At 37.8% G+C, this 72,089-nt stretch overlaps 1 protein-coding gene across 1 annotated transcript; it reads left to right on the top strand.

Moving 5' to 3' along the window:
* Window positions 1-16,018: 16,018 nt before the first annotated feature.
* On the top strand, window positions 16,019-54,243 carry NAMPT (nicotinamide phosphoribosyltransferase). The gene is made up of 11 exons (XM_065938655.1): window positions 16,019-16,276; window positions 25,930-26,086; window positions 27,571-27,674; window positions 29,735-29,863; window positions 34,752-34,910; window positions 35,401-35,537; window positions 38,882-39,107; window positions 40,614-40,733; window positions 44,333-44,473; window positions 47,032-47,166; window positions 51,325-54,243. The coding sequence occupies exons 1-11, from the start codon at window positions 16,220-16,222 to the stop codon at window positions 51,433-51,435; spliced, it is 1,476 nt and encodes a 491-aa protein (XP_065794727.1). The 5' UTR covers window positions 16,019-16,219; the 3' UTR covers window positions 51,436-54,243.
* Window positions 54,244-72,089: the final 17,846 nt, after the last annotated feature.

Below are 72,089 nucleotides of genomic sequence, written 5' to 3'. Positions count from 1 at the left end.
TAAACTGAACTGAATTTTTATTTAGTGTTTGGCCATTTTCTCAAAATGCATTTTATTTCTTCATGTATCCCAATAAATGGACAACACCAAAAAGAAAAAATTATAAAAGACAACTTTGTAAGAATATAATGAAATTGTTCCATTTGAAAAAATGATTTGTCTATTCCCATTGGTTTGATTTGTGTAGACTTCATCCCAAGTTATCCTGTGACTGTAGAAACAGAGGATCAGAACTTACTCTGAGGACAGGAAACCAGACAGGATGAAGCTAGGGAAACTGAAACCTATGAAGACTGATCTGAAACAAATGGCCAGGAAATCTCAGAAACAAAACTGAAGAGTGGATAGCAACACAATTTTTTTCTAATTATGGAAGCAGTTGGGGACCAGGTATCCTTGCAGGCATCAGGACACAGGAAGGAGAAATCCAGATAGTAGTCAAAACTCAGTATCAAGAAGGTCATCTCATAATTGTCTGTGTGTGCTAGTCACTCAGTTGTGTCCAACTCTTTGCAACCCTATGGACTATAGCCCACCAGAATCCTCTGTCCATGGGATTTTCCAGGCAAGAATACTGGAGTGGGTTGCCATTCCCTTCTCTAGGGGATCTTCCTGACCCAGGGATCAAACCCAGGTCTCCTGCATTGCAGACAGATTCTTTACCATCTGAACTACCAGGGAAGCCCCATAATTGTCTAATCTCAAGCTTAAACTGCCCAAATTGAACTCATTAATTTGATACCCCAAAACTCTTTTTCTGAAGTTGTCCACAATTCCTTAATGGAACCACCCAGCAACGAAAGCCAAAGTCTAAGAAAATCATCACTGATGTTACTCTTCTCCAGGCAACCCTTAAGAATCTCCTCCTCTCTTGCACACACATCTTATGTCTGGACAAGGCCTGTTAACTCTATTTCCAGATATCTCTGATCTGCCCATTTCTTTCTCTTTCCACTCCTGTCACCTTAGTCCAAGCTATTAATACTCCCACCTCTCACATAGACCACAGTGGTCGTTTAGCTGGGTTCCCCACTTACTCTTACCCCTTACAGTCGATTCTGCATATAGCAACCATTCAATGCCAAGTTGATGAGCAGAGTTGAAACAGCCAGTTGAGACCATAGGATCAAAGCCTCATGTCAAGGATGACAAAGCAAATAGACAGAGCGTGAATTCCTAAACCATTACCTAATTTCAGCACTGCTTATTCTCAGAGAAAGAAGTAAATTTAAATATTATTTAGGCCATTGTATTTTTGTTTGTTTGCTTCTTATTACAGTCAACTAAACTGACTGCATCCTAATACAGATTTTATGTGAAATAATGTACTTGAACATAGAATGTCTGTCCAGTGTTTCTCTGTCTTCCATGGTGGCCCCTGTACATGGGGTACCATCAGCCCACAGGGGACTGTAGCCTGTGTATCCTGGGTTCTAAGAACAGCAGGTAAGCAGTGATTCATGGTGAGATGTTAGAAGAGCAAGGCCAAAGTACAGTTTCTGAAGGGACATGAAATGTACTTCAGAAGGAGGGAAAAATAGTTCTTGGGTTTCCCCCTAACATTGTTTGCCCCTAGTAGGCAGAGATTCTATCATATAATTCTCTGTAAGCCCAACAAGATCTTGAGTATAGTTATGAAATGTTAAATGTATGCTCAAGAAATGTTAATGAAATTGAATAAAAGCCTTTCTAAGATGCAGACAAACCTCTGAGCCCAGGCTGAGCTTGGCCTCCCTCTTTGTCAGTGAAAATTATGAGTATTTAACTCAATTATAACTCCTATATTTAATATTAAACCTCTAGGCAAAAGGTATTGCATCTTTCTATATAGCAGCTAGAATAGTACTACAAGAAATGCAGTGCTTAATAAATGTTTTGAAATGATAGTGCTAACAATTTATTGTGCAGAAGCTCTTAATTTTTTAGTCTCGGCATTAATGCATTAAAAAGCATCTAGATGGTACCTGAAAGCTATTATTGACAATATAAGAGCCAATACTGTGTTAGATTCAGAATAATGATACAGTGAGCATGTAAGGTAAGTGTATAATTGGAGAGTAGATGAATAAATGTAGGTGAGAGAAGTCATTGTATAGTGATTACTCCTCATAGATATTAATGATCACTATGGAAAAAAGTATAAACATTTTTGCTGTGCTTTGATCAGTTTTGTCCCACTCTTTCCAACCCCATGGACTGTAGCCTCTGCCAGGCTCCTCTGTCCATGGAATTCTCCAGGCAAGAATACTAGAGAGGGCTGCCATTTCCTACTCCAGGGATCTTCTTGTATCACGGATCAAACCTTCATCTCTTAAGCCTCCTACATTAGCAGACGGATTCTTTACCACTGTGCCACTTTTGCTACCCCACAATTTTTATAAGACTGCAAAGGAAGTAAACACAGCCTTTTTTTTTTTTTTTTTTTTTTTTTTTTCTCTAAAGTAGCAAAGTTGGGGATGGTGGGGGAAGGATGGGAGGAAGGGTGGCAGAAACAGGACTTTAACCTGCATATCCTGTTCAGGTTGATTCTGAGTACCAGGAAGGCAACTAGGAATTCTTTTTACTTAAGATTGCCTCGAGCTATTGGAAGAAATTATGAAGAGAACTTTGGGAATGATAGAACTACCTGGAATGGTGACATTATTACCCCCTAGTAAGAAAAGAGACAGAAGGGGCCAAGTCTAGGTACAAATTCCTTCATGTAGACAGAGAATGAATTCTCTCTGATACAGGAGCCCCCTGAGGTACCTGATACGAAGATTATCATCTTCACCCATGCAAGGGTCATTAAAAAAAAAATTATTGGCATGTAGTTGACATATGATGTTGTGTTAGGTTCAGGTGTACAACAGAGTGATTCAGTTATACATATAAATAAATTTATCCATTCTGTTTTCAGATTCTTTTCTCATATAGGTTATCACAGAATATTGAGTATGGTTTCCTGTGCTATGGAGTAGGTCCTTGTTGCTTATCTGTCTTATATATAGTAGTGTGTGTATGTTAACCCCAAGCTCCTGACTTATTCCTCCCCCACTACATCTCCCCTTTGGTAACCATATGTTTATTTTTGATACCTGTAAATCTGTTTCTGTTTTGTAAATAAGTTCATTTGTACCATTTTTAAAATTAGATTTCACATATGAGTGATATCATAGGCTATTTGTCTTTCTCTTTCTGACTCATTTCACTTAGTCTGATAATCTCCTGGTCCATCCATTTGCTACAGATGGCATTATTTCTTTCTTATTATGCTGAGTAATATACCATTGTATATGTGTACCACATCTTCTTCAGTCATCTGTTGATGGACAGTTAGGTTCCTTCCCTTTCTGGGCTATTGTGATCAGTGCTACAATGAACATTGGGGGGCACATATCTTTTCTACTATGGTTTTCTCCAGAAAGCAACACTTAGAACTGGACATGGAACAACAGACTGGTTCCAAATAGGAAAAGGAGTACGTCAAGGCTGTATATTGTCACCCTGCTTATTTAACTTATATGCAGAGTACATCATGAGAAACCCTGGGCTGGAGGAAGCACAAGTTGGAATCAAGATTGCCAGGAGAAATATCAATAACCTCAGATATGCAGATGACACCACCCTTATGGCAGAAAGTGAAGAAGAACTAAAGAGCCTCTTGATGAAAGTGAAAGAGGAGAGTGAAAATGTTGGCTTAAAGCTCAACATTCAGAAAACTAAGATCATGACATCTGGTCCCATCACTTCATGGGAAATAGATGGGGAAACAGTGGAAACAGTGGCAGACTTTATTTTACTGGGCTCCAAAATCACTGCAGATGGTGACTGCAGCCATGAAATTAAAAGACACTTGCTCCCTGGAAGAAAAGTTATGACCAACTTAGACACCATATTAAAAAACAGAGATATTACTTTGCCAACAAAGGTCCATCTAGTCAAGGCTATGGTTTTTCCAGTAGTCATGTATGGATGTGAGAATTGGACTAAAAAGAAAGCTGAGTGCCGAAGAATTGATGCTTTTGAACTGTGATGTTGGAGAAGACTCTTGAGAGTCCCTTGGACTGCAAGGAGATCCAACCAATCCATCCTAAAGGAGATCAGTCCTGAGTGTTCATTGGAAGGACTGATGTTGAAGCTGAAACTCCAATTCTTTGGCCACCTGACGCAAAGAACTGACTCATTGGAAAAGACCCTGATGCTGGGAAAGATTGAAGGAGGGAGGAGAAGGGGATGACAGGGGATGAGATGGTTGGATGGCATCACCGACTCAATGGACATGAGTTTGAGTCAACTCTGGCAATTGGCGATGGACAGGGAGTCCTGTGCTGCAGTCTGTGGGGTCACAAAGAGTTGGACACAACTGAGTGACTGAACTTTCTCTAGATATATGCCCAGGAGTGGGATTGCTGGATCATAGGATAGTTCGATTTCTAACCCCCTTCTTCCTTGATGGTGGAGCTTTCTTCCTATTCCAGAAACTGAATATGCCAACATTCTTACCTTTTTATTCTCCCTTGCAGCTAGAGCCTGGGCATATATACAACTCTGGCCAGGACGGCCCATAGAAAGTCTTTTGGAGGTTTCTGGGAAAGGTTTTCCCATCTAATAAGAGAGAGGTGCACACGAAACAAAACCCCATTTTCTCTTCTTCCTTCTGCATGTTTTTGTGTGAGGTCATGATACTTAGAGCTGTGGCAATCATCACGTGAACTTGTGTGACACAAACACTTCTTTAATAACATTGAGGATAATGGGGAAGGGGAGAAAGAGCTAGGAATCTCTATATTTTTGAGTTACTGAAACCACTCTTAAAAAACCTACCCCAAGACTTCCTGTTGCAGATGAAATTAAACCCCTATTTCTTAAGCCACCTTTAAAGCAATTGTGTCACTCCTGCAACCGAAAGTACCCTACCTGAGAAAGGTGAGGGGAGGTCTTTTTATTAAAACAGGATGGTACCATGCCAGCATCCTCTAGGTAAACCCTTGGAAAGTTGTTCCAAGTACTGAGATGAGAGGATGATGAAAGCCAGAATTCTTTTTAAAGGCATATTACAAGTTGTAATCATTAGCGGACCATAGCCTAACCCCATACTACCATTTATGAAAGTACAAAGCCATCACTTGAGCACAACTACAGGACATGTGACTGCAGAAGGGCAACAAGCAGGCTGGAAGAGGCTACTATTCATCAGAGCAAAGAGTAGAGAGAATGACCCCCAAATCCAACAGTGATCAGCGCATTGAAATGAGTCTCTAGAAACCTTGGGAAGGGAGGAGCTGGGATAATTTGGAAGGGGAAAAGAAGACTGTAAATGCTAAACCATTTTGTTTGTTTCTTAAGTTGTTGATTATCCCACAAGGTTGGTGTGACTTGGAAAATCAAAAGGAAATCTAGAACAATGACTTCTCATACAAGTGTCCATTGTATCATAGGTGTGGCTCGGCAGAACAGAACATTTAAAAGTCTTGGCAAGAGCCATAGGCTTTAATTAAATCGGATTACTTTAATTAAATAACATAGAGACATGCTGCTCAGTTTTCAGGGTAGCACCCCTGTTCATTCTTACTGAGTCTAGACGAATTTGAAGAGCAGATCAATTCCCTTTTATACAACTGAGAGTATGAAATATCTGTGGGGAATTCAGTCCATGTACCCAATTCAGAATTTTAGGTTTTCGAGCAGATCACAATAAAAAATAGGGACAGACTCTTTGGGACTGATATTTGGCCCCAGGACTAACATCCTGGACAGTTCATTTAGCTCTTTAGTTCAAAGAGCCTCTTGATGAAAGTGAAAGAGAGTGAAAAAACTGTCTTAAAATTCAACATTAAAAAAACTAAAATTCTGGCATCCAGTCTGATCACTTCATGGCAAATAGATGGGGAAACAATGAAAACAGTGACAGACTTTATTTTCTTGGGCTCCAAAATACTGCAGATGATGACTGCAGTCATGAAATTAAAAGACATTTGCTGCCTCAAGGAAAAGGTATGACAAACCTAGACAGCGTATTAAAAAGCAGAGACATTACTTTGTCAATCAAGGCCCATCTAGTCAAAGCTATGGTTTTTCCAACAGTCATGTATGGATGTGAGAGTTGGACCCCAAAGAAAGCTGAGAGCCAAAGAATTGATGCTTTTGAACTGTGGTGTTGAAGAAAACTCTTGAGAGTCACTTGGATTGCAAGGAGATCAAATCAGTCAATCCTAAAGGAAATCAGTCTTGAACATACATTGGAAGGACTGATGCTGAAGCTGAAACTCCAATACTTTGGCCACCTGATGCAAAAAACTAACTCATTGGAAAAGACTGTGATGCTGGAAAGATTGAAGGCAGGAGGAGAAGGGGATGACAGAGGATGAGATGGTTGGATGGCATCTCTGAATCGATGGACATGAGCTTGAGTAAGCTCTGGGAGTTGGTGATGGACAGGGAACCCTGGTGTGCTGCAGTCCATGGGGTCACAAAGAGTTAGACACAACTGAGCAACTGAACTGAACTAAACATCCTGGACAAAGATGGAGTCCAAAATATTTCCTAGCCTCTGATTAACGGGTGCTGTAGGTGAATGGAAAATTCACCATTGGGAAAGAAAGAGGTAACTAGTCCAGACTCAGATAAACTTTAAGGTAGATAACAGGTGGTTTCTTCCTGTTCCAAGGCAGATGGAACTGTGAGATAATAGATTCGGACTTTCTTTGGAGAAAACACTCTCACTCTGGTGTCATGGGGAAAAACGAGAGGGATAATGGTTAAATGAAGAAAAGAAACTAAATCTGTTTTTACTGGTGTTACTAGCCAACATTTGTGAAATACATTGGGTCTTACAGTGTATCTGGCTGAGGTGTCAGTGCCACATAGACTAAACAAAGTAGAGATGGGAGGTGTAGATCTCTTTTTCTGGAAAAGGAAGTTGGTCTTTTTGGTTTAGTTTTAAAATGCAAGGTACTGAATTAGGTTTGTATGCTAAGAAGTCAGCAGAAAGGAGGCATTTGAAAGTTTAGAAGAGAGAAAGGATGATGACTAACAGGAATGGGACCTAAGGAGATGGGGGGCAGGGTGGTGAGGGGGAAGGGGTTGGGTCCAGAGCACAGGTTAGGGAGATTAACCTGGGATAGGAGAGGCACCTCTTTCCTTGAGCCTGGAGAAAAAAGAAAAGATGTGTGGAAATTTATATCTGTCAGGATCAACCTAGTTATGCTTCAGTAACAGCCTCCAAAATCATCACAGGTTTACAAAGAGAAAATGACATCTTACTCCCACTACACATCCAGAACCTGTTTGCTCTGATTTGGTTCTGTGTCACTCACATTTCAGGATTTAGGCTTATGGCTCAGTGCCTGTCTAGAATCCTGCAGTATTTATGGCAGAAAGAAAAGAGAGAATGGCAACTACATCTGAGTTCTTAAAGCTTCTGCAGGGAAGTGGTGCACATTAACTCAGTCCACATTTCATGGCTAAAAACTCCTTTGGTCATGACTGAGTTTAATAGGATGAGAACAAAGAAGAGGGACTTTAAATAAGGGTGAACAATGCAATAACAAGGGGCTTTGAACATGGGCAAGTGATATAATCTACCACCCCATCCATCCTGCTTTTGTTGGTAATAGAAATAGCTCCATTCAGTCAGTAACTATTTACTAAATCCCTGCTATGTGCCTGGCACTACACATGGCTCTGAGAATAGCCCTCTAAAATAAAACAGACCTCTTCTCTTAAAAGCTATTATAGTATAGGGAGTTCCTACTGATGCCTTGGTTTTTCTTACATAGGGAACTCTATCATCTGCTGAGAGGGAGAGAGTTGTTTGGGGTTAAGGAGAGAGGTAAACATTTTGAGGAGAGAGGTAAACATTTCTAAAAATGCTGAGCAAAATAGGAAAGAATGCTGAATGGGGGGAATAAAAGGATTGTCAGGCAGCATCACATTGTCCTGTCCTGTTCATAGATTCATGGTGGTGTGATGTTTCCTACTGGTGCTCAGCAGCCTGAATACTCTAAGGGCAAAAACAGTAAGGTTCTGGGGGCCAGCTAGGAAATAAGGGAACCAGAGGTGATATTGACAGTAGAAGGAATGGGCCAGATAAGGAGGAAAGTGAAGTCCTTTGGGGCAAATGCTGGGCAACAAAGCTCTAGGAGGAGGATTAGTGAGTGAACTAGAAAGGCAAGATATACTGACAGAGGAAACAAGGCTACAACTTAAGGTTTCACAGGTGGAGCAGTTCTTGGTACAGAAAAATTCCAGGGTGTGAACATTGGGTTGGGGCCAATTGATTTTTTTTTTTTTTTTAACATTTTAGTGTGATGGCTAAATGGGCCTCTTTTTTTTTTTTTTTTAATTGGCGTATAGTTGCTTTGCAATGTTGTGTTAGTTTCTGCTGTTCAGCAAAGTGACTCAGCAATGGGGCTGGTTGATCTTTATCCAGGGCTTCATTGTTCCCCAGAAATTGTTCCTGCACTTAAGAGTCATATCCATATGCAATTTTATCTTGATGTAACAATCCAATGCTTAATATACTGGGGATAATGAATTTACCTATATCATTTTATTTCCCCAACTCCAGAACCCAGTTATTTCATAGCTGCTTTGGAAAAGAACAAAGGAAAATGTGACATTTTCTTTTGAAGTCTTCATACTTCTTCGTACATAACTATGTATACATGCTACGCTTAGTCACTCAGTCGTGTCCAACTCTTTGTGACCCCATGGACTGTAGCCTGCCAGGCTCATCTGTCCATGGGGATTGTCCAGGCAAGAATACTGGAGTGGGTTGCCATGCCCTCCTCCAGGGGATCTTCCCAACCCAGGGATCAAACTCAAGTCTCCAGCATTGCAGGCCGATTCCTAACCAATTGAGCCACCAGGGAAGCCTAGTGTTTATATATTCTTATTTAACTTAATCATATTGGAACTGATTCCTTCTCCTGCTTCCTACTCATTAGCAAAAAACTTTTTTTGACATCAAGTTTCTATAAATGTTCAGCAAATTCAACAACTATCCTTTCTTTTTTTAAAAGAAGTTTTTATTGGAGTATCGCTGATTTACAATGTTGTGTTAGCCTCAGGTGTACAGCAAAGTGAATCAGTTATCCATATATATATATTCACTCTTTTTTAGATTCTTTCCCCATATGGGTCATTACAGAGTATTGACTAGAGTTCCCTGTATTACACAGTAGGCCTTTATTAGTTATCTATTTTATCTATAGTAGTATGACTATGTCTATTCCAAACTCCCAATTTATCCCTCCCTCCCTCCTTTTCCCCCAGTTACCATAAGTTTATTTTCTAAGTCTGTGACTCTATTGCTGTTTTGTAAATATATTTCTTTGTACAAATTTTTTAAGAAACCACATATAAGTGATATCATATATTATTTGTGTTTGTCTGACTTCCTTCACTCAGTATGATAATATCTAGGTCCTTCCATGTTGCTGCAAGTGGCATTATTTCATTCTTTTTTATGACTGAGTAATATTTGATTGTATGTGTGTACCACATCTTCTTTATCCATTCCTCTGTCCATGGACTTTTAGGTTGCTTCTATGTCCTGGCTATTATAAACAGTGCTGCAATGAATATTGAGGTACATGTATCCTTTCAAATTATGGATTTCTCCAGGTATATGCCCAAGATTGAGACTGCTAGATCATATGGCAGTTCTTTATGTAGTTTTTTAAGGAATATTCATACTGTTCTCCTTAGTAGTTGTACCAATTTACATTCCCATCAACACTGTAGGAGAGTTCCCTTTTCTTTACCCTCTCCAGCATTTATTGTTCATAGATATTTTTGATGATGGCCATTCTAACTGGTAATAAGGTGGTACTTTATTGTAATTTTGATTTGCATTTCTCTGATAATTAGTGGTGCTGAGCTTTTTGGCTTTTTTTTTTTTTTTTTTTTTTTTTTTTGAGCTTTCATGGGCTTTTTGGCCATCTGTATGTCTTCTTTGGAGAAATGTCTACTTAGGTCTTCTGTCCATTTTTTGATTGGGTTTCTTTTTTTTTTTATTGAGCTGCATAAGATGTATAGTTTGGAGATGAATCCTCTTTGTCACTTTATTTGTAAATGTTTTCTCCCATTCTGTGGGTTGTCTTTTTATTTTATGGTTTCCTTTGCTGTACAAAACTTTTTAAGTTTAATTAGGTTCCATTTGTTTATTTTTGGTTTTATTTTTATTGTTCTAGGAGGTGGATCAAAAATGATATTGCTGCAATTTACATCAGAGAGTATTCTATTTTTTTCCTCTAGGAGTTTGATAGTGTCCAGTATTACATTTAGGTCTTTAATCCATTTTGTGTTTATTTTTCTCTATGGTGTTAGAGAATATTCTACTTTCATTCTTCTTAATGTAGCTATCCATTTCTCCCAGCACCACTTATTGAAGAGACTGTTTTTTCCTGCATTCTATATTCTCACGTCTTTTGTCATAGATTAGTTGACCATAGGTGCATGGGTTTATCTCTGGATTTTCTCTCCTGTTACATTGGTCTATGTTTCTGTTTTTGTGCCAGTACCATAATGTTTTGATTACTATAGCTTTGTAATATAGTCTGAAATGGGGATACCTGATTCCTCCCATTCTGTTTTCCTTTTCAAGATTGTTTTGGCTATTTGGGTCTTTTGTGTTTCCATACAAATTCTGAAATTTTTTTGTCCTAACAACTATCCTTTCTCTAAGGAGAGCAAAATGGTGCTTATCTCCCAATCCTGTAAAGTAAAATGGGAACATGAAAATAGAAACATAAGAAAACAAAATGGGAAAAAAAGAGATGAAATATTTTAAATGACTTCAAGAAAACCTGTCTTTAGTTTTCTTGAGGTACAACTTATATACAATAAAATTCATCACTTTTATGATGAATTCAATTAATTCATCACAGAATTCAATTAATTCTGACATATGTAAAACATTATATAATTATTACCACACATGTCATTTCCTTCACCCCAAAAAGTTTCCTTATGCCCCTTTGCAGTTGACTTCCTTTAGCCTCAGGCTCTGACAAGAACTGATCTGCTTTCTTTCACACTAGTTTTGCCTTTCCTTGAGTTTTATATAAATGGAATCATATAGCATGTAGTCTTTCAAATTTAACTTCAAGAAAACCTTATATATGAAAACAGCTGATAGGTTAAGAAAGGCAAGAAAAAGAACAAATTTCACCACTCCAAGTGCCTATTGACTTTAGCTTCATCCTAAGTAATAATTTCCAAGAAACAAATTGAGTTATACTAGTACTATTAATATGTACTAGTTATATTTTGCTAAAACTCATTAAAGATAAATACATAATAACTGACATAAAAATGCATATCTGATTACCACTAATATGCACCTGATATTGCCATCAGTGATAAACCTTTCTTAGGAAAGTGCTGCATGGAAGGATCTCAACAGTCTAATTCTAACAGTCTTATACTCTCAGTCACTGATTTTGGCCATTGAGTCTGAAAGTGACCATCAGCAAAATTTATAAATAGTTATGATATCCAAATTCACACATGTAGTATTATAACATGTACACATTTTCCTTACTTTGTCCAGGCAAATAGTTGATTACAAGAGTGTAGTACAGTCAGATCACAAGCATACAATAGAAAGTATATCAGAACACCTTGTAATGGAAGGTCTATGAACAATCCATGTATGTGTGTTAATTCTTCTTGTATGTGACTTACACTTACTCTTAACATTTCTATTCTTGTAGACTAAGACTCAGCAGCTTTGTGTGTGACTTTATGTGATTGTAGCAGATCCAACAGTCATTAAAGAGTGCTTCGGGAGTTGACAGCACTGATAATCAGATTCATGAAAACCCATGTGTTTCATAGATAATGCATTTCCTTATGAAATTAGAATTCTGAGGTGTCCCCAAAGGGCCACAGAAGTTTGAATAAGAAAAGGTCTAAGTTTAATTTAAAATTTCATCTTTAACATTTTTAACAACTTTTGTGGCTTGTAAGGCTGGAGAAAGTTATGAAGCGTGACAGATAACCATTGTCAGGAGTTCCAGGTGGGTGCGTCCCACACCTGCTTCTCCACTGTTTTACCTAGGTGAACTCAGGTCTGATTAGAAAACCTGAAGCAACTTTGAAATACACAAGTGTGCCAAGGCTGAATGGAGGGGTGTGTGGAAATAGGAGGGATGCAGGCACACCCACCTTGATCAAATGCATGAGTTGCAGGCCTTTTATAACATTCAGAAGGAAATAAACAAGGAGCTGGATGCCCAATTTAACCTGCTTCGACTAGCTATTTGGTAGGAATAGTAGATTAATCCTGGGTTTTGAATAAAGTCAGGAGCCCATTTGAGTCTTTGTTTTTATCATTATTTGTCATGTTGTGGAGACCTATGAGAAAGTTTTTCAGATCTCTTATGCTACTTGTTTTGATTTAGGTCTTACCTGAATGGTCTAGTGGTTTTCCCCACTTTCTTCAATTTAAGTTTGAATTTGGCAATAAGGAGTTCATGATCTGAGCCACAATCAGCTCCCAGTCTTATTTTTGCTGACTATATACAGCTTCTCCATCTTTGGCTGCAAAGGACATAATCAATCTGATTTCAGTGTTGACCATCTAGAGATGAAAGAGATGGGAATACCAGACCACCTGACCTGCCTCTTGAGAAACCTGTATGCAGGTCAGGAAGCAACAGCTAGAACTGGACATGGAACAACAGACTGGTTCCAAATAGGAAAAGGAGTACGTCAAGGCTGTATATTGTCACCCTGCTTATTTAACTTATATGCAGAGAACATCATGAGAAACAATGGACTGGAGGAAGCACAAGCTGGAATTAAGATTGCAGGAGAAATATCAATAACCTCAGATATGCAGATGACACCACCCTTATGGCAGAAAGTGAAGAAGAATTAAAGAGCCTCTTGATGAAAGTAAAAGAGGAGAGTGAAAATGTTGGCTTAAAGCTCAACATTCAGAAAACTAAAATCATGGCATCCAGTCCCATCACTTCATAGGAAATAGATGGGGAAACAGTGGCTGACTTTATTTTTCTGGGCTCCAAGATTGCTGCAGAAGGTGATTGCAGCCATGAAATTAAAAGATGCTTACTCCTTGGAAGGAAAGTTATGACCAACCTAGACAGCATATTAAGAAGCAGAGACATTACTTTGCCAACAAAGGTCTGTCTAGTCAAGGTCATGGTTTTTCCAGTAGTCGTGTATGGATGTGAGAGTTGGACTATAAAGAAAGCTGAATGCCAAAGAATTGATGCTTTTGAACTGTGGTGTTGGAGAAGATTCCTGAGAGTTCCTTGGACTACAAGGAGATCCAACCAGTCCATCCTAAAGGAGATCAGTCCTGGGTGTTCATTGGAGGGACTGATGCTGAAGCTGAAACTCCAGTACTTTGGCCACCTGATGTGGAAAGCTGACTCATTTGAAAAGACCCTGATGCTGGGAAAGATTGAGGGCAGGAGGAGAAGGGGACGACAGAGGATGAGATGGTTGGATGGCATCACTGACACAATGGACATGGGTTTGGGTGGACTCTGGGAGTTGGTGATGGACAGGGAGGCCTGGTGTGCTGTGGTTCATGGGGTCACAAAGAGTCAGACACAACTGAGTGACTGAACTGACTGACTGATGCTACTTGATAAATATACTAAATGCTAGCTATTAAATTGTGTTTCAAGGAAAGTCACTTGAAAATGAAATCTCTACTTTGTATTTTGCGATAACTTCATAGTTCTAAATCCTAATTAACTAAAAATTGGTCCTGCTTAACCATGTAGTTACGTATTTGTTGTTGTTTAGTCACTAAGTTGTGTCCAACTCTTTGTGACCCCAGGGACTGTAGCCAACCAGGTTCCTCTGTCCATGAAATTTCCCAGGCAAGAATACTGGAGTGAGTTGCCGTTTCCTTCTCCAGGGGATCTTTTCGACCCAGGGACTGAACCCACATTTCCTGCATTAGCAGTCTGATACTGCTGATGCCTAATTCTACCTTAGACAAATGGAGATTTTTCTATTGGTAACATGACTTCATTTTCCTCTTATCCTGTGGAGACTGCACTGTGTTCAAGTTGCTGCTTCGAGTGCAGGCCTTATGGCTGTTTCTGCATTTAACAAGCAATGTTAATTGCATATTTACTTGCACTGATATTAAGCCTTTTCACCTTAAAACTGTAAATTCAATTCAAAGACTGAAGCTTAAATTTTATGCTACCATAAACAAAGCCCACTTTGTAATCAGAATTCTATTCCCCCACACACACATACATAAAACAATGGTCAGTTATACATACATGGATTCCAGGAAGCTAAGCAAAAAGCATTTGTCATTTAAATAAAATAGGTTATAGAAATTTTAAATGAATGAAGAAAAAAAGATCCAAATTAAGAGCAAAACGGATCATTTTTCTTCTCTGAATTGTACTCTTTAACGTATTAATAACAATCTCCCCAAATAAAATTTTTAGTATTTTAATTTAATATTAGTTTTGAAAGTAATTTTCCCTAATAAACATGAGTTAGGTCTACCAAAAAAAGCCTCGTTTGTTTTAAACCTTGTTGTTGAAATAATTCTAAATGCATTAGTATTATTCATTACCTTGGTGAGTGCCTAGGGATATCTCACCAGTCTGTAATCTTTGCCTTTACTGAATCTCCCTATAGATGTAGGCGAGTTTGTTTTAAACCTTGTTGTTGAAATAATTCTAAATGCATTAGTATTATTCATTACCTTGGTGAGTGCCTAGGGATATCTCACCAGTCTGTAATCTTTGCCTTTACTGAATCTCCCTATAGATGTAGGCGATTGTCAGGAATCTGTACTAACTCCGAGACATAGTCTGGACTGAAGTTGGTTTTAATTGAAGAGGCCTCAGTGTTTGGACGATGAATGTCTCTCAATTCACAGCCTCTACCCCCATCCTCCATAAAATGAGACTTCCACTAACTTGAATGACAATTGCAAAGTTCATGTACCAGTTTTTATTAAGTTGGTTTTCCCCTGGTAACCTGTGTCTTGTAAAACCTAAATCTTAAAAAAAAAAAAAAAAAAAAAACTATTAATCATGGGGACAAAGGAAATCAGTTTTACGCAAAAATGCAACCGCGTATGAGAACTACGCAAACGGATGGTCCACGTTTGGCTGAAGTCATCCGACGTCGTTTCATTTGCTTTTCTATTTGCAGGTTGCCAACCCGTTTCCCAAAATTGAGCGATTACAGCGATGACACAAGTCTCGCACCCTGTCAAAGACTGTGGCCCGTTGCCGATTACTCCTCGGCAAACTAGACTTACTGGGTCTTGTCCTCTGATTTATCTGTCAGGACTAAATTCAACACCCGAATTTGGGCGCAGGCTATTTTCTCGGGAAAAGTCAAAACACCCTCAAAGGATCAAAGAGCTCAGTCACAGAGGTGGAGGAAAGTGGAGTCGATTCCTCAGGTTAAGCAGACCCCTCAGCCCTTATTCCTCAGCAAGCTCTTCAGATTTTAAAGAGGGTTAGGAGGACCAGGAGAGACCGAGGGATGAAGGCAAAAGGCTCGATCCTGAATCCGAGCCAGAGACAAAGGTGAGGAACTGCGCGAGGGGGACGGGGAGACGGACAGAGGGAGGCTCCTCAGCCCCCAGCCAGTGGCGTGACTTCAAGAGGACTCAGAAAACGGGCCAGGACTGGGTAAGGATAGGAAGGTGCCAGCGGGGCGGGCGAACCGGCTAATCGCAGGAGTGGCGAGGCTGGGAACGCCCCCCACCCCGGCCCCGCCCCCGCCCCGCTGCCTAGGGCCGTGAAATGAAAGCCAAGCGGGCGCATGGGTCACGGGCCGGGGCGGCCCCTCAGCCTCCGGCTTCCCGGTGTGGGCGTCTCCGAGAAAAGCGCGTGCCTCACGTCCTCCACCACCCCCCCCCGCCCCCTGCGATCTGCGCACGCGCGCCCTCACCCCGCCCCTCGCGTCCCCAGCGGAGCGATGGGACAGGGGCGGGCAGCCGGGGTGAGGAGGCCACCGGGAGTCCCTAGATTGCCAGCGCGCTCCGCCTCCGCCGCCGCTCCACCGCCGCCGCTTCCCTCGCAGCGTCACGGCTCCCGGGACCTCCCTCCTCTGGCCCCGCCTACTCGCTCCCTTTCCCCCTCCTCTTACCCTCCCCCTCCGACCGATCGGTGACTTAAGCAACGGAGCGCGGTGAAGCCCATTTTTCTCCTTCCTCGCAGCCGCGCCGGGCACTCCGCGGCGCGCGGCCCCCACACTCCCGCCCGAGATGAATGCTGCGGCAGAAACCGAGTTCAATATCCTCTTGGCCACCGACTCATACAAGGTAGAGGCTCGGGAAGGAAGAGGGTGCGTCGGGGACCAGCGCGAGGCTGCGGGGCGGGGGCGGCCGGGCTGGGGTCGTGGCGCTGGGGAAGCCCCGAGGGAAGGCGCGGCGGCGGCGGCGGCGGGCGGGATGGGGCAGGTGAGGCTGGCGCCGCAGTTGGGGAGGAGGCTGATGGAGCAGGGATGGAGGGATGGACGGCAGGAGGCGGGGCCTGGGGGGGTGCGTGGTGGGGCGGTGCGGCGAGGGGTTGAGGCGGGCCCGAACCGGTTCCCCGCACTCGCCGCCCGGGGCTCGGGGCAGCTCAGCGGGCCGACGGCCGGGGCGTCACTGGGTGAGCTCATGCCTTCCCCAGGAGTGCGGCCTTTTGGCCCTGGGCCCGGTAGGGCCGGCCTTGGTTAGGGCTTGCCTGAGGAGAGCAGGTCAGTTAGGCAACGGCCCCTGGGATTCCGCCGTGGAAAGAGGGAGTCAGGTTTGAAAAGTGGGGTTTCCCTCGCGTAGCTGAGTCAAGCAAGCTCACCCCTTAGTCGGCAGATGTGTCCCTCCTCGAGGAAGGGGTGGGCGAGGTCTAGTAGGGCTGCCGGAGCAGCCAGCCACGTTCCTCTCCCGGTGGCCCGGGTGCCGAGGACCCTTATCTATCTGTTCCGGGGAGCCCTGCTCGACTTCCCCGTCCCATTCCATTGGGCTCGGTTTCAAACTCCTTTGCCTCTGGTGATCACTCACACTCCTCATCCCCTGTTGCAAAGGCCGATCTGCCTGTATTCCATTAGAGCCACTTTGTGATTTCTGTGAAAAGGAAAGTGAAACACAAGAAGTTTAAAAAACTGTAGTTAACCTAGAGAACTTGTTGAGAGGACACAGCGTTCTGTTACTATGGCTCTTGGACGCTTGCTTGTATAGGTGCCCCGATCATTTTATTTGAAACTCACATACATAAATAAAGGGAAGAGTGATTAAAGGGAAATTTGAGAAATATCCCCTCCCTCAGTTTCCACATTATATGAAGTAAACTGGATTATACTTTGCTAACAAGCTTTGTTATCCAGGACACCTGAAAAATGACATGTCACTCTGAAAACACCACTTTCACAAAATAAGTTTCAGTTTTTACTTGAGCAGCATGGTAGTTTGGAGTATAGCGATTAAAGCATAATGTTTTCAGCTTTGTTGTTGCTTTTAGTTTTTTCTCTTAAATATTCCAGTAAAGTATTTTGAAGAATCCCATTTTACTTAAGTTCTCTGTTGAAATTTTTTTCCTAGCTAGTTTAAGATTCTACTTTTGATAATTAAGGTGGGTTATTATTTAAAGTAGAACCAAGTTTCGCTAAAGAGTGGTCTTTTAAATGGAACTTAAAAATGGAAATCTACACAGTTGCAAGGAGATCTTAGTGCTATCAGGGATGGTTGACTTGTGCTACTCTTGTGGTTGCTTAGTTCATGGTATTTTGAGTGTTTTTAATAGTGATTTTAGAAGAGTGTCATTCACAGTTTTCTAAAACTCTATCCCCTTAACTAAATCTTTAAAATAATTTTCAAGTTTTTTAATGTATTAATAACAAGAAAGGAAAGTTTTAGCTTTTAAAAACAAAACAGTGTGCAAGCTTCTTTAGTTTGTGGCTCCTCTAGTTATATTATATATAAGAAAAGTAAAATTGCTTTAACATCAGTTTCCTAGGATGAAAGGTAAGAGTGGTTACCCTAAAGTTTTCTAATCTGCTAGCTAGGCATACTTAACAGCACTATTAGAATTTGTACCTATTTAATAAAGTTTATTCCTGTCCATTTCAAGTCAGACTGGTTGGTGTATTTATCCCCTTCCTAATATAAAACCTTTTAAGAATATTATCATCTTAGTAACTAACATATTTCATTTCCCACTCTCCCTCCCAAGAAAACCCTCAAGAGGATTCAATCAGGTTAATGTTTTATTATACCAGTGGTTTGCAGCAGTCAGTAAAATAAATTGTGTATTTTACACTTGGCAATTTAGTTTTTAAGTTTCATTTTCCTTACATTTTTGGTGGTACTTATAGCCTGTTTATCATTTTTGTTTTTTTTTCATTTTCTTGGATGAAGAAGAGACAGCAATGGTAATCTTGAGTTTAGAAACAGTGAAATTACACTTTTATTTGGAAATTACCTGAGAAGATTATATACACATCATTATCAGTACTTACATACTGTTGGCCAGTTAAAGTAGGGAGCTAGCAGCTTTGGTTGTATTGGTGGAATAGAACAGAACAAACCATATTGTTGATTTGTTTTTTTTGGGGGGGGGATGCGGGGACTGAAGTAAGGATAATTGACTGTCTGGGCACCCTAGAAAGGTATTTTGCAAGTAGATAGAATGATGTCCAAGCACATGACAACATGCAGAAATTTTGTTTTTGCTTGTATCCTTTCCAGACAGTTCAGGACAATTTGGACTAAAGGGGCATTTAAAATATATATTCATTTCTGTAATCTCTTACTTCATTTTACATAATGATGAATGAAGGAAATAGATGAATGTGGTTATTCTGTTTTCATCCTGGGTTCTTGTTACAAATGAAAAGGACACTTAATCCTAAGTGCTAACCACTTATATTTTCAAAATGGTTTAAAGCAAAATTATCTACTGGGTTATATTTACATTGTGCTAATAAGCCAGCTAAGGAAAGGTGCACTGGGGCTGGCCTTAGCCCTTGCCGTGCTTAAAAAAGTATTTGGAACATTTTTTTGTAAAGGAAACAAGTCATTTTTTTTCCCACTTATTTCTGGGATAGCCATTGATCAGTTTCCAACTAAATGAATCAATAAAAGATTGACTTCTACTCCATTCTTATTCCCCTTCTATATAGATAATGTCTGTAACAAACTATAGCAGAGAGTAGTTTTAACATTTCTGAACATTCTACCTGTTAGCAGGTTGAAATGGAAGAAGCTGTCAATTCAGACTTAGTAGGAAAAAATAAAAATGCAGCACAAGAAAGAAATCTCTAAGCAATTTACAGTTTAAGCCACGTCAGACACATAAGTTATGAAATGTGCTGTCCAGTGTGGGTTGCTTCTCAAAAGGTCATTTTAAACTGGTTATCTTGAACTCAGCACATTTTCATCCATTAATTTAATAAATATTAGAGACCCATTGGGTATTACAATGGGTCCAATCACTTCATGGCAAATAGATGGGGAAGGAATGGAACAGTGACAGACTTTATTTTGGGGGGCTCCAAAATCACTATAGATGGTGACTGCAGCCATGAAATTAAAAGCAATTAAATTAAATTGCTCCTTGGAAGAAAAGTTATGATCAACCTAGACAGCATATTAAATAAGCAGAGACATTACTTTGCCAACAAATGTCCGTCTAGTCAAAGCTATAGTTTTTCCAGTAGTCATATGTATGGATGTGAGAGTTGGACTATAATGAAAGCTGAGTGCCAAAGAATTGATGCTTTTGAACTGTGGTGTTGGAGAAGACTCTTGAGAGTCCCTTGGACTGAAATGAGGTCCAACCTGTCCATCCTAAAAGAAGTCAGTCCTGAATATTCATTGAAAGGACTGATGCCGAAGCTGAAACTCCAGTACTTTGGCCACCTGATGCGAAGAACTAACTCAGTTGAAAAGACCCTGATCCTGGCAAAGATTGAAGGCAGGAGGAGAAGGGGATGACAGGGGATGAGATGGTTGGATGGCATCACCGACTCAATGGACATGAGTTTGTGTAAGCTCCGGGAGTTAGTGATGAATAGGGGGGCATGGCGTGCTTCAGTCCATGGAGTCGCAAAGAGTCGGATAGGACTGAGCAACTGAGGTATTATAAAAGACAAAAGATGTCCATTACAACCTAAGATGGGTGAGAGTTGATTTTAGAAAAGTTTCAAAAGGCTGTATGATTTATGTATGGTGATTAAGCACCCAAGGTAGCTTTTTGAAAAACAGCTTTGCTTCCTCATTAGTGGCAGAATAGCAAATCGTATTTGGGCATTTTGGGGTTAAAGATTTGGGGCCAGATGACAGTCATTCTTATGGGTAAGTTAGTCCTGCCTCAGACTTGAGCTACCCAGTGTCTTCCTCTGAGTTGTTCCCTGCTTTTCAAAGTTGCTTCTCCTTCACCAATTCTGGGCACTTAAGTATGGTTAAAACAGCTCCAGCAGCAGCCTCAGCCCTGTGAGAAGTGTGGTCCTGCTGCAGTTTGTATGTCAGAGAGCACCTGTGCATTCTTAGGATAGAGTTTTTCCAGTAAGTTTTATATTATGAAGTACAGGAAAAACGCAGACAACAGAAATAAAATCCTATATGTAAATCATGAATATACTTCATAGAAAGACTGGATAAGGCCAGTAATAATTGTAGAGTATCTTGCAAAACAGAAATACTAGAAACTGATAGCCTTTTTGTCAGTTTATGAAATCTCTCTTAAAAGTGTGCCAAGAAAAGGTGCAAGTTGCTAGGAATTCTACCAGATTCAAGGGAAGAGGCAACATAATGATAATGGCCAGTTTTACAATTTCTCCCCTTCACTAAAATAATATAATCCCCAAATCCTTAAATTGTATTTTGATGTTAGTAGAGCTTCCAAAGCCAAATAGTAATGAATCATTTTCTGGAGCAACAGAAGGACAGGGCTTGAGAAATCCTGAATAATATTGAAAAGAAGAAAAAATTCGTTAAGATTTTTGCTGTTTCTGGCTCCTTACCTTTGAAAAAGTAGAGAGTCTTAGCCAATAATAAATGCCTCTTATGAGTGCCCTTAGATATTACACAGGTAACATAGCTTAGTTTGTGACTTTGAGTCTGTTACTCCATATGCTCTTATACACACATGGTGGTGTTGAAATGTTAGCTTATGATTATTTCTTGGTGATTATAACTGAAAGTAGGTTAGTAGTAGTTACCTTTGGTCATGTGATAACAATGTGGGAGGAAAGCTCTTGGAAATATATTATGTCAACCTTATAGGAAATCTAGAGAAGCTCAGGAGAAAAGTATACTTTACTGTCACAGAAAAACTCTATGCAACTGAAATACTTCTCATATTTCTCTTGAACTGTTATACATGGTTAATTGGCACTGGGAGTGCAGTTTTTAGAAGCTTATTTTTTCATGCAGTAAAATCAACCATATAACTGAAATTCAGATTTATTAGAAGAGCTACATTTTCCCCTGTGTCTCTGTTCTTCATCACGTATATTTATGTGCTGGCGGGATTCTGTTAGTTGCAGGAAGGCTATGTCAATTTAGGAAACATTTTTAGGGGTAGTCTTTGTGGAGGATATTAAGAGAAATTTGTTATTTTCTCATCTTATAAATAATTTTAAATTTATTGTACAGCCATATTTTCAAGTGGTGGAAGTTCAAAGCAGTGCTGAAAAACAATATGATTTAAGAGCTCTCTTTTGGCAGGTCACTTAATTTTGAATATTATGAAGCTTTTTGTTAGTGTTTACTTACCATACTTAAAACTAAGCTCTTGATTTCCCTACCCAGTCCTTCCATGCCTTTCCTCGTCTCAGCAAATGGCACCATTATTCACTCAGTTGCTCAAGTGAAAAATCTAGGAGACATCATTAAATTCTCCCCCTCTTTATTCCCAAATCTAATCTATCAGCCTGCTTCTTCAAAAATATTGAGTCATCTCTCACCTAATCTGAGTTTCGGCAATACCCTGTTAACTGATGCTCCTGCATCCACTCAGTAACCCTGTAATCTACTCTCCACCTCTGCCAGGCTGATCCTTGTTAAATGTGAATCAGATCATAATCACTCTAGCCTAAAGCATACTAGTGGCTTCCCCACTTGAGGTAGCCTGTGAGTCTTACCTGATTTTGTCCCTGCATCTCTCTCTGACTTCATGTACTTCTTCCTCCTCATTCTCTAAGCACCAACCACAGTGGTCTTCATTTCTTTTCTGACCCTGAAGTCAAAATATTTCCTATTTCCTTGTCATTTTGATCTTGTTCACATGTCACTATCTCAGGAGAAGCCTTCCTGGGCTCCTATTTAGTCTCCCATGCCTCTTCTAGGCCATCATTTTAATTTTTCATAGCATCTATCTAGCTCTGAAATTATTTTATGACCTCTCAGCCCTCACTAGCCCATTGAGACTAGGGACTATGTCAGTCTATTTTACTTCCCCATGCTTAGCATCTGAACCAGTGCCTAATTACACAGCAGGTAGAGTATATATTTGTGAATGAATGAACTGTTTATTGAACAAAAATTTATTGATAGGAGTTTCTGCTATATCATCTCATTTTCTGATAAAAGTTCCAAGAGGCTCAGGATGACAAGTTTAGCAGAAAGTAAAATGAAGAGGACAGTAAACTTAGCACAACTAAAATTAGCTATTTTAGAAGCTATATTTACTAAGAAGCTCTGTTAAAAAAAATTCTTCCCCATTTAAACAATGTATATACCAGTATACAAACAGATCTGAATATACTATTGTATTTTATTCTTCTTCAAATATATTGGGTGTTAGTAAGTGGTTGGTAGTAAATTGTTTCATAGTTAATTGCCAGAGAGTTTGCTGACTCTTTAGCTGAATTCTAAAACAGTTCTCTTAAGTTTCTCCAAAGATTTTAGAAGTCATACTTCATTTCTAACTAAGCCTAGACAACTTTGTATTTTTAATGTTTGTTTTCAGAGAGACATTCTGAATACTTCTGCAAAGGTTTTAAGTACCATAATTAAAGAAAACTGAAGTAAAGCTTTAAAATTATATAAACATATTTCATTATTGTCCATAACAAGAACTGTATTTGTAGGATGGAAAATCTTTAGTACACTTTCAGACCAAGGTAGAATTAAATAGCTTAGGTACATTTCCATTTAGCTTTTGACTGCTTGGTCTGCTCAGAAGAAGAAAGTAATTCATTTGCCTTCTGATACTTTTAAATCTGATACAGAAACAGTAAACTTTTAAAGGTGCACCATTAAGTATGTGAACTGTGAAGAAAGTCCTACTAACTATATTGAGTCACAACTGTGAATCTTTGTTCAAATTTTACTTCATCAGAGCTGACTTTTCTCCCACCTCACTGCTTATTCCCACTAAGGAAATTGGAGTTATTTAGATTGTAAACTGGACATTTTCATTTTTATATACATCTTGTGTAAATTTTCAAGTGGTGATATCTTTTTCTAACCAGTTTCTTAAGTAGTAATCATTTATTACTGTGATTATCCTGCCTATATATACATATGCATGTTTTTGCACTTTAATGAATCAGCTAATAGACTTAATTGCTCTGGATTCTGTATTAGCTTGGAGAAGGAAATGGCAATCCACTGCAGTGTTCTTGCCTAGAGAATCCCGTGGTCAGAGGAGCCTGGTGGGCTGCTGTCCATAGGGTTGCACAGAGTCGGACACAACTGAAGCGACTTAGCATGCATGCATGCATTGGAGAAGGAAATGGCAACCCACTCCAGTGTTCTTGCCTGGAGAATCCCCAGGGACGGGGGAGCCTGGTGGGCTGCCGTCTGTGGGGTCGCACAGAGTTGGACACGACTGAAGCGACTTAGCAGCAGCAGCAGCTGTATTAGCTACTTCACTGAACTACTTTATAAATCTTAAATTTTACACTGGCATCAACCCCTGAGTTCTGACTTTAGAAAACTGACATGTACTTCTAGGTTTTTTTGTTTTTGTTTTGGCCTCGCCATGCAGCATGCGGGCTTTCCTGATGGCTCAGACGGTGAAGAATCTGCCTGCAGTGCAGGAGACCCAGGTTCAATCCCCAGTTTGGGAAGATCCCTGGAGAAGGAAATGGCACCACACTCCGGTTTCTTGCCTGGAGAAGTCCGTGGATTGCAGAGTCAGACGTGACTGAGTGACTAAAACACGCAGCACGAGTTCCCGCATCAGGGGTCAAGCCCAGGCCTCCTGTGGTGGAAGCACGGAGTCGTAACCACTGCACCGCTGGGGAGGGCCCTATGCTAGGTTTTGATGAAGCCTCCATATACCTTGTAATATATAGATAATTGTCTGTGTGTGTTCAGTCCAACTCTTTGAGACCCCATGAGCCTGCCAGGCTCCTCTATCCATGGAATTTTCTAGGTAGGAATACTGGAGCAGGTTGCCATTTCCATCTCCAGGGGATCTTCCTGATCCGGGGATCTAACCTGCGTCTCTTGCAGCTCCTGCATTGGCAAGGGGTTTTTTTATACCACTGCATCACCTGGGAAGCATAGATGAGCAAAACAGAAAGTTCCAACTCTTACCTGACTTGGGCAACAGACCACATATTAACAATAAAGATTCACCTCCAAGATTACCTGTAAGCAGCATCAGGGGGTTATTAGACAGGGTTGTGAGTTGCTTCAATTAGAAAGGAAACATATTTTAAACATTTGTGACTTTTTTTTCTCTGTGTATTCATTTTAGAGTTTTTGTGTTAAGCCACAAAGATTCTTTAGGTTAAAGCCAAGTTTTACTTGGATTGAGATTGTGGAACCAAACAGGGAAAACATTAGTTTTCCTGAAACTTGAGATCAGAAGTAAACAGGGAAAGTGGTTTATGTCCACAGCAGTCGTCCATGAAACTCATCTGCAAAGATTTATTACACCATTACCCTGACTCACCACCCTATCCGTAAGCTTTAAGGCATTATTATTCCTATTTTTTCAAATGGGAAGATAGACACTATTCTTCCAGTGGTTTTTTATTGGTAAAATATTGTAACCATATTAAAATGTAATAAATTCAGATTATAATGAACACAGAAAACAAAAACAAATTTTCAACAGTGGCTCTTACCCAAATTCATGGAAGAGAAATTTTTAATAATACCTCTTCATATCATTAAATTCACAAGGATTTAATGTTGCAATTGTATAGACGTTTATTTCGAAATTCAGAGGTGGTTTGAGAAGAGATTACAGAATAGGGTATTTTTTCCCACTGCTGCTGCTGTTGCCTTCATCCAGGTTTCACAGTGTCACTATGAAGACTAGAAGAGATCATTTCCAGTACCTCGTTATACAGATGGAGAGCCTTAAGAAGTCATTGACTACTGACTTGTTGAGCGTTCCACACTTAAACAGTAACAGTACCAAATTCTGCTTTCAGTTCATTCTTTTATGTTGTATGTCCCCCAGGCAGCTGCTTCCCTTTCCCAAATGAAGACACCAAGAGTAAACGAGACACCTTTTTTTTTTGTATTTTTCTCCCCAAGTGTCCAGTTCTATAGAGGCTGTGTACTTCCTTAAATCAAGTCTGTTTATAAAAATTATACTCGCCTGTGATTTTTAATTTAAGATACCGAAGTATTAAAAGTATCTTAATAATAATGGGGCTTCCCTGGTGGCTCAGTGCTAAAGGACCCACCTGCCAATGCAGGAGATATGGATTCAGTCCCTGGATGGAGAAGATCCCCTGGAGAAGGAAATGGCAACCCACTCCAGTATTCTTGCCTGGGAAATCCCATGGACAGAGGAGCCTGGCGGGCTACAGTCCATGGGGCTGCAAAAGAGCCAGACATGACTTGGCAACTAAACAACAACAATAAGCACTGTACTTACTTTTTATCTTTTATCTCCAGAAAGAAGCTCATCAATAGCAAATCAGTATACTTTAACTAGTTTTTTACATACTTTCAAGTTCTTTTTGTTGTAATTTACATTCTGTTCTTCTGGTATTTTCTAATTGAAGTATTTCTCTTTCATATAGGTTACTCACTATAAACAGTACCCACCCAACACAAGCAAAGTTTATTCCTACTTTGAATGCCGTGAAAAGAAGACAGAAAACTCGAAAATAAGGAAGGTGAAATATGAGGAAACAGTATTTTATGGATTGCAGTACATTCTTCATAAGTATTTAAAAGGTATTGCTTTTCCTAATTTGTTTAAAATACATATTTTAACCTTTTATATACCTCTTTTTTTTTCATATACCTCTTCATAGTTGTTCTCTTATACTGTCATATTTTATTATTTGAACTAACTTTTTGAAGAGTCTAATTTTGATATTAATTACATTAGGGGTTCTTTTGAAATTTTTAGAAATCTGTTAATTTGAAAGCATTAAATTTTAGTTTGTATGTACTTGATATTCTAAATATGAGAGAGATTTTCTGAAACTAATAAGTTTGGGAATAAATTTAGAGAAGTGAATAATTTTCTGAGAGTAATCTGGTTTGTTGGTAGACTTTAGTCACTAATTCATAATAAAGGATTTGTGACTGACCTGGAAACTCATTTTGAGTTGTGATGGCAGTTATAATTAGAATATCTTTATGCTAGTGAGTTTCACCTTAAAGGCCTATTTTTCAAAACTACTTGTAACTGTAGACTTAGTCTCAAATTCATTTTAAAGAAGCAGAATCCCCAAAATAATTTCTGTACTTTATTACTTAGAAGTCCATTTGGAGGGTGGGAAAATAGTTCCCAAGGTTTCTATACATTTTGGAAAGCTTCATTTTTACCTTTTCAAATAAAAGTAATCTCAAAATTGAATACAGATTAAGTTGAATTTTATGCAGATAATTTTTTCTGTAACATTGGCAGGTTTAAGATCAGATAGTTAAGATATGTTATGCTATTGAAAATATACTTGGATATCAAAAGTACTTCATTGCAACACAATTACCCAAGATATTTTAAATAAGTTTACTAGTGATCTTATTTAGAGAGTTACTAAAGACTAATGTTACACTTCAATTTCCTTCAGCTTAAAAGCTTTATAAAGTGTCATTTATTATTAATTACAGCTAAAATGTATGGTTTGTTATAGGCCAGCATTCTAAGAACTTTTATTCAGATGTCATAACTCATTCAGTTCTCACAACCATGCTATAAGTAGGTATTATCCTCATTTTATAGATGAAGTTAGCTAAAGGTGTATTGGGGGGACAACAACTTAGGAACTGTGAAAATTATTGGATTGTCAGCCTCCAAAGATATACTTTATGAATAAAGTAAACAGGTTCACCTGGAAACCACATATCAAAGACTTACTCTCAAATCTGAAACCTGTATAAATTAACACAGGTTTTTTAAAAATCTCCGTAGAAGTGAATTTGTTACTGTGATTTAAAACATATATACATATACACATATAATAATCTCTTCTACTGCAAATTTGTTTTTCACATAATAAATGAACTTTTATGCTTCTGCTTATGAGTGGTTGGAAGTGCAGATTCCTTTTCTGACTCTGCTCTTGACTCTAGGTAAATCATTTAACCTCTCAGTTCTTGTCTTTTAATCCATAGAATGTGTGAAATAGCTAGAGACATTAATCCTATGACAACTCAGCAATTCACAGCATGCCTTCAGAAATGTAAACAGGAGATATTTATTTTTTTAGGTAAAGTAGTGACCAAAGAGAAGATCCAAGAAGCCAAAGAGGTGTACAGAGAGCACTTCCAAGATGATGTCTTTAACGAAAAGGGTTGGAACTACATTCTTGAGGTAAAAAATATGTATTTTTGATCTGTGTATTTTGGTTTTTTAGTTCAAAATTTTTTGCCATGGAATTTGAATAGAAGATTAGGCTATACAGTTGACCTTTAAAAACCAGGTTTGAGTTGCACGGGTCCACTTCTGTGTGGAGTTTCTTTCAGTAGTAAATACTACAGTACTGCACAGCCTGCAGTTGGTGAATCTGCAGATGCAGAACCACAGATACAGAGGAACTGCCGTTACAGATGCTGACTGGAAGTAATACCTGGAGTTTTCACTGTTGGCAGGGGGTGCCTCCAACCCCCACATTGTTCAAGGATCAGCTGTAATTACAGCTCTTGTCTGTCTGGGAACCTATAACTAATATCTATTTAGATATTCTTGTGAGAAGTTAAAGGTACGTTTGTTTTTCCTGATGATTAGTATCAAGAATCTATAGCATGTCTAAGCAATTTGATACAATATGTATTACAGTTTAAAATAACTAGCAAGTCAGAAAGGTGATTTAATCCTTTATCTGAAAATACATTATGATTAAGAAAGAGCATGGGGTAACTTGAAAATTTAAGCCTATTTTCTGGACTGTAGAATACATAAGAAAATAGATGGTGTGAATCTATTACTACACAATTCTAGGACATTTCCTTTACTGAATAGTTAGAATGGTTTGGTACAGATCTGTGAAATGAATTTTCATTCTTTATTATACTGTAATATTCCCGTCTAACACATTTGGATTCCTTGCTTAAACTTTTGGGCATCCAAAGACATGGAAATTGAGTTATAAGTTGAATTGTCCCCTGCCTGTTTTCTTTATTACATAGATAGGTGGGGAATGGGATCTACTGACATCTTTCCATGTTAATTATCTCTAAAATGAATGTCTTTTTCATTGTAAACTACCAAACACAAAGTGATAAATGCTTTAACTTTCATGCCTATATTGTAATACTGAATTTTACTAATTTTGGCTCCTTGAAGAAGTTGGATAAGCACTCTGCTAGTTTTCCATATCTTAAGTAAAGTCAGTAAAATCTGTTGGCTAACTGCCATATTTAACTCATTTGATTTGTTTTGAGGATAACAGTTATGGTTAAGTTAGATGCTGTGCTTAGTAATATAATTCTCAGTCGTCAAGGTGGTAAATCTTTTCATTTTATATTCAGAGAATCTTAGGGATTCATAGATTCTCTACAAATAATCTTGTGTAATCCGATTTTATAAGCAAAGAGTCTGAGACGTCTAGAATCGTGAATTTTTTTTTTTATCTAGTTATCCTGTCCCAAATCACATAAACTGTTAGGATTTCTGAAACAATCTACCTTACTAGCCAAAAGTTAACCACAGCTTTTAACTTTAAAAAAGGGGAGGCTTAATTAAGTATCTAGTAACATGTCGTTTAGCCACTATCAGTTCACTTCAGTCACTCAGTCGTGTCCGACTCTTTGCGACCTATATGCTCAGCCTAATCTGGGAGAGACTTGTTGCACTTGGATGTTGATTGGGAGAGTTCTAGAAACTATACTTAACAGTTAACCTGTCTACTACCAAAATAGTGTCAGGTCTACTACCAGTATAGAGAAAACCTATTCAAGATTCTTCTACTGGCAGAGAGTTCTTTTCTTTTTTAGTTTGTTCATTTAATTTTGCTCTCTAACAGCAGCTCATTATTTTATCTTCCAGTCATTAGCCTTTCTTTTATGGAAAAGAAGACTACTTAGAAGAAATATAGTGCTCTTAGAATATGTTGGAATAAACTCTTTGAAGGGGAAAGAAGAGGAAAACAACTTTGTTTTGGAATTATCTTCAAGTGATAAATTTTCTTAGCAAAAGTACTTTAATAGTATAAAATTCTAAAAATTAGTAATACTAAACTGTTAATCATAATAGTTAATTTTATTTCAGGAGGATAAGCATATTCTGACCATAATACTAGCAATATAGTAAGATCTACAATTGTAATTTCTCTGACAGTAAGTTTAGCTTCTGTAAAATATAAAGAACCTTATTTAAACAGGTAATGGCGTACCATCTGTTGAATGAATAATTTCACTATTGTCTTTTACCAGAAATATGATGGGCATCTTCCAATAGAAGTAAAAGCTGTTCCTGAGGGCTCTGTCATTCCTAGAGGAAATGTTCTCTTCACAGTGGAAAACACAGATCCAGAATGTTACTGGCTTACAAACTGGATTGAGGTGAATTGTTTTTTGTCTTGCTTTTCATTCTTAACATTAATTGTAGACGTAAAAACCATTCAACTGGGATTCTAGTTTAAGAATTGCTACTAACAAAATTATGTAACCTCCTACCACCTCCTAAAGCTTTTCAGGCCTCAGTTTCCTCACCTGTAAAATGACAGTTGGACTAAATAATCTTTAAATTACCTTCCAGTAAAATCTAATCTTAAATTGTAAAGAATCATTACAGTTAAAGTTCAGCTGGCTTCCATCTTATTTGTTGCAATCCTAAATATGCACCACCATAGAGAAAGATTACAAAAACAGCACAGGTACATGTTTAGTAACTTAAGACATTTTAGTAATCGTTTTCTTTATTCCTATCTAATCAGTTTAGGGCCTAGACTCTACCACCTGGTATTTCTCATCTAAATACATTCAAGGTTCACTATAGAAATTTCACCCCATTATCTGAGACGTGTTTACTTGGTGCTTTGTATGCTCTATCTCACTAGTTTATTCATTAAACCAATTTGTTGTTATAAAATAATACATTTGGGATTCATTTATAAAGACTAGAAACAGTTTAGAAAAACTTTTAATAGCCTAACAGGCTCTGAAACAATGAACAATTAACTAAAATAAAGATTTTAAATAGTTTACTGCTATGTGTTAAAACTGAATTGTGAACTCAGAGTAAAAGGAAACATATTAATAATTCTCATACTCCTTTACTGACAGATACTTTATTTTGAGGGGATGGAATTATAAAAAAGAATAGAAGAGTTATTAAAGAACCACATCATCTAGTGTATCTTTTACCTTCAGTGCCAAAAGATCCCAAACAGATAAATCTTACTTTGAAAATCATCATTTGTGAATCACCTTTTTTCACTCTTTTTCATTTTAGTTTTCTAGTTGAGGATTTAGTCAATAAGCACTCTTCCCCCGTGTTGAACGGGAGCCTCATAAAGCAGGTGTTTGTGGGCACAGAACTAGCTCCAAGTCTACCTTGCTTTTCAAGTATGTTTTCCTTTAGAAAGTGAAAAATACTAGCCTTGAAAAAAATTTTAAGTACCTGTTATAATTATCATTATTTAGATGTATTTCACTAAAAAAAAAATAAAAGTTGATGTTTTTCTAAATTGTGGACATCTTAGTAGTAGTTTGTTAGCAAACATAAAGATATTTCTAAAGATTATTAAATGTAAAATCCAATATGAGATTTAGATTTTGAAGGGAAAAAAGTTCCCTATTTTCATCTGCTTATCAAGTTTACCTTCTATTCTAATATATATTATTTAAATAATTTCAGTCCTTGGTATGTATTTTTATCCAAGGCACAAAAATACATGTTCTCTGAAACAATTCTTTTCTGAAAAATCCTGTGGTTTTTTTTTTTTTTTTTTTTTAATTGTGTTTAAATACCATGCCTTCAGAAAACACTTTCTCACAATGACTTTGCCTCTTCTGTGGGTTAGAGGATAGAGGAGGTTCATCTTTCTCTTAGCCGTCTCCCACCCAAGTTTACTCCATTGTAAATGCAATCTGTTACCAAATCCAAAAAGCTTGTTATTTAAAAACTTGAGATTTTCTTCAGGAAATCCTTAATTTAAAACATTTAAAATAATAGTGCTTAGTAGTGTTCTTTCTGTTTCTCCCTCCCAGTATGTGCAAAGTTTTTTGTGGTGTTTATTTTTTGGCCTCACTGCACAGTTTGCAGGATCTTAGTTCCCCAACCAGGAGTTGAACCAGAGCAGTCAAAGTGCCAAGTCCTAACCACTGGACCACCAGGGAATTCCTTGTGCAGAGTTAAACATTCTTTTATTCACCGTACATTGAATTTTAAAACCCACTAAAATTATTGAATTGCTTTATCAATTTTAATATCAGTGCTAGAAGAAATCTTAGTCCTCAAATCGGATTTCAAAATGTATTTAGGAGAGCTTAAGAGTTCTTCAGAGGTATCTCAGACTTAAGAGGGGCTGAAGAATGAGCATGTTGGGCTAAACTTAACAGTTTCTTCCAACCAAAAAAACAAAACACCTTTCTGCTGTTAAAAATCAAAGGTGACTTTATAAACTATTACACTGATCAAATACCCTCATTTCACAGATGAGGAAATTGAGCCCTGAAGGTGAAGGGACTAGTTAACAAAGTAGGTCCAGTACCCTTTCTACTACACCATACCGTGCCTCATTTTTTGAAATTCTTTATTCTGCACAGTAATGACATAATGAACACTTCTTAAATAAAGCTTTCAGGTTCTTTTACTTTAGTCTTAGTTTTCAGCTAAAAATTTTATCTTGATTTGTGTGGGCAAATTGCCGTTTTGGAGAAGTTTCCGACAAGGCCTACTTTATTAGACCTTGGATTAACCCAAACTAACTTGCCTTTTTTTCCCTTGCTTACATCTACAGTGATCTTTTTTAAAGGGGAGTGATTTTATTAAGAGTATAATTTAAGCTGATTTTGTTGGACTATGGAAAGGAAATGGTGATGTGAAGGATCACTGTGTCTCATAGTTATTTCTCTCCTTCCCTGGCATTTTTCGAGGGGTAAGGTCAATCTTCTACCTTTATAACTCAACTAGAGTTTTTCACATTATGTTTTCTATCTTTCTCATACTCCTAGATAATATCATTCTAAGTTAAATTAAAATTATGAGTAGATTGAATTAAATCAGCAAATGAATATTGATTACTAGTTATATACCCCAGAAGTGATGGGCACAGATATTAGAGTAAGGTATATGTTACTTAATGGCCTTTGGAGGAGGAGCACTTTATTCTTAACTAAACAATAATACAAGTAAGAATGCTAAATTGGTAGCAGAAGTAGTGAATTCTGTGTATGGGGGGAAAAAAAAACTTTCTCGTTTCATGAAGGTATTCTTCATGAAAGAATGAAGAGTTGAGGTATTCTTAGGATGGCAAGTAGCTCAAGGGAGACTATAGCAAAAAAGTGGAATATATCATAAGCAATAAACCTTTAGATGGTAAATAAGGCAAGATTGCAGAAGGCCTCAGATTTCAACATGAATTGGCCTTCTTCCTCTGTGGAATAGATAGCCATTAAAGGATTTTAAGGAATGACACAATCTGAATAAAACTCTGCTTTAGAAGGATAACCAGTGGCAGTATAAAGAGGAAGAGAAGCTAAAGATTAATTAGAAGTAGGATATTCATAGGCTGGGGCAGTGGAATCACTGAAATTATGAAAGAAGAATTTCAGAAGCAGAATGCCTAGGTAAGAGGTGATTTGTCATAGAGTTCAAGTTAGGAGTTGCATCAGTTTTCTACTGTTACATAACAAACTACCCCCCCACCCCCTCAAAAAAAGGCTGTTATTTCTCATGATTCTGCAGTTGACTGAATGGTTCTCTGCTGATCTTGCTTGTACTTACATGTCTGCATTCAGGGAGGGGTTCAGCTCAGATAAGGGACAGTCTAAAATGGCCTTACTCCCATGTCTGGACCTCAGCTTAGGCAGCTGGGACTGCTGGACCTCTTTTCTTCACTTAGGCTTCTTTACAATAGGGCAGTCTCAAGGTTCTAAGAAAATGAGAGTAGAAGCTATAAAACCTCTTGAAACAGAAGCTTGGAAGTTATAAATATGGCTTCTGCTACATTCTGTTGGTCAAAAGCAAATCATAGGAACATCCCAGAATCAGGGGTGAAGATAGATTACACCTCTTGATGGAAGAAGTCGCAAAGAAGTTAATCACAAGAGTCTTTAACGCTGCAGTTTTTGTTTTTAGGGGACTGAGTTGGGAAGTCCAAGAATAAATAATTTTTTATTTTTACTTATTTTATTTATTGGTCACTTATCTGGTATTCAATAAAAGCTTGTTTTGTAAACTTTAGAAAGTAAGTAGCTTTTTGATGGAGCACAGACTTGTCATCCTAGCAGCTCTTTCTAAAACTTGAAGCCACTGTAATAATAGCAGGCTATCTGGTTTACAAAAAGAATAGGAAATTCTGATCCTAGGATGGAGGAGTGAATTCCTAAGTCATAAAAATTAATGTAGTTGCTGTGATTAGCCATTTTTTGTAGTTGCCTGGAAGCTAAGGAAAAGGGAAGAAAACCAAGAAACAGTTCTTATCAGGAAGTAGCAAGTCTTAGCATTAGAACCTAGCAATTCTTTCATTTCCTCATTTGGAAAACTATATAATAGGAACTGAATTACAAAATAGGGACCTCAGAAGTAAACAGCATATGCAGAAATGTTTCATGTGCCTCTTTTATAATGACTTTTGATAAATGCCAAGGACATAAAACATAACTCAGTGAATAGAATTGTCTAGTACTAAAGTATCTCACATATATAACCTACCAGTAGTCCTATTAGATCCAAGGAAAAATTAGATCCAGTACTAGAGGAGTGAAAAAATAACTTCTCTAGATGTACACTATTCAAGGTGCAGTCCGTGGACCAGTGCTGGTCCATGAACTCTTCGATGCAAGTCTGCATGAAATAAAGAAATCAAGGATAAGCATTTAGAAACTTTTATGGCAATTAATTGCCTTAGCATCCAAGTGTGAATATAGTTTGTAAAACTGTTGATCCATGATAGATTGAAAATAAATACATCAGTCCTTCATCACAGATAGTTTTCATAAATATTTGCTTCTTTGGAGCTTTGGATGGAAAAATAGATAATTCAACATTCTCTACTGTTTAGGGTCTAGTTTGCTTATTGCTCGTTTTGCGGCTTTGAGAGCTGAGCTCGGTACTGTATCTGAAATACATGTGATAGGCTTCCCACCATACAGCTGAAATGTCCAATTGGTATTTCTACTAGTATGGAAGTCCAGGACATATCTCCAGAGAAAGCTAGGATTTTCCTCAGAAAGAATCCAGTTTTTTATGTATTAATGTTTGTGGTTAATTTTATTACTACAGACTATTCTTGTTCAGTCCTGGTATCCAATCACAGTGGCCACAAATTCTAGAGAGCAGAAGAAAATACTGGCCAAATACTTGTTAGAAACGTCTGGTAACTTAGATGGTCTGGAATACAAGTTACATGATTTTGGCTACAGAGGAGTCTCTTCCCAAGAGGTAAGAAACTGAAGGGAACCTCAATTAATAAAATATATATTGTTGGTTAGGTTACCAGTGTACAGTTTTAGGAAGTTACTAGGAAGTTATTTTGGAAGTAGGTCACATTTTGAAATTCCAGAAATTCAGTCAAGGATATTAAATACCTAATATTTGTCAGCCTCTGTTAAAGATACCTGAAATAATAGTCTTCAGTAAACATCTCTGTCCTTTATATATTTGATGGATGGATGTACAGATGACTAAATATATGTAATAAACATGGCAGATGTCAGATAATACTACAGAGAAGCACAAGACAGTAGCGGGAAAGAGGATGATGGGAAGTACGGGTAGATCACTATTAATTAAGTAGGTCTCTTTGAGGAGGTAACAGTTGACTTCTCTTTAAAAATAATTGAAGACAGTAACTCCTTTGGGGGCTATGGTCTGTACTTCAAGTATAGGTCTTTTTCTTTTTTTGGATTTTGGTTTATGGTTTATTTTGCAGACTGCTGGCATAGGAGCGTCTGCTCATTTGGTTAACTTCAAAGGAACAGATACAGTAGCAGGAATTGCTTTAATAAAAAAATACTATGGAACAAAAGATCCTGTTCCAGGCTATTCTGTTCCAGCGGCAGAACACAGGTAAAATTTCTGTTTTCATCCTTCTATTATCTCACATTGGTTTTCCATAAATAAGCTTCTTCATTTTTGTAACTCAGTCATGTTTTGTTTAACTACACAGCTAGGTACTACAGTAAATCTTCTTTATACTCTGTATAAAAACTGGTATCTGGGAGGTAGACAAAACTTTTAACTGTCCTAATAGAAACAATTTAGGAGTTCTTTTTCTAACTTTTATATTGCTCTATATGTTTTATTGTTTAAAAAGTTTCGGCTTCTCTATTGCCATATCCAGATAGGTCGTATACTTGAAGTCTAGAAGCACTCATTGTGAAACCTGGTCAGTGTTGTCGCTCTCGCTGCTCTTCTACACAACTTCACTTATCTTTGCTCTGGAAATTATGTTCTGAGCCCAGTACCCTCAATTGTAGATGAGCAAGTTATCCCTTTTGATGAAAGGAAGAGTATTCACATTCTTCTTAGGTTTCCTTGTCTGATTTTACTAAACCATTCAAGTTAAGCTAGAAGACAATATAATCCAGGCTACAGCTGCTCTGGTTCTAGAGTTAATTTTACTGAAAGTTAGGAGTTTTTAAAATGTTTGCCAATCCTTATTGCTGATTCATACAACAAAAATAATGTAATTAGTTTGGGAGAGGAGGCTTATTAAATTCTACTTACTTGAATATTGCACAGTGCTAAAACCAGCAATGAGTAAAGCTGAGCTTTGATCCTAGCAATCTACTGGATGCTGCAAGGGATGAAAAGATAAAGAATTAATTCTATCTTTTGGATAAAAAAAACAGTACACTAGCAACATTCTGCTCTGCTAAAATGCTCTTAAAATGATACAATTAAAGTACTGCAGCAGCGCAAAGGAAGGAGAAGTAGGGTCATATTCTACTGGTAGGATCAAGAAAGGCTTTATAGAGATGGTATATAAATATTGACTTCTTGAATGATTGGTAAAATTTAATGGCAGACATTAGGGGATTCTTTATTCTCTGAATAAATATTTATTACATATCGTGTGTTAAGCATTGTCATGAAAGAGGCAAATATGGATGTGCTTAAGGCATAAGGACTGAAATGTATTTTGTACGGAGATTTTGTAAGGAATGTCAGGTGGGCTGGAAAGACAGGTTAATAAGTAAAAGCCCTCAAATGTATTTTCACATTGAATGTGCTGGGTTATTCTAATTCCATTTTCAAATGAGGTTGGGCATTGAAGTTTCTGAGCGAAGTAGTGGTGTCAGAGAAATGTTGTAGAATGATCACTTTGATAGTGGGCTATCTTATGAATTTAAAAATAGAGAAAAATGAGAAGTTAGGATTTATAGGAAACTGTTGCAATACTTTTGAGAGATGATGAGGTTCAGAACCAAGTGGCTAAATAAATGAAAAGAAGGGGATAAACCTGAGCAGTGGCTTGGGAGATGAAATTGCTGAAATGATGATTTGAACTGGGGCTCAGTAGAAAGTGGATTGAGCTAACATTTACTAGCATTGCTCTCTTAGTAGGGACTTGAATACTTTCACATATAAGTTTCAAAACTAGTGAAATTAATGAGAGTGACATTAACAGCTCAAGATTTAAGGGTTGCAGTATTTTAATTTTTGGTCTTAGATACATGTACACCTTTTAAAAACTTACTAATACAGTACACCTAGATGAGACTGTTTATTAATCGTTTTGTTTCAAAGTAATATCATGAGTGTGATACTATAAATCTAAGAATAAAGATATTTTCTTCAGGACTTTCATGTTAATACAAGGTGAAAATCTACTGTATTTTTATAGCCTCATAATATTTATTACATCTACAAATCTGACTCCTTAATATATCAGCTGTTCTTAAATAGACAAGTCTTTTTAAACAACAGCATAGTATAGTGAAAAGAGCTCTAGACTGAAAGTTGGGAAATATGAGTGACCTTACAGCTGACATACTGGGTGGCCTTGGGCAAGTCATTTATCTCTCTGTTCTTCATTTCCTCCATCCAAGCCAACAAAAGGAGGAACAAAAATTTTTGCATTTCCAACATCAGAAGGTCATTGAGGAAAAATGAACTAACATCTAAGATAACTTTAAAATAAGAAAATGCAAAGCTCTTCAGTGCTAGTATTCTTTGAGCTTAATTCTCTCCCTTACAGAGAAGACTGCAATTCTTGATTTGAAGAAATGGCTTTCTTTATCCATGTCTTAATTTTCCTTTCAACCTGCAGATGCTTGCATGAAGTGGAGAGTAGGCATCATAGCTACTTTGTTCACTATAAAATAAATTTTATATAAATATGCTGTCTCTCCATTTCAGTAGTTCTGGATAGTGAAGTCTGTATCCCTGAAATATATATCCTCTGCTGTCCCCAGCATATCTTTGACAGCTTGAGAGAAGTTGTTTACTTTAGTCCTTTAGAGGAAAAAAGAAAACAGTTTCAAAAAGAGTATGACACTCTAAATAGTTTGGAGATGAATGGATTGTTACACTTTCCATTATTTTACTTTGGAAAATGAAGTAGAGGCAAAAATTAATAAATTAGGGAGAAAGTAAAATTACTGGGCATGAGAAAATTGTAACAATTCTAAAATTCATTATTAGGTTCTCATTAAGAATTTGTTATTTATAGTATATATTAGTTAACCAGCAAGTACTTTAGTTAAATGCTGTTAATCTGTTCAAAAAGAACCACCATTATTGAGAACAGTATAAAAATCACTGTAATCATTCTTGCCTAATAGAAACTCTCACACTATTTCCCATCTTAATTATGTTTAGCTCAAACTAAATATTGTAATTCTTACTTCCTGGGCATATGTTAGTTAGTAGATTATGTTGAGTATATCTATGCATGATACAGTACAAGTAATTGCCTAAGTAATTGTCTTTTAGGTGTAAGGTTTGGAGAGTAAGAAAGATAAAATAATGTCCTTATTATTATTGGTATATGGTTTTGAAAATTCACAAAAGGGAACTGCATTGCTTAGTGAAATAATGGGAGTGTGTATTCATTCTTTCTAACATCTCAGCATAATGTATAGAGTGTATTTAACAGGTGCTTTTTTAGCTCACTCATTTTAGGTTCAGGAATACTAAAAAAGAAAATAACATAGTTTATCCTTTGGTTGAATATGACTTAAGAGTTTGAATAATTATTGGAGAGATTACTTGTAGTCTTAAAAATTGGCCAAAGGGTGGTTTGATTTGGCTCAGATATTCAACTAGCCTCTTGATGTGCATTCATTAAACTAAATCACTCAACTTCTCTGCAGTGTTGATGGTGTAGTATAGTAAACATGAGATATAATTCAGGAACAGATAATGTGTCTACCTAAGTAAATCTGTATTTTCATTTTGTTTTCTAGTACCATAACAGCTTGGGGGAAGGACCATGAAAAAGATGCTTTTGAACATATAGTAACACAATTTTCATCAGTGCCTGTATCTGTGGTCAGCGATAGCTATGACATTTATAATGCGTGTGAGAAAACATGGGGTGAAGATCTAAGACATTTAATAGTATCAAGAAGTACAGAGGCACCACTAATAATCAGACCTGATTCTGGAAATCCTCTTGACACTGTATTAAAGGTAAATTTTAATACATAACTTGATTATTAAAAGTGCCAGTAGACCAGCTGCATCAACACTACTTTTAACTTCATTCATATACACACCATTTCAGAACTATCTGGACCAGTCCCCTTATTTTAGAGGTGCAGCCCAGAGAGAGTAATAGATTTGCCCAAGGTCACACATTAATAACAGAGGAACTATTTCCAGAGGGAAGGGTCATTTATTAATATGTAACTATCAAATAGACAAGTACTGTTGACTATTGAATAGATATTTTCTTTACTACTTACCTTCAAAATTAATAAATACCATTACCATTTTAACCAGTCCTGTGATTTGGTTACCAAGTTTGTGGTTTCTTTCTCTGCCTTTATCACAAGTTATTGCTGTACCTTTGAAGGTTTTAGTGCAAAAGAAGTATGTGCAAGGTAATGTGGAACAAAAGTAATTCGAAAATACTTTTCAAGTAGAGATTCTTTAGTGATACTACCAGTCCTCAATGTAGCCTTGCTGTCTTTTTTTTCTTCCTTTTTTAAATCTTTAGGACTTGGTTTACCTTCTTTGAAAAGCACTAATAGAAACAGGTTATTGATGCTTACTACTAGAAAAATAGTGTGTTACATGCTTTGCTTAATTGTGTCATTGAATCTCCAAAAACCTTATGATCCATATTACAACTCTTTTTTATAGACAAAGAAACCAGCTTAGACTAAAATTCACTTGCTCAAGTTCAGACAACATGTAATAAAATAAGCCAAGTAGCCAACATAGGTCTTTATGACTATCACCTTCTCTCTTTACCACAGTTTCCCAGCTGATGATTAGGTGATGAATTACTCTTTAAAACAGTGGGGTGTAGAATCAGGGAGGTCTTTTCCTATCCTAAGTAATAGACCAGTCTGATGGTTTTATCTTAGCCTGAAATGTGAACTGATTTGGTTTTAGCAAACTGAACAGGTTTCATGTTTTTTGTTACCTAATAAAAATATACATACCTAGTTTCAAGAATCAACTGAGTTATCATACGGAATTTTGTCATTGTTAGAATATTAAACCAGCTTATTTAGGAAAAGGGAGTGTTTGTTGGGTAAAACCTTTGAATCTCTGAGGAAGCTTTGTGATAAATCTTCAGTCAGTGTTGAAGTATTTCAGCTGCTACCAACCTTTAATATTTAGTGAATGAGTTGTGCAACTTGCATATTAAACGATTTGGCTTAAAAAAAATTGGTGTCATTGTTAAGTGAGAAGGACTTCAGAAAATTCAGCTGAATTCATGTTTGAGTTACATCAAATTAAATTATTGGCACAAGCAGAAAAAAAGTCCAAGTCAAAAGTATTATCATGAGTTTTTTAAATGATGTTTTATATACCTTTTAAAAATATTATATTTACCATTGTAAGTTTCTAATGTTAAAGGATTTTTTTCCTGAATCTAATTTGAAAAATGTGAGGGAAAAATATGTTTTTACACTTTTTTTCAGTCTTAGTTATTTTGTGTTGGATGTGTATTTTTCCAAACAGGTTTTGGATATTTTAGGTAAGAAGTTCCCTGTTACTGAGAACTCGAAGGGCTACAAGTTGCTACCACCTTATCTTAGAGTTATTCAAGGAGATGGAGTAGATATTAATACCTTACAAGAGGTATGTATTTTACATTAAAAAGTTTCAATATGGTAATTCTTATAATTAAACTGTTTACTAATTTGATAACAATAACATTAATAATTTAAGTACAATTGTAATTCTTTTAGTAAGATAGTGTATGTCTTTTCTGTTAAATGCTTAAAATTTATGGATAATAGTAACTTAAAATATAGACGTACCAGCCAAACCACACTCCCAGTCCTCACTGGCCACCGTGGATGATGAGTCCAAAGACGTGTCACTAGGAAAATGCCGAAGAATACTCTTTATATGTAAAACAAAAAGTCTTAACTGCACAAATAGGTCTCAGTTTCAATAGAATGGAACTTCACATACTCTAATAATGTGAAACCTGAATGATACTAGTCTTTTTGATATTATGCTTTTTCAGATTTATAGAATGGTTTGTTACCTCCTCTAAATTTAGCATTGACTGTTATCACTATTATTGTTAGAGTTAGCCAATCAGTGTAAGTTTTATATTATCTTAAACCTTTTTCCTCTTTTGTTTCTCAAATAAGTTTCTAAAGAACTATAATTTTAATACTTAAAGTACTCCATAACAATTAAGACTATCACTGATACCATGATGTAGATTGTCAACTATTATAAAGCACTGACATTTTAATGTATACTAGTTTCAGATGATATCCACTTGTATAACGCAAGTTACCAAACGAATTTTCTGTTTGAAAGGGTTGGTGTGAAAGGTTAGAGGAAGGTCAGTACTCCAGTTATGAACAGTTTGTTTTCTAAAGATTCATTTAAAAGAAATAACTATTACATATAACTCTCAGTTCTCCTGTGGTGATATGTATTTAGAGTTCCAAATGACGTCTGAAATAGATCTCTTAAAATAACAGAAATGAGGTTTCTTCCACCAGCTCTTCCAAACCGCCTTGCCTAAGATAAGTGGAAACTTCCCCAGCTCTTCTAAGACATTTGCTGTTGGGGCATTAGGGCCTTTGATGTACAAAGGAAGAAATAGAAGAAAAGTCTGCAGCAAAGAGGAGGACCTGAATATAGAAATCTCAGTTGGCATATTTAATTGCTGTTGTCTTCTAGCTCAGCTAAATTGAAGGTTTCTGACTTGGTGTCAGTTAAGAACTAGTACCCAAGCCTCCGTTTTAGCAGGTCCCTTTCAGATGAAGAAACCTGGGCAAGGTACTGTATGACAGAATATCTACTAGCCCAGTGCTCTTCCCATTGCTCATCCCTGTCCTTCCTTGTTCTTAGGGGCAACTCTTTTAAGTTCGGTTGTTCCATTGGGTATTTGAACTTCTCTTTAAAAACTGAAGCTCTTTGGCTTTTCTTTTCTTTTTTTTTTTTTTTCATTTTTCTAAATAAAAGTTTGAAAATGTACATGCATTTTTAAAGTTGAGAATCAGTTCAGAACTTGAACCTTTTTTAAAAAAATAACTCCATAAACAAAAAGTTAAATCCCAAGACACATATTCTCTGGCATTGGTAAAACCTTGAACAGAATGGTCAGAGAATGAGTAGTTTGTGTTAATACATGCACTCATTACCTAAAGGATAATACCTGCTCTCTCTTCTTATTGGAGGTGGGTCAAAATAAGTTTTTAGAAGCAAGGAAAGGAATTTATATAGACTTTTTGTCTAGTCAGGTTTCCTTGTGTAAAATTTTTTAAAAGTAATATTTCCTCTAATTCTGTAACATCTAGTAACATTAATAGAAAAATTCACATAAACTTTAAATTGTCTAAATTTCACAACTTGTGATGGTGAAGCTATATGGGAAGAACATCTTAAAGAAATTGGTCCTAAATGACGAATATGACATTAGGTGGTACTGTTTTTTTGTGAATTCCTCATTCTTGTGTTTCTGAGGTGTACCTAAAATCAGGTGACAGGTCTGAAACTATTTTCTCTGTATTTTACCCAGATCTCCTTACCCTCCGTCTGTCTGTCTCTGTGTCCTTTTACTCCCTTTTTCTCTTCTACTCCTTGTGTTTCTTCTATGTTGAAATTCACTTATTAATTTCACATTGTTTTATAAGGTTTTCATTATTGTTTTAGTTATACTTGGTTTACAGTTAGTTCAGTGAAAAAATTCAGAGCCCTTGAGTGTTTTGAGTTCAAGTCTAATAACAAAAAGACATGAGAATTACTTTAAAATAAATTGCATATGTCCCCATCTTGATTACTGACATACAGCAGGGGAGTTAGACTGAGATTTAAAAAGAAAGTTGCATTTCTAAATGTGGATTTGTTAAAAGATTTAGGTCCTTGAAGTTTATTTTTGTATCTTAAAATGTTGAAAATGGGGCTTCACTGGTGGCTCAGTAGTAAAGAATCTGCCTGCCAATGCAGGAGATGTGGGTTCAAACCCTGGATCAGGAAGATCCCTTGGAGAAGGAAATGGCAACCTACTCCAGTATTCTTGCCTGGGAAATCCCATGGACAGAAAAACCTGTTGGGCTACTGTTCATGGGGGTTGCAAAAGTCAGGCATGACTTAGTGAATAAACAACAGCAACTATTCCTCATTTAGATAAGAGGTCAGTTTGAGACTCTTGGTATTGGGAAGTATATAACAAATCTGTATGAGTAATTCACATAAACCTATTAAACTTGATTTTGATTTTCTAATCGCTTCTGAAAATTCTGTTTAAATTTAAAAACCCCATACTTTCTAATTACTTCCTTTTGACTAGTATGAAATTAAAAGAATGGTTATTAAACTTTATCTGCTACCTTCTACCATAAAAGTGATTGAGTATGTTACATAAGAAGACAGACACTAGTTAACTAAGTCCTGCCTGGGAAAAAGAAATGCAAATGAGATTGATAACAGAGTAATAAATTAATGTAAATTTTAAATTATGTGTCCCTTGAAAGAAATAGTCTAGTTGTTAGAAGTCTCTGTTTACATTGGTCTCTCTTTGTGGCTTTTTAGATAATCATTCTGCCAAAAAATGATCCAGTGATAAATCTTAGCTCCCAATCAGTTCATAGTTTTGCTTATGGCACTAGAGTACCAGCCAGGGTCAGACGACTGCCAGTGCCTCAACTCTTAAATTAGAGGGGGTATTTTACACTTTTTTTTAAATCACTAATATCTATTGATTTTAAGCACCCCATTACATGACTTGTACTGTGACATGTGACAACATGTATTGAAATTTATTAATGATGAGTAGAGTCATAGAATCTAGTAATTTGGGGCAAATGTCTGGGTCTCATTGCTTGTGCTACTGGCATCTGGACAATAAATTAAAGATATAGATGAGAGTTTACTCAAGTAACCTTGTGTATTGATAGCCATTTTTTCCTACCTCTCATTCCCTTTATTCCCCCAACCTAAACCACAATCACCGATAACAGTACAAATTCAGGAACTTTGAATGAAATCCCCTTTCTACACTTATTCCTTGGGCTTTCCTCTTTGAGGTGGGTGGGTCTTTTAAAAGAAAAAAAGTGGGATGTAACTTCATGTAGGCCTTATTCTTAGCCCATTATTTACTGTGTTATAAACAGCTTTAGATGGTTTATTCATCAGTGTGGCCCATGAAAAAATAACTGCTTACCACTTCCAAATTACCTGACTTTTTTCTATTTTCTTCTTTAATCTAGATTGTGGAAGGCATGAAGCAAAAAAAATGGAGTATTGAAAATGTTTCCTTCGGTTCTGGTGGAGCCTTGCTACAGAAGTTAACAAGAGATCTCTTGAATTGTTCCTTCAAATGTAGTTATGTTGTAACCAATGGCCTTGGGGTATGTCCTACAACTTCTGCTCTTGCGTTGTTGCTATCTTCTTTATGTGTAGGCCTAGAATATGCCTAGAATGTATGTATTGAATGCAGTAGTCGAAGGATAATATGGTCCTAAACTGTTACTGTATTGTACCCCTGACAATACTCAGAAACAGGGGGAAAATAGGAGATAGTAGATGATAATTTGACTTCAGAAAAAAAGAAAGACTTAGAAAAAAGAGGAAAAGTGAGAGAGAATTTAAGAGAGATGATGCAGGTCAATTCATTTCTACTACTTTAGTATATACCTTTGAATCAAGAAGTTGAGCAAATTTGAGTGAGAATGTCAGCTCACCTGGGCTTCCCAGGTGGTGCTAGTGGTAAAGAACCTGTCTGCCAATACGGAAGATACAAGAGACTCGGGTTTGAGCCCTGGGTCGGGGAGATCCCCTGGAGGAGGGCATGGCAACCCACTCCAGTATTCTTGCCTGGAGAATCCCCTTGGACAGAGGAGCCTGGTAGACTACAGTCCATGGGGTCACAAAGAGTCAAGACATGACTGAAGCGACTTTGCATGCACACACAATCACATCAACTCACCTAGCCATCATGCATTAAAGATAAGCAAATATGTAAACACTGTCAATGTTTTAGGAAGGTGAACTATGAGGTTCGAGTTGTGACACTAGAATCATTTTCAGGTAGTCTTAGAAGGGGGAACCCAAGATGCAGGCAGCTGAACAACCAACTCCCTAGTAGCTCTTCACAAGCTCTTGGGAGTCTCTGTATCAAAGGGTGTGTTCAGTTCAGTTGCTAGGTCGTGTCTGACTCTTTGCGACCCCATGGACTTCTTCAGTACACCAGGCTTCCCTGTCCATCACCAACTCCCAGAGCTTACTCAAACTCATGTCCATCGAATCGGTGATGCCATCTCATCCTCTCTTGTCCCCTTCTCCCCCGCCTTCAGTCTTTCCAGCATCAGGGTCTTTTCCAGTGAATCAGTTCTTCACATCAGGTGGCCAAAGTTTTGGAATTTCAGCTTCAACATCAGTCCTTCCAATGAATATTCAGGACTGACTTCCTCTAGGATGGACTGATTGCATCTCCATGCTGTCCAAGGGACTCTCAAGAGTCTTCTCCAACACCACAGTTCAAAAGCATCAATTCTTCGGTGTTCAGCTTTCTTTATAGTTCAACTCACATTCATACATGACTACTGGAAAAACCATAGCTTTGACTAGACAGACCTTTGTTGGCAAAGTAATGTGTCTGCTTTTTAATATGCTGTCTAGATTGGTCATAACTTTTCTTCCAGGGAGCAAGTGTCTTTTAATTTCATGGCTGCAGACACCATCTGCAGTGATTTTGGGCCCAAAAAAATAAAGTCTGTCACTGTTTCCAGTGTTTCCCCATCTATTTGCCATGAAGTGATGGGACCAGATGCCATGATCTTAGTTTTCTGAATGTTGAGCTTTAAGCCAACTTTTTCACTCTCCTCTTTCACTTTCATCAAGAGGCTCTTTAGTTCCTCTTCACTTTCTGCCATAAGGGTGGTGTCATCTGCATATCTGAGGTTATTGATATTTCTCCCAGCAGTCTTGATTCCAGCTTATGCTTCCTCCAGCCCAGCATTTCTCATGATGTACTGTGCATATAAGTTAAATAAGCAGGCTGACAGTATGCAGCCTTGACCTACTCCTTTCCCAATTTGAAACCAGTCTGTTGTTCCATGTCCAGTTCTAACTGTTGCTTCTTGAGCTGCATACAGGTTTCTCAAGAGGCAGGTCAGGTGTTCTGGTATTCCCATCTCTTGAAGAATTTTCCACAGTTTGTTGTGATCCACACAAAGGCTTTGGCATAGTCAATAAAGCAGAAGTAGATATTTTTCTGGAACTCTCTCGCTTTTTCGATGATGTGTGCAGGGGATCCTAAAGACAGATGGGTTGGTTCCCTACCTTAGTTCACCTCCATCATTCTTTGGCAAGTTCTAGGTTTGCTTCTCCCACTTCTCCAGTTGCCTTCTACCTTTCTGATCCTAAAGCACTGCTCTAGGTCTCTAGGTTCTCAAGGTTGTCTTTGCTTCTTATGGTAACAAGATATCACTAATAGAATAAAAAGTAACAAAAGGGAAAAAGTTATGAAGTGGGCAAGCCTTTACTGTAGTAAAATCCTGCTACCCTTGCCACAGATGATAGAGTTGACACGGATTTATTTTTCAGTAACATGCATGTGCTATACTTGGATCAGTTTAAGGGCAATGAATAATAGAAAAGGGGTACTTTAAGGGTCACATTGCTGACCTCAGAGACTGACCACAGATGGAGTTGTTAGTATTCTGCACTAGTAAGAAAGGATTTCAAAGACTTGGATTTGGTTCATACCTTTTTCCTGACAGAGGGCTCTCTCCTCCACAACAGGCTAGAGTTATATTTCTTAAGAGCTAGATGCAGATTGGCTTAGTTATACCTGCAAAGTACCTTTAAATTTATATAAATTTAATATATACTTTTTTTAATGTGAGTTGAGTGAACATTTCTGATGATTAGTCTTCTATTTCTCTAACTTTAATTTGGATTCCAGATTAACGTCTTCAAGGATCCAGTTGCTGATCCCAACAAAAGGTCCAAAAAGGGCCGATTATCTTTACATAGGACACCAGCAGGAAATTTTGTTACACTTGAGGAAGGAAAAGGAGACCTTGAAGAATATGGTCATGTATGTATCTATGCTGATTGGGGTTTGTTTTGTTTTTTAAACAGTAATAAGTTCACTTTTCAAATTAAGAAAGGAGGCTTTTGTGTTTAAAATTATTTTCAGAAAAGTTCTTTTCTTGGAGGACAAGAGTTTTATTGTAAAATGTTTACAACTGCTGACCTAGCCTACCAAAATAAGATGAAAAATAAGAAATGGCTAGATAATAAATATGAGACCTTTATATTGAGTGAAATATTTTATAAGAAAAAAAATGCTGTTCCATATAGTTACCAGAAGAGAGTGATTGATGAGCTTCAATAAGTGTGTGTACTTGATCTTACTCCTATTGCCAGTTAGCAGTGAATCATTTCTGAACAGGAATGGTTAGGAATACTTAAAGGATGCTAGTCTTAGACTATTCATAGCTGTTTATGTTACAGTAAAACCATGGTAATTTTAGTAGATAAAAGAAGGGCTTTCCAAATTCCAAGATGTTGTTAAAGATGATTCCATTTTTTCAAAACAATAGAATCCAGTTCAGATGGTTTTCTTTAGTCTCATTTAATTCTCACCGAAACATCTATGGGCTAAAAATGCAAATTATATCATCTTAATAGTGTAAAATATAAAAACAGTGAGGCTTGACTCAGATTATAATAAATGAACCAAGTTTTCTGATTTAAGTCAACCAAGCTAGAAATATTCATAGTATGCTTAGTCTGCATGCTCATTGACTTAGAAAATTACACTTATATTCAACTTCTAGTTTTTATTAGTAAGCCACTGGATTGAACAAGAAAATACTCCTTTTTAGAAGGGAACTACTCATAATTGATAAAAATTATAAAAATTTTATTTTTATTGATGATATAATAAAATTGATTATATTTTTTAACTTTTGAATATTATACTACATATATTCTGCTTATGCTACTTTTATATTCTTTTAAGATTTTAAGCCATAATTATTACAGTAAGAGTTTTCTGTTATCTTTAATGAGAAATATGTACAAGTTCCTAAAACTTTTAGAATTAGATTTGTTTATATATAACCTATTACACAGCCTTCATTTAACTCTTCTACTACCGAGACTTTGCTGTATTAGTTTACCCCAGATGGACAAAAATTACTTTAGACATGGTCATAACTATGACTAAAACAAGGCATTGGTTTTAATAGTATGTGGATGATACTCTAGAACGTTTGAGTCAGTAAGCCATTTATAATCATCTAGACATTTTGATTTAATAGGAACCACCCTTCCTCAATAGATTATGAATTTAACTTTGAAAATTTAAATATAAAGAAAATGCCACAGCTAGAGCAGTGTGATTGGAAACAACACAGGGATAGGTAAGATTGTTTCAAGATGGTGGAGTAGGAAGACCATGAACTCAACTCCTCTTATGGGCATGCCAAAATTATAACTATTTACAGAAAAAATATTGATGAGAAAGAGCAGAATCTACCAGGAAAGATCTACAACTAAAGCCTAAAGAAGGAACTATGACAAGACAAGAGGGGCAGAATCACCATATAGTCAAGACCCGTATCCCCAAGTGGGCAACCCATAGGAGAATAATACAGAGGTTCTTCCAAAGAAACAAGGGGTCTGAGCCCCACCTCAGCCTCTCCAACCTGGGGGGCCTTGCATTCCAGAGAGCCCCAAAAGAATCACATTCAAAGAGGACCACGCCAAGACACACGGTAATTAAAATGGCAAAAATTAAAGAGAATATTAAAAGCAGTGTGGGAAAAGGAACAACTTACATACATGGGAACTGTCATAAGGTTGTAATCTGACTTTTCAGCAGAAATTCTGCTGGTGAGATGGATGGTACAATGTATTTACTCTGTCAGAGTAAATACCTGAGTAAAACCTACAGAGTAGGTAAAACCTACAACCAAGACAGAGTAAAACCTGCAACCAAGAATATTCTACCTGATAAGACTTTCATTTAGATTTGATGAAGAGATCAAAAGGTGAGCTGAACTTCTAAGTAGGGGAGAAAAATGCTCTAACTAGAAACATAATAATTACAAAAGGAAAAACCTTGTCAGTAATGGCAAATGTATATTAAAGGTAGCAAATCAACTGTGTTTACTGAGGAAGTTTAAAAGACAGTAAAATCATCTACATCTGCAATAAGCAGTTCAATGATACACAAAATGAGATGTAAAATATGTCAAAAGCAGTAATGAACCTAAATGTAAGACATGATTCCATGAAACTCCTAGAAAAGAACATGTAAAACACTCCTCAATGTAAATCATAGAAATGTTTTCTTAGATCAGTCTCCCAAGGCAAAATAAATAAAAGCAAAAATATACAAATGCAATCTAATCAAAAGCTTTTGTACAGCAAAACAAAAAGACAACCTACAGAATGGGAAAGTATTTGCAAATATGACCAACAATATCCAAAACACCCAAGGAGCTCATATAACTTAATATAAAAAAGCAGTCAAAAAATGGGCAGAAGAACTGAATAGACATTTTTTCCAGAGAAGTTATACAGATGGCTACCAACCATGTGAAAAGGTGCTCAGCATTGCTGACTGTTAGAGAAATGCACACCAGAACCACAAAAAGGTATCCCCTCACACCTGTCAGAATACCAGCTGTCATCCAAAAGTCTACAAATAACAACTGTTGGAAAGGATTTGGAGAAAAGAGAACCCTCATACACTGTTGGTGGGAATTTAACAGATACAGCCACTATGGAGAGTCCTCCAAAAACTAAAAATAGAACTATGATATGATTTAGCAATTCCATTTCTGGGTATATATCCAAAGAAAATGAAAACACTTATTTGAAACGTGCTTGAAATAATAAACCCACACATGAAATAATCGCACCATTATTTACAATAATCCAAAATATGGAAGCAACCTAAGTGTCCATCAACAAATGAATGGGTAAAGAAAATGTGGCATGTGCACACACACAATGAAATATTACTCAGCCGTTAAAAGTGAAATTTTGTCACTTGAAACATCGACGGACCTGGAGGGTATCATGCTATGTGAAATAAGTCAGAGAAAGACAAATACTGAATGTTATTAGTTGTATATGGAATCTAAAAAATAAATGAATATAATGAAACAGAAGCAGTGTCACAGATACAGACAACAAATTAGTGATTGTGGGGAAAGGGAAGCAGGGAGGGGTGAGGCAGGGGGTAGGAGGTACAAATTTACATGTACAAAATAAATGAGGTGCAAAGACATACTGTACAGAACAGGGAATATAGCCAATATTTCATAACAATTTTAAATGTTTATAATCTAAAATAGTAAATCATTACATTGTATACCTGAAACTAATATTGTAAATCAACTATATTTCAATAGAAAAAGGATAAAAAGGAAACAACATAGTGACAAAAATACTAGATAATGTTACATGCTCACCTTCAGGTGGGATGGGAAACTCTGGCACAGTAGATTACTTCTGTGGATTTTTCAAGAAAAAACTAGAGGCAGATAATTCCTTACTAAGACAGGAATGCTTTGCCAGACCCAAAGGGAATTTAGTCCTAATTCTCTTAATTTGTCTTTGTTATTCTTGCGTAAATCAAATGGATTGCATATTGTCAGTGACTTCTGGAATACACACAGTCTTTAAAATCAGTGACTTTGTGTTAATCAAGAAATCAATATCTACTAATATTTCTGTTTGGGTTTAGTTTCTTGTTTTTAGGGTTGACTTTTGTTTGTTTAAGGCAAAAACTTCTGATTAGTAAGTTTAGTAAATTCCAGGTTGATAAGTTTAATTGGTGTTGAGTCTTGGCTTAGGAACAGGGACGGTCTGGCAGGCTTTCCTTGCTGATCTGTCCGTCATGATTATCAGCGACAGCCATAGCGCTTCTGGGCAGCCAAAGCAGTAAGCATCTACTAGATTTGTTTTGCCGTTAAGGAAGACTGTTTTAAGAATGTAATACTTGAATCATTCCTTTTCAGAAAGTTAAACATGTCTACATTCCATTTTAGATCCGGGTCTTGCCTCCTCTGCCTGCTCTGTGAGCATCCTTTGTATATAAAATCATTTCATAATTTGAACATTATCAGCATCTCTGTATTTGACTATTCAGTCTAACCTATCTAATCACTACTGAAACATTTTGTTTGACAGCCTAATATAACCATTAAATTTCAATATTGTTATATTTGTGCAGGATCTTCTTCACACTGTCTTCAAGAATGGGAAGGTGACAAAAAGCTATTCTTTTGATGAAGTAAGAAAAAATGCACAGCTGAATATCGAACTGGAAGCAGCACCTCATTAGGATTTGTTTTATGACTGGGTGTGTATGTGTGTGCCTGCGTATGCGTGTGTGTGTGTTTACGTGCATGCACACACGTGTACCCCTGTGTGTGTGAGTATGTAATACATAATGTTTATTGTACAGATGTGTGGGGGTTGTGTTTTATGATACATTACAGCCAAATTATTTGTTGGTTTATGGACATACTGCCCTTTTCATTTTTTCTTTTTTCCAGTGTTTAGGTGATCTTAAATTAGGAAATGCTCTTAACCATGTAAAAGATAATTGCTAAAGTAAGCTTTTTAGGGCCCTTTGCCAATAGATAGTAATTCAATCTGGTATTGATCTTTTCACAACCAACCAAGAAACTTTTATATATAACTGAAGATCACATAAAAACAGATTTGCATAAAATTATCATGATTGCTTTATGTTTATATTTAACTTGTATTTTTGTACAAACAGATTGTGTAAGATATATTTAAAGTTTCAGTGATTTAACAGTCTTTCCAACTTTTCATGATTTTTATGAGCACAGACTTTCAAGAAAATACTTGAAAATACATTGCCTTTTGTCCATTAATCAGCAAATAAAACATGGCCTTAACAAAGTTGTTTGTGTTATTGTACAATTTGAAATTATGTCAGGACATACCCAACAGAATTACTAAACCTCACTGCCCCTTGTAGACTATGTATTAATCACTCTACATTAAAGAAAATAATGGTTCTTACTGGAATGTCTAGGCACTGTACAGTGATTATACAAGTTGGTCATTGTATTGTACCAGTGAAATGCCAAATTGACAGGCCTGTACTGCAGTTTTATATGTCAGATATTGCCTGTGGCTCTGCACCTCAAGATTTTAACGTGATTTTTAGAGAGAATTTCTGCTTACACTATAGAATATATACATAAATGTAAAATATTGACAAATACGGAAGTAGTTATTTTAAAGTAATTACACTTCTGAATTTATTTTTCCTATTCTATAGTTGCTATGACTGAAATGAATTAGTGGAATGGGTAGTGAGTGTACTTATTTTAGATGTTTTGATTGTTATATTTTTCATTAAGTTTTTCAAAAATTAAATCAGATATTCAATTTTATGGACATCACTTACTAATTTTAAACTGAATCCCTCAATAAATAATGCTCAAGCAAGTACTTACTTAAATGAAGATAAATTATCCCAAAGGAAAAATAAGATGACATGAGTTTGAAAAGAAGAATCTGAACCCACAGTGGTAATTTGGCTGAATTCGAAGTGTTCAACATTGACATGTTCTAGAGTGATTAAACTGCTCGATTCTGAGTCAGTCATCACACCTGACTAGAGACCAGGGTTTTGTAGATTCCTTTCTGTTATAAGGCTGTGACTAGCAGGCCAAATTCAGACTATTTTTTTGTGAATACATATTGTCTATGACTGCTTTCTCTCAACAACAGTAGAAGTTGAATCATTGCAATAGTGATCTTACAACCCACAAAGCCTGAAATGTTTATTATCCGGCCCTTTATAGAAAAGTATGTTAACCCCTGTTGTAAGAAAAAGAGTGTGCCTTGATATGTAGAGTTTTTCTTTTTTGTCTTCTCTTTTTTCATTTAAGAGTCTGATATTAGAAGACTATTTAGAAAAGCTTTAACAATACGACGTTAAAGTAAAATTTTACAAATTGAAAAGCCATATATTATTTGTCCTAAACAGTTACATGAGAAGGTATTTTATCACTAGAGTAATCTAATTAGAGATGAGTTATCTTTATTAAGCATCTTTTATAAGCATTATTTAAAAGAAGATGGGTTTTAGAGATGATTCTAACCATTTGTCTAATGAGGACAGTAGGCATCAGCCACACTCCTAGGAAAAGTTTTCACCCTGTAATCCCATCCCTGGTAGGAAGTAACTTTAAAGTGATTACTGTTTTTTTAAATGTATCCAAGTGAAGAGTAATAGTAAGAAAAACACATCGTTCTTGATAAATTGTGCTAAGGGGCTTATAGCAAAGGGAAGGAAACTTACCAATAACAACTTTGATAACCACTCATAATTTTGATTTTATTAAACATTGTAATTACACTATAGACAGTCTTTGTACATTGAATTTCAGCAATTGCAGAGTATCTAGAGGGGTTTTATTTTAGTACTTTTCACTGAATGCTAAATTCTGTACATTTGTACATGGTCAATGATTGGGGGGATGGAATGATTAATTGTGTTAGTTTTCAACCACTTGGAATTGATTAATCCCAAATCTCCATCACGTAAGCACTTAGTATTTTGGCCATCTCCATTCTGAGAAGCAACTGGCTAACATGGATACCAAGTAGAGCTCTATTGTGTCACCCATAAATCAGCCTAATCTTTCAGACAAAAGCAAATGGCATGTATGAGTTTGCTCTAAATCATTAGATTTGCAGTTAGCAATTAATCCCCCTCAATTCATAATATCATGAAGTATTTGTATTTTAAATAGAAGATAGGAGTTCTGCATTAAGACTCTTTATTTGTACTCTATACTTAAAATGGTTTTAATGATTATCCCTTATTTCTTTTCTTGAAATAAATTGTTATGAAAATTTTATAAGGAAATCCATCTTGGAAAACTAGAAAGAGAAAACGGCAAGGTAATTATTGTTCTGTTTGCCATAATTTAGAATTCAAACTTAAACAAGTATTTTGTAGTTTTACATTCCTTTTTAACCCATTCAGTGGAGAATGTCAGCTTTTCTCCCAAGTTGTATGTTAAATCAATCTAATATGTATTCAGCATCAAAGATAAACATGTAATAAACATGGAAATAAAGTTTAGCTCTATTAGTGAAATGTTAAATTTGACTGTGTGCTTCAAATAATGGCATTTCCAGAGTTATCTTTTTTAGTTATTCTTCCAGTTCAAAGAATTAAGAGAATGAAAGAGGGAGAAATTTCTAGGTTGATTCTTCCAACCTTGTGTAGCATATGGTAGTGCCTTTTAGTAAAGACACTGGAGGGAGATCAGATTGGGGACCAAAGAGCACAATTCATCAGATAAGATTTGAGATGCCTGCTCAGACATTTAAATGTGGGTTTTAGGTAGTTGGAGAGACAGATTTGGACATGAATGTGATGTATAGATGGTCAATGGAGACATAAGCGGATATGTCTCTAGGCAGAGTGTAGAGTATGGCAAAAACAAACCAGAGGCTATAGGCCAAATCCAGCCCACCATCTGTTTTCTAAATAAAGTTTTATTGGAACACAACTACATCAATTAATTATTGTTCATGGCTGTTTTCATGCCACAATGGCAGAGTTGATTAGTTGTGACAGACTTTATGCCCTGCAAAACCTAAAATAATTTATTATATGGCCCTTAAAACAAAAATGCATGAATCTCCACTATAAAGAAAAGAGGGCTTAGGGCAAAAGCATAAGTATTCTCAATAGTTAAGTGGCAGATAAGCCAGCAAAGGAGACTGACAAGCAGTAGCTAAAGAGGTTAAAGCCAGGAAGAGAAAGTCATGAAAGCCCAGGGGAGGGGCATTTTCCTGCACAAGTGTTCAGTACTACTGAGAGATCACGTTCAGTGAGGGATGTGAAAGCAGCTATTGGATTTGACCTCCTGGTAGCAATAGGCAGCTTAGAGACATTCTCTCCCAGTAGTAGAGGAGGTAGAGGTCAGAAGGAAGCTACCTTACACAACTCCTGAGTGCTGGATGTATAGAGGAGGAGCAAATGAAGCAACAGCATGTCTTCCTTTCCCTTTGTAGCTACTACTTTATCTCTGAGAAGGATGTGGGAAAGCAGGAAAAGTTGAAGACCAGAGAGGTAAAGAGATCAGTATGGTATTGGGTTCCAAAAAAGGTGGAGGACCATGGAGTCCAAAGCACAGGTGAAAGGATTGACTAGATGTCTACGAGTGTTTGTAATCTAGAAGATAAAGGAGAAGCCAGGCTGTATGCAGGCTTTGGTTTTCTCTGAAATTTGAGACCAGAGCAGATTAAAATGGATGTTTTAAAACAATTCTTATGGAGAGTCAAGTGGCCAGAGGTACCAGAGAACTATAGAATGGTGACAACTTACAGTGAAATCTGCCGCTTGTGGTTTTACTTTTGTTCCTCTCCTTAGTAACACCCTGATGCCTAGGTACAGAGAGAGAAAATAGAGAGATGTGGGATTTTTCTGGGTAAGTCTAATAGAACAAAGGACAATAATTGAATAATTACTAAAATTGACTTGTTGAAAAATAAGCCTGTGGTATCTAAATGGAATAGGTTAAGGATGTGAAGGCAACATACAGTGTCGTGAAGACAGCAGAGTCTGATGGCAGCTCTGATCTACTGGGAGTTGTTAAGCAAGTCGGGAAGGACAAAAAACCCTCGCCTGATCTGAGGAGCAAGTTTATGGTGTGTACAGTCTAAGGAATGGCCTTGCAGTGGCTAAGTGAGAGAAAGATTACTGGAGACAAAAGCAAGGTCACAAAACCTAGAGATAAATGGGTTCGATGGGTGGACATTATAATTATCCAGAGTTGTAGTGGAGAAGAAAACTAAGTCAGGTGCCAACTTGTTCACAGAACAAAGGGAAGGGGCCAGGAGGTCAGCAGGAGGCAGCAACAAGGAGGGGTGTGAACCTCAAAGGGTCAGGCAGTAGAGACCACTGACCCAGGCAAACCTGCAAGAGGAGGAGCCCAGCCTCTTGGAAGGGCTCAGACAGGTGTGGACAAGTGAAAAATTGATTAAGAAGTGCTCTGTGTGTTGCCAGAGTCAATGTCATTTACCAGGTGCTCAAGCAATATTTGAGTTAGTGAATGGACAGAAGGAAGAAATAATCTAGATTTTTAATTTCTTGGTTTTAGTAGCTTGCCACAACATCCCTTTCACTGCCACTAGTCCCAAGTGTTCCAACCTTTAAATACATTTCTTGAATTTTTGTTGTTTTTAATGTTTTAAAATTTACAATTTTAAAGAAACCATCTGAAGCATTCCACACCAGTTAAAATCAGTCACCTCTTATTCAGGTTCTTCCCACCTCATTTTTTATTTTATTCAGAAGTTTCTCTAATTTGTTTCCCCCAGAGACAACTCCATCTTAATTGGTTCACAGTTCTTCATTCCATTAAATTGTATTAAAATACTTATATGTTCTTCAGCAATGAGAAATACATTCTTGAATGGAATTTTAGAATCATTTGAATTAACAACTTTACCAAAATTTTAAATTTTAAACTAACATGAAAATGAGTCCTTGGTAATTAGGAATTTTCCTTGCATCCTCTCACATGGGCTGGTTGACCCCTCACCTCACTGGTATATAGAATTTTTGGTGACTTAATGGGTATATTAACAAGAGACCTGAGGCTTTTACCACTCTTCAGGGCTCATGCTCTCTTGGTGAGTAGAGTAAGCTGCCAATTGACTTTTCTACCAGTTTATAGCATAATCTCTGCAGAAAAATATAATTTTGGTTTACACTGATACATGTTCACCCCAGGAAAAAAAAGCATCTTTAGTTGACAACAAAATATAATTAAACATACTGTTATCCTGAGGGCTTCTCTCATAGCTCAGTTGGTAAAGAAATCTGCAGTGCAAGAGACTGGGGTTCGATTCCTGGGTTGGGAAGATCCCCAGGAGAAGGAAATGGCAACCCATTCCAGTATTCTTGCCTGGAGAATCCCATGGACACAGCAGCCTGGCAGGCTACAGTCCGTAGGGTCGCAAGAGTCAGACACGACTTAGCGACTAAACCACCACCACGACCGTTATCCTGACTTACTTTTTTTTTTTTAATTCTGTAATTGCCTTCTGAGCTGTTACTTCTTTGAGTTAAACTAGAGAAGATGTTCCGTAGTTTTTACCCACATGGATCAGCTATTGTACTGAGGTGCTGTCCCGAGGGACTGACTTCAAGTTTAATTCATTTAGGTCTTCCTGAATAGCCTGAAGATTTCTACCAGATCTCTTAGCCTGGGGGAAAAAAACGCTTCTCTTCAACCTCTCCCTTTCTATTCCTTTCTCCTCAGCCAATAAAGAAACATGTTCCTATTTCTCCCATCCTTTCAGAAAAAAAGGAACTCCCTTAATAACAGCACCACCTGTCTCCCTCTCCCATTCACATCCAGACTGTGTGTACATTTCCTCTCCATTTACCGCCTCACTTCCTGTTCATCTCCCATCTGGTTCCCATCCCTCATTAAATAAAACAGAGGCCTCTTGATTGTCAAATATGTTTAGTTATCTTATCAGGGGATCTCTCTCATATTTGCCACTGTTAATAATTCATTCCTTGAAACTGCTTCATCTTGTATGTTGTAACACCTTGGGTTCCTTCTCTCTCTGGGGCTCTTGACACATTTACCTTTTCAGTGTTGCCACATACCACACCGTTTCCCTACTTCTCTCCTTGCTTATGCTGCCTCTGGCTTACTCGTTTTAGGTGCTAGGTGATAATGCCCCCCAAGAATCAGGCAACGATTCTGTCATCTGCCATTCTCACTCCATGCTTGTGTGCCCTCCCTCTGGCTTCCATAGATACTGAGTACATTTCTAAAACAACTCTTAAGATGGATAACTTTTTCAAAGTATGCTCATATATTAATGTCTTTTTTGGAAAATCCTTAACAGTAAATCCATGAAGTAAATGTTTTATCAAAGTATGGGTTAAAAAACTTAACATGTAAAGAGGCTAAATTGACTATACTACCCAAAGCAATCTATAGATTCAGTGCAATCCCTATCAAGTTACCAATGGTATCTTTCACAGAACTAGAACAAATAATTTCACAATTTGTATGGAAATACAAAAAACCTCGAATAGCCAAAGTAATCTTGAGAAAGAAAAAGGGAACTGGAGGAATCAACCTGCCTGACTTCAAACCATCCTACAAAGCCACAGTCATCAAGACAGTATGGTACTGGCACAAAGACAGAAATATAGATCAATGGAACAGAATAGAAAGCCCAGAGATAAATCCAGAAACCTATGGACACCTTATCTTCGACAAAGGAGGCAAGAATATACAATGGAAAAAAGACAACCTCTTTAACAAGTGGTGCTGGGAAAACTGGTCAACCACTTGTAAAAGAATGAAACTAGAACACTTTCTAACACCATACACAAAAATAAACTCAAAATGGATTAAAGACCTAAATGTAAGACCAGAAACTATAAAACTCCTAGAGGAGAACATAGGCAAAACACTCTCCGACATAAATCACAGCAAGATCCTCTATGACCCACCTCCCAGAATATTGGAAATAAAAGCAAAATTAAACACATGGGACCTAATGAAACTTAAAAGCTTTTGCACTACAAAGGAAACTATAAGCAAGGTGAAAAGACAGCCCTCAGATTGGGAGAAAATAATAGCAAACGAAGCAACAAAGGATTAATCTCAAAAATATACAAGCAACTCCTGCAGCTCCATTCCAGAAAAATAAATGACCCAATCAAAAAATGGGCCAAAGAACTAAACAGACATTTCTCCAAAGAAGACATACAGATGGCTAACAAACACATGAAATGATGCTCAACATCACTCATTATCAGAGAAATGCAAATCAAAACCATCATACACGCCAGTCAGGATGGCTGCTATCCAAAAGTCTACGAGCAATAAATGCTGGAGAGGGTGTGGAGAAAAGGGAACCCTCTTAAACTGTTGGTGGGAATGCAAACTAGTACAGCCACTATGGAGAACAGTGTGGAGATTCCTTAAAAAACTGGAAATAGAACGGCCATATGACCCAGCAATACCACTACTGGGCATACACACCGAGGAAACCAGATCTGAAAGAGACACGTGCACCCCAATGTTCATTGCAGCACTGTTTGTAATAGCCAGGACATGGAAGCAACCTAGATGCCCATCAGCAGATGAATGGATAAGGAAGCTGTGGTACATATACACCATGGAATATTACTCAGCCATCAAAAAGAATTCATTTGAATTAGTTCTAATGAAATGGATGAAACTGGAGCCCATTATACAGAGTGAAGTAAGCCAGAAAGATAAAGACCAATACAGTATACTAACACATATATATGGAATTTAGAAAGATGGTAACGATAACCCTATATGCAAAACAGAAAAAGAGACACAGATGTACAGAACAGACTTTTGGACTCTGTGGGAGAAGGCGAGGGTGGGATGTTCTGAGAGAACAGCATTGAAACAAGTATACTATCAAGGGTGAAACAGATCACCAGCCCAGGTTGGATGCATGAGACAAGTGCTCGGGGCTGGTGCCCTGGGAAGACCCAGAGGGATCGGGTGGAGAGGGAGGTGGGAGGGGGGACTGGGATGGGGAATACATGTAAATCCATGGCTGATTCATGTCAATGTATGGCAAAAACCACTACAATATTGCAATTAGCCTCCAACTAATAAAAATAAATGGGAAAAAAAAACTTAACATGTAAAGAGGATAAATTATTGGCCTAAGATTTCCTTGTATGTACTTAAGTAGTTTATAACCTTCCTTGGATCTTGGACCCCTGAGAATGTACTCTGAGCTATGGACCTTCTTCAGAGATAAACTCCTATTTGCAAATAAAACTGTCTACATATAACTTAAAAGGGGGTTGCTACACACACTCCACACTGACTCCTAGTTACAAGCAGACCTCAAAGACACTGCAGGTTCTGTCCTGCTGCTGCTAAGTCACTTCGGTCGTGTCTGACTCTGTGCAACCCCATAGACGGCAGCCCACCAGGCTCCACCGTCCCTGGGATTCGCCAGGCAAGAACACCAGTGGGTTGCCATTTCCTTCTCCAGTGCATGAAAGTGAAAAGTGAAGTCGCTCAGTCATCGATTCTTAGCAGCGCCATGGACTGCAGCCCACCAGGCTCCTCCATCCATGGGATTTTCCAGGCAAGAGTACTGGAGTGGGGTGCCATTGCCTTCTCCATCCTAGACCACTTCAAAATAAACATCACGATAAAGTGAGTCACATGAAGTTTTGACTTTCCCAGTACCTGTAAAAGTTAGGTTCACACTATACTATCATCAATTAAGTATGCAAAAGCATGTCTAAAAAGACAATGTACATACCTTAATTTTAAAATATTTTATTTTTAATAAATTCTAAGCATCATTAACCATGCAGAGTTGCCACAAACCTTTAATTTGTTAAAAAAAAAAAAAAAAAAGAAAGAATAATAATAATAAAGCAAGTGCAATAAAATGAGGCTGCCTGTAACTGCAGGGCAGAGATTAAGGGTGCACTCTACCAAATGCTTTTCCTTCTTTATTTGAGCTTCTAGTGGTACTCTTAAAAATTTTAAGATTTTAATCACTGTAAATTGTTCTTAGAACAAGGCAGAGTAATTAAATACAATTTTAATTCAGCTCTCAATGGTTCTACAGACTTCATTGATGCAGATCCCAAAATTGGTGGCTATTTTAAATGCCTTTTTTACAGAGGGATAAACAATTTTCTGTGTAAACCAACGACACCAAAATTTTGACAAATGCTCTCGGTATTTTTATAACTAGACGATTCTGTTTCCAGAAATGTAAACAGACTAGGTAATTCTGACCACTGTCCCACTGAAAACAACAAAAATGAACAGGTAACTTTTTTTTTTTTTTTCTGGTATTGAACTAACAGGACAAATAAGAAATTACTAGGTCAAAATCCAAGTGAAAAGGAGACCCGGAATAGAGAGTCAAGCCCTGAAGGTACCTTTGTCCTTGGGTATCTATCAAGCCTGTGGACTGTGAGCTTCAGTTTGTAGGACCTGACAGGAAATGTGAATAGAAATCAAAGACATTCTACAAAGCAAAGAGCTACTTCAGGATGATGAACTAGCAGTAAACCAACCCCCACACCAAGAGGGCCCTGCAAGAAAAACTGCTTTAGCTCTAGGCAGACCGAGTTTAAAAAAACCTCTAAGAAGGTGTCACTGCAAGCTAGCCCATGCACCTAGTTGCAATCCAAATTCATACCCCTACGTGTTACAGAAACTTCAAGCTGTAAATTTAGATTAAATTGGACTGGTAGAATTCTCTAAATGCCTGACAATGCAAATTCTCTTCTGAAAGGATCCAATTTCATCCTAAGCCTTAAAGAATTCCCAAAATACTGTTCTAAGGAAAATGAGCTACGCACAAAGAAATCACACAAGGAAACAAGACACCATGAATGACAGTGACAGAAAAAGAATCCGGAAGTTTTAGATATGGAAATTACGGGCTATTATAAAACATGCATGTTTTCTTTAATGAAATTGCTTGAAAATACCTGCATGGAATAGTAAAGTTTTTTTAATGACAAATGTGAAAAAGAGATTAACAGAATTTGTTTAAATAAAAAACACAGAACCTAAAATTATCAAATTAGACAGCCGCAGAGGGAACCAAAGGGAAGACAGAAGAAAGACAGAATTATTCAGAATGCAACACAAAACAAATGGACAAAATCAGAAAGAAGCAACATGAAAGAGGGAAAGGACCTAACATGTCTAATCAGAGCTATAAAACAAGAAAAAAAAATGGGGTAGAAGCTATATTTCAAGAAATTAGGGTTCAGGATTTACCTGAACTAATAAGAAGCAACAAGTGAAAAGTTAAAGAAGCTCAATGAATCCCAGGCAAGACAAACTTTAAAAAACCACAAAGAGACATGTTATAGTGAAGTTGCAAATAGCACAGAAAGTGTCTTAAAAAGCAAAAAAAAAAAAAAAAAAAATCAGCCAGAGAAAAAAAATTGTGGGAATTCCCCGGCGATCCAGTGGTTACAACTCTGTGCTCCCTCTGCCAAGGGCCCAGGTTGAATCCCTGGTCAGGGAACTAAGACCCCGGCAAACCAAGCTACGTGGCCAAAAATAAAAAAAAAAAAAATGCATTCTAAGGACAGAGACCAACAACTGGACTCTGAGCAGTGGAAGCCAAGACACAACACACTGACCTAAAAGGAAATAATTGCCAACCTGGAACCCTACTCCCATAAAAAAATATTTTTTCAAGAATAAAAATAAAGACATTTTCAGATCACCTACCACTGAAATACTGCCACTAGCATACCCTCACTAAAGAAAATTCTAGGAGATAAAAGAATGAAGAGCAATAGAAGTAGTAAATACATATGGGACAACTAAACAAAACTGATTATATGAAAAAACAATGATAATGTCTAACAAATTTAAATTGAACAATATTTAAAGTCTACAGGTAGAGCCTAACTCAGGAGCTAGGTAAATGGAATTCAAAGTGTTCTAAGGCACTTGAATTGTCAGAATGAGATTAAACTTATTGACAGTTTTTAGACTTTGGTTAAATATGTTGAATTAATAGGAACAGGAACAAAGTGTGTTACTTTCAAATAGGAAAAGATCAAAATTTTTCAAAAGTTGGCCAAAAATGATAGAAAAGGAAACAAAAACAAGTAGGGCAAACAAAAATAATGGGATGTATGCTACATACATTCAATATATGTAACATGTATGTCAATGGTACATAAATATCCTACACAGACATAACAGTGAAAAGAATTTTTTTAATACAACTATTTTCTACTTAGAAGAGACATGTCTAAAATATGCCAAAAGGATGAAAATATTTTTGAAATGAACAAATTTACTGAAAATAATAGCTGCTATTTTCCTTTAAATCAGAGGACTTGTTTGCTGGGGATTTCTGAACAAGGCAGGCTGAAACTACACACTGCATCACTGGTTCCCAGGAGGTGCCAACAAAGTGTGGCACTCACAAGGAACAGAGCTTCCAGCTCCGGGCTCAGAGCTTTATTTACCAGGCTTTGGGGATAGTATGTGCCTCTGGCAAACACCCATCTCCCTTCAGATAATGGTGATGCCCAGGAAGCCACACTTAGGATTGTCAGGGGACACTTAACTGCAGGAAAAGATGTATCTGAGAAATAGTGCCTCCTGTTCCTTTTTTTTCCTGAAGCTTTTAGCTTTCAGTTCTTGTATTTTTTACCTCCACACTCTAATTCTTTAAGCAGGGTTTACATGCATCCCCTTTTGTATCAGTAGGTGGAGCAGGAAAGGGATAGACTGAGAATTACCTGTGGGGCTTTTCTAAAACATGTTGATACATTTATTCCTGAACATATGATACGTTCTTTGATATGACAGCAAAAGGGGTCTGTGTAGTTGGGATAGACCACTAGAGAATTCATAAATACCCATCATCTCTGGGAGAGAATCACCGTTCTGTATAAATCACTACTCAAATCCTGATGTGGGATTTTACTCCTAAGTGCTTTATAAACCCTATCACCTCCATCCTAAAACTTCACCAGCAGCACCCTCCCTTCTGCTTAGAGAACAAGGCACCGTGAAAGATGGCCAAGAACGGTTCCATTAGGTTTACACAGCTTGTCACCACCCTAGCCTGCCTGAGGAAAGAAAGGTCACAGTATTTTTCCTACAGGGAAGAACGAGGGGAATGACTTAGCTCTGGGGAAAAGACACATTTCAAACTATTTCCAGGCTCTGCAAATCTAGTAACATGTCAAAACATGTCCTTTCACAAACAAATGGGACCTAATCAAACTTAGAAGCCTTTGCACAGCAATGGAAACAATAAACAAAACAAAAAGACAGCCTATGGAAAGGGAGAAAATATTTTCACAGGATGTGACCGAAAAGGGCTTAATTTCCAAAAATATACAAACAGCTCACACAACTCAACAACAAAAAACCAAACAACCCAATCAAACAATGGACAGAAGACCTAAGTAGACATTTCTCCAAAGAAGGTGTACAGATGGCCAATAGACACGTGAAAATATGCTCGACGTTGTTAATTATTAGAGAAGTGAAATTCAGAACAACAATGAGGACTTCCCTGGTGGTCCCATGGTTAGGACTCTGAGGTCCCACTGCAGGGACCACAGGTTTGATCCCTGGTTGGGGAACAAAGATCCTTCATATTGCATGTTGTCAAATAAAAAAGACAATGAGGTACCCCCTTCACATCAGTCAGAATAGCCTTCATTAAAAAGTCTACAAATAATAAAATGCTGAGAGGATGTAGAGAAAAGGGAACCCGCCACACTGTTGGTGTGACAAGGTAAGTTGGTGAGACAAGGTAAGTTGGTGAAGCTACAGGGCAAAATAATATGGAGGTTCTTTAAGAAAGTAAAAATAGAGTTACCATATGATCCAGCAATCCCACTCCTGGGCATATATCTGGACAAAACTCTAATTCAAAAAGATACATGTACCCCAGTGTTCACAGCCGCACTATTTACAACAGCCAAGACATGAAAACAACCTAAATGTCCATCAACAGATGAATGGATAAAGAAGATGATGTTTCTGTGTGTATATATATATAAATACATACATATGTACACACAGTGGATATTACTCAGTTATAAAAAAGACTGAAAGAATGCCATTTGTAGTAACATGGATAGACCTAGAGATGAACATACTAAGTGAAATAAATCAGACCAAGAAAGAGAAATACCATATGATATCACTTATATGTGGAACCTAAAAATATGATAGAAATGAACTAATTTACAGAACAGAACCAGACTCACCGACATAGAAAGCAAATGTATTGTTACCAAAGGGTAAAGAGGGTCGGGAAGGGAAAAATTAGGAGCTTGGGATTAGCAGATATGAACTACTATATATAAAACAGATAAACAAGATCCCGCTGCATAGCACCAGGAACTATACTCAGTACCTTGTAATAAACCATAACAGAAGAGAATCTGAAAAAGAATAGATACATACATATAAAACAATCATTTTGTTGTACACCTGAAACTAACAACAGTGTAAATTAGCTATACTTCAAAATTTAAAAATATTTCCTTTCCTCTTCTCTTCACATGTGATAACCTGGGGGGAAAAAATAAACCTTGAAGGAGCCTTCTAGCAACAATTTCCATGTCCAAAAAGAGTTCTGAGTCTATATGTTTCTGTGTTATCTGTGTTATCTATGATCATCATCAGGGGCAAGTTATTGTTATCAAGAAATAACAGCAAGCATTTTTAATAAACAGAATTACAAGTGCTGACCGCATCAGCCAAGACCATGGGGTGCCCAGGACTCTTCTGGAAATGAATTTTCCCAAATTCATTTGGGTGAGACGAGCTTTCTGCTATCATGGGTCACTAGCCCATTGAAAAAACTGAGGATCACAAAACTCAAAAGCAATTTAATTTAGCACTGTGTACATATGTATACAAGTTTGTGTGTGTGTACACAGAGAGGTAGAAACACATCATTCCTCTCCCTCTCAGCTAGTTTTGAAACTAGGAACAGAAAACAAAATAATATATATACCACCAACCTAGATAGCATATTGAAAAGCAGAGACATTACTTTGTCAACAAAGGTCTGTCTAGTCAAGGCTATGGTTTTTCCAGTGGTCATGTATGGATGTGAGAGTTGGCCTATAAAGAAAGTTGAGCACCAAAGAATTGATGCTTTTGAACTGTGGTGTTGGAGAAGACTCTTGAGAGTTCCTTGGACTGCAAGGAGATCCAACCAGTCCATCCTAAAGGAGATCAGTCCTGAATATTCATTGGAAGGACTGATGCTGAAGCTGAAACTCCAATACGCTGGCCACCTCATGCAAAGAGCTGACTCATTTGAAAAGACCCTGATGCTGGGAAAGATTGAGGGCAGGAGGAAAACGGGACAACAGAGGATGAGATGGTTGGATGGCATCACCAACTCAATGGACTTGAGTTTGGGTAAACTCCGGGAGTTGGTGATGTACAGGGAGGCCTGGCGTGCTGAGGTTCATGGGGTCACAAAGAATCGGACACGACTGAGTGACTGAACTGAACTGAACAGTTGAAAAGCTATCTCAATCCCATGTTATATTCAGGGACACATTAAATTTTAATAGGTAAAAAATAGAAGTCATTGGATAAAACTACTACTTTGGTGGACCTTCATCTGTTTCTGCACCAAATGCCATGCTCTGTGAGGGCTGGAACAAGGCCTGACCTTTTAGCTGCACAGGCCTCAGGCCTAAGCTGGAGCCTCACTCCTGGAAGACATTCCCCATGTACCTGCTGAGCAAATGGCACTTCCTAATCCTATTTACAATGCTCACGTCTCCCTCCCACCACCCCTCACCATCCTGCCTTATCTCATCCTCCACCTGCCTCTTCTTTCCCTACCCCCAGCTCCTTATTATCTACAGCCAAATACCAGTGCTTTTCAACTGGTCAACCATTCAAGTAGCCCTCATTCACCTGCTTCTTGTGGGGAACTCCAGACTAGAACTTCCATCTGCTTTAGGCAAAAAATGGTCAAATTAGACAGTTCTCCAACAGAACTCCAAAGTACTACAAGCGGTACAAAGACCTCCTCAGGAATTCACAGATCAGAAGGCCTGAACTCCCAGGGTACTCAGAACTCCCTAAACAAAATATCTGATTCTCCAGATCATAATTTTTACTTGTTTCTACATTTTGACCACAATCTTTAGTAAGAAACACATTTCACACACTACATATGTATGTTACCAAAACCCTGACTTGGTGCAGTCTTCTTACACTGCTGCATCTGTTTTTTGGGCCTATTCTAGTCTACTGTTTTGGGAATGCTGGTCTAGGCCACAAAATTGGATGTCTTGAACCACTAGTGGTCATGATCTGCAGTTAGAAACCACTGGCCTAAATTGACCCAGTACAGCAGCACCCACCCTGGTCTTATACTCAGAAGACCATAGCTCTCCAGAAAGCCCCACATCATGCCACTCCGAGCCACACTCAGGAATAGCCTATGGTTCACACTCCAGCCATAACCAGATAAGCTTCAGGAATGCGGTGAGTAAACAGATTTTCTGACTGTGCTACTTCCCACATAAATCAAAAAATGAACAATTATGCTTGCTAACTCTGTGCTAGGCATGCTAGGTACTTTGCATGACTGGCCTTCCTTAATCCCCTCAACAGCTCTCTGTGGCAGGCATCATCCCCACTTTGGAGCCAAAAACATCTGATGAAAACAAACAGAAAGTAACAAGCTAGTGAGGAAGAGAGTCAGACTTCCAGCCAGGGCTGTGACTCCACAGGCCACCAGGCTCATCTTCCTGGCTGCACTGCAACAGCCATAAGAAAAAGTCTTTCCTTCTTTTCCTCACCCCTGTGCCTGTCCACAATGCAGCATCTCACTCCAGATCCGGCCTTCTGTCACTCCCTCCAAGGAAGCCACTGTTTGCCAGACTCTAGACATACAACAGGCATTTTATTTTCCACAAGGTTCTACAGTACCTGGTAATCGTGTGTGCAGTGTGTGTGGAGTATGGGTGTGTGTGAATGTGTGTGTGCCTATTGCTCTTCTGCTGTCAAAACTACACACAGGCTTTCTGTAAAGAGGCGCTGCAGGCCTCAGAGCTGTACATCAGGCTCCACGATTCTCTTTTTCTGGTGCCTCATCTGACCCAGCTACTTGAGAATGATGAGCTAGAGCATTTCCAGCTATTTTTAGTTCCTTCTGACGCTGACCTAGGCTATTCACTGAGGAGCCGGCAGGAGCTGGAAAGGGCTGTATCAGCCTCATCAAAACAACTTCTCAGGCAGCTGACTACCTGCAGCGCTGGGACAAGGGGTGAAAATAAGTCCTATGTGCAGAGCTTTCCAAGTGAGGAAGGAAAGAGCAGGCAATCCAGGATGTCCATCAGCAGTCCAGACCGCCACTGAGCCAGCTCAGGCTGTGGGCAACAAGAGAGCAAAGACCAGAAAGGAGGAGGAGGTGGGGGCACCCTAACAAATCTACAATCAGGCAACCCCCAAGAGCAAAAAACCATGAAAAGAGCCAGAGGTGGGCTCTCTACCCTGACCACCTCCTTGAGCTTTACTCAAAGGTTTTCCAGTGTACGTGGGATACTGGGAACAACCTGCCTGGACTATCCACTTGGAGAAATATTCCACACTCACACTCAGTAAAGGGGACTCAGTCTGCTAGACACAGACTACCTCCTTTGGTTGGAAGGTGTCCTTCTTCAGACTGGAATACTCAAAGCCATCTACCTGCCCAGGTGACAATTCAGCACATATCTTGATCCAACGTCACTTTGAAAAACTTTCTAGATCTACTGCTTTAAGAATATACAGAGAGTATAGGTATACAGAGATATGTGGAATGTATATGTGAACATGTAGAATATTCAGAAGGAGAGAGATTATATTTGACACTTTTACTCTAAGAGACCCACATTAGGAATGATAACAAGCACTTTAGAGAAAAACTACCTTTCGGTTCCTTATGAATGGACACATTTGCTCAAAGAACTCCAGCCCAAAAGAACATATCAGGCCTTTTTGAATCATTTGAACTGGTGTTTTCCTCTTGATTTAGGTAGACTAAAAAGAACTAGTTTCTCAGCCTTTCTCTGTTTTTCAGAGTACTATGTACTATTTTCCTTTTTCTGCTCAGTTTTGATCCTACTTCCAGTGCTTTTTCCTCATGGCAGTACTAAGAAGGCTTGGCAGAAGAAAACAAACATGCAGCAGTGATTCATGTAGCCCATAAAGCCTAATATATTTACTTTAGAAAACAATTTGCCAACCTCTTCTCTAGGGCAGCTTTTTCTCTGGAGGGTTCCTTCACATTCTATACAGTCGAGGTGATGCTGTCAATCATGGTGCACCATCACAGCAATGAGATGGGACCCGAGCAGGTGGTAATATATGGGCTCCTTCCTAGAGGTAAATGCAGACATTAGAAGAGAGATCTTTCTGTCAGGTTGCTTAGCTATGGGTGTGCTCTATTAGGGTATTTGCCTATAGGTCTGTGACTCTCAGGCTGCTTGTGGACATTGCTCTTAGCCACATGGAGGAAGCCTGTGTCCAATGAGAGAAAAAGAGGCTCAGATTGTGAAGGAAGCCAGGGTGGCTAACAGACCCTCTAAATCAAACTGACACAGCTGCATGTCTGGACTTTCCAGTTTCATGAGCCAATAAATTCATTTTTCTGCTTGAGCTCATTTGAGGTTGATTCTGATATTGCAACCTGAAAAGCTGCAGACTAACACAGTTGCATACATGAAGACACATGTATTAATACCTGGCTACTTAAAGGATTTTTCTGAAATTACTCCCTACTCTGTTTTTTCTTGAGGTTTTTGTTTGCTGTTTTTAGCTAAGAAAAGGATTAAAGCCAAAAGTCATAAGAGCTTAACAATGGATGAAAGAGAAATAAATTACTTTGGGAACAGTAGAATTCCTTAGTTAAGAGTTTGTAAATTAGCCTCAATGCTTTAAAAGTATGCTTATGGTTTATAACTAAAACGAAGAGAAGTAATTGGGTTACTGAGAACAACTAACATCACAAGGGCCAGTGCTGACAGAGTTTACAAATGTAAAAGACCGTTTTGTGAAATGGAGCTTATCAGAATCATCAGTGGAGTTTTTTGGGGTTTTTTTTGTAAAGAAAAAAAAAACAACATTTGAAAGGCTATAGCAAAGACCTACTGTGGTAACCCTGATACACATAAAAGTTTGAGAATGACTGCTCTAATATAGTCACCTTAATGTTTAAGAATTATGTGTACTTTATATTTTGCTGACCTTAGGGCTTTTCTAAATGATAAAGGTTCAAATTTATTTCTGTCATCTCTAAACATACAGTCATATCACCACCAGGTAGTTTCACCGATGCTACATAACAAGTTTTCAGTTGATCACACATAGTAGTAATAAAGATTTGGGTAAATTTGCTAGATTTTTTTAATACCAAGGTCAGATCCCAAACAAAAATTAACAATCACTAGGGTATCAGAAAGCCATAGAGCTTTCTTACGATCACAGACTCGTAAAGAAGATTTATGATACTAGCAGAGCAATAGTCTCTTTATCTTGAATAAGAGAGTGAACAAAAATCTGACCCAGATAAATAATTTAGGCTTGGCTTTAATTAGTTTCTGATGCAATCCTCTGGATTCTAAAATCATTTATGTGTAAGCATGACAGATGCCAAGCCCTCGGGCTCTTGAAAGCAACTGCTCTTGAGCCTTCATTAGAGTGGCTGAGAAGACCACTATATGCACTCTTAGACACTAGAGTGACAACAAGAAGCCCAGGATGACTACAGACTCACCTGGAAACCCCAAGGATGAAACACTTAGCAGTTGCATGGAACCCTCAGTGCTACCAAGTGGGGGCCTCTGGGTCCAGTCCATGATGGAGGACCCCTTCCGTTCTACTGGCAAGTGCACTATAATCTGTCCACAGAGCTCTTTTGTTCTCCATGCCAGAAGAGAGACGTGTGAGGGCCAGCCAGGAAGAAACAAACTGCTATAATTTTTTGTGATTTTTAAAAATATATAAAATAACTCTTTTCTGTGCCTTTCTCTTCAAGTCTCTGAAATCAAAGACAGCTAGTTCTTGATATGGATGGAGGGGTGGATCAAAAGGTTGTCAATCATCCTGTGTTGTGCTTCATCCGTTCCAAAACAGTGAATGCGCTTCTCCCTGGTTTGATCTTCTAAGAACTCAACTTGGCCATTTCCCAGGCATCTCAACAAGCTGCCCAACAATCAGATCTTGGGCCACAGGTTGGTAGTAATTCGTTGAATAATTCTTTCCCACACATCCTGTCCCCAGCCACTTCCTAGAAGCTCAGGGTGACTTGCAATCAAGAGTTTTTCATTTACTTCTGGGTGTTGATTCTGTCTAGAAAAAGAACTCCTGCCAGGCCCTTAGTAGTAGCAGCAGTAGTTATTAGCAAAAAAGACAAATACTATCACCTTTGATTTCATAACAATCCTGTGAGGGGAAGCAAGTACTATGACCTTCACTCTGTGGATTAAAAGATAGATTTGGAAAAATGAAGCTAGACAGGAAGAGAGCAGACCCTTGAAATTACAGTTTTTTAGCTATAACTCAGGTCAAGGGTGTGGATCCTCATGTTCAAAGAAGTTACATCACCTACTCAAGTTATCTCAACTAATTAGACATAGATCCTGAAACTGATTGGTTAAATAACTAGGAGAACCAGAGAAAATGCCTCTCAAATGTAAAGAGGAATCTGAACCTGAGGGGCTGGTGTTGCTTCCAAGGGCTTCCCATGGGAGATGCAATGGCTTTGCTCTGTCACACTCTAGCCAGCTTACTGCTGACAGAATAGAGAAGTGGGTTTTCAGCTGACATAAGAAAACAGTATCTAATATGCCTCAGGAGGAGAGATGCTTATGCAGAGCCTAAAAATGTAGGCCGTTTAAGGAGACCCGAGCCACCTGTGGACTTGAAAACATCTCAGGACTCCTCCAGTCCAAAGGTTTCTCTAAGTCCCTGGAAAAGTGGGGAGGAAGAAAAGGCTCTGAAAGCAGAAGTCATGATGCAGTGAGAACAATGGCTGCACTTTTACTCTGGGTAGTGAACCACAGAATAAAGAACAGATTTCCCTTTATTTTCTGAAGATGAAGAAGATGAAGATGAAGGAGAATAGAGAACAGAGTGGGAATTAATACAACTGGACTGGAGACACAAAAGAAAGGGATAAGCAAGCGAGCAGGGAGGACAAGGAAAAAAAGGAACATGCAGTATTCCCTCAGAGGGAACCCTTGAAAGGACACTGCATCTCAAACCCAATATTGGCTGATAAACTCAACTTCAAGTATTCCATGGAAGAGAAAGGTATCACCTAATTGAAAAAATTTTAAAACCTATTTTTAGTCCATTTCTTCATCCCTTCCATACAGAAATATTTAACCATGCATTGCAACTGCTGTTATGGGCT

Source organism: Muntiacus reevesi, chromosome 6, assembly GCF_963930625.1.
Source record: "Muntiacus reevesi chromosome 6, mMunRee1.1, whole genome shotgun sequence".
NCBI lineage: Eukaryota > Metazoa > Chordata > Mammalia > Artiodactyla > Cervidae > Muntiacus > Muntiacus reevesi.
The sequence above is the reverse complement of the archived record's forward strand: the minus strand, read 5'-3'. Positions and strand labels throughout refer to the sequence as shown.

Bases quoted from the DNA above. Each gene is read 5' to 3' on its own strand.
- NAMPT (XM_065938655.1), top strand. From the start codon at position 16,220: ATGAATGCTGCGGCAGAAACCGAGTTCAATATCCTCTTGGCCACCGAC. The intron at 16,277-25,929 runs GTAGAGGCTCGG...TCTTTCATATAG, and splicing joins TGGCCACCGACTCATACAAG to GTTACTCACTATAAACAGTA. The intron at 44,474-47,031 runs GTATGTCCTACA...TTTGGATTCCAG, and splicing joins TTGTAACCAATGGCCTTGGG to ATTAACGTCTTCAAGGATCC.